At 37.1% G+C, this 72,089-nt stretch overlaps 5 protein-coding genes and 1 pseudogene across 7 annotated transcripts in view; 2 read left to right on the plus strand and 4 right to left on the minus strand.

Annotated features, from left to right (window-relative positions):
• gcc1 (GRIP and coiled-coil domain containing 1) overlaps positions 1-1,612 on the minus strand; it is a 3,354-nt gene extending 1,742 nt beyond the window's left edge. Inside the window, exons 1-2 of the mRNA XM_060887512.1 lie at positions 1,455-1,612; positions 1-1,048 (exon numbers count right to left, since the gene is read on the minus strand). The exon at positions 1-1,048 is cut by the window's left edge and continues 39 nt beyond it. Of these exons, the coding sequence (XP_060743495.1) occupies positions 1-981 (981 nt within the window). The 5' untranslated portion in view covers positions 982-1,048; positions 1,455-1,612. The remainder of the gene's footprint in view (positions 1,049-1,454) is intronic.
• Positions 1,613-2,779: 1,167 nt separating this feature from the next.
• On the minus strand, positions 2,780-28,871 carry plxnc1 (plexin C1). The gene is made up of 31 exons (XM_060886394.1): positions 27,630-28,871; positions 27,351-27,485; positions 26,977-27,111; positions 26,706-26,806; positions 24,887-24,998; positions 24,333-24,486; positions 24,086-24,191; positions 23,006-23,099; positions 21,404-21,442; positions 20,292-20,422; positions 20,032-20,208; positions 17,982-18,084; positions 16,855-17,034; positions 15,968-16,129; positions 15,743-15,842; positions 15,539-15,640; positions 15,147-15,250; positions 15,015-15,056; positions 14,349-14,473; positions 13,956-14,154; positions 13,585-13,737; positions 12,967-13,135; positions 12,662-12,762; positions 12,409-12,484; positions 11,316-11,350; positions 11,003-11,095; positions 8,282-8,445; positions 5,241-5,391; positions 4,354-4,494; positions 4,101-4,175; positions 2,780-3,382 (listed from the first exon to the last, which is right to left on the minus strand). The coding sequence occupies exons 1-31, from the start codon at positions 28,545-28,547 to the stop codon at positions 3,278-3,280; spliced, it is 4,482 nt and encodes a 1,493-aa protein (XP_060742377.1). The 5' UTR covers positions 28,548-28,871; the 3' UTR covers positions 2,780-3,277.
• Positions 28,872-31,943: 3,072 nt separating this feature from the next.
• Positions 31,944-40,624, minus strand: cradd (CASP2 and RIPK1 domain containing adaptor with death domain). 3 transcript variants are annotated; one of them, XR_009649438.1, is made up of 3 exons: positions 39,670-40,257; positions 37,935-38,280; positions 31,944-33,107 (listed from the first exon to the last, which is right to left on the minus strand). XR_009649438.1 is itself a non-coding variant. In XM_060886190.1 (3 exons), the coding sequence occupies exons 2-3, from the start codon at positions 40,001-40,003 to the stop codon at positions 37,985-37,987; spliced, it is 630 nt and encodes a 209-aa protein (XP_060742173.1). In that variant the 5' UTR covers positions 40,579-40,624; the 3' UTR covers positions 37,617-37,984. The 3 variants fall into 3 exon arrangements, 2 of the variants coding, with proteins under 2 accessions (XP_060742173.1, XP_060742172.1); XM_060886190.1 differs by lacking the exon at positions 31,944-33,107 and adding an exon at positions 40,579-40,624 and having other exon boundaries at positions 37,617-38,280; positions 39,670-40,003; XM_060886189.1 differs by lacking the exon at positions 31,944-33,107 and having other exon boundaries at positions 37,617-38,280; positions 39,670-40,255.
• Positions 40,625-40,636: 12 nt separating this feature from the next.
• On the plus strand, positions 40,637-57,101 carry ncaph2 (non-SMC condensin II complex, subunit H2). Its single transcript, XM_060886187.1, has 20 exons — positions 40,637-40,788; positions 41,762-41,888; positions 42,126-42,227; positions 42,371-42,432; positions 44,826-44,904; positions 45,371-45,433; positions 45,661-45,740; positions 46,124-46,248; positions 46,595-46,743; positions 47,819-47,893; positions 48,439-48,508; positions 48,628-48,729; positions 50,124-50,168; positions 50,249-50,319; positions 50,440-50,536; positions 50,677-50,763; positions 50,854-50,903; positions 51,216-51,317; positions 55,056-55,205; positions 56,602-57,101. Exons 2-20 carry the CDS (start codon positions 41,781-41,783, stop codon positions 56,740-56,742), a joined length of 1,758 nt encoding a protein of 585 aa, XP_060742170.1. The 5' UTR covers positions 40,637-40,788; positions 41,762-41,780; the 3' UTR covers positions 56,743-57,101.
• Position 57,102: 1 nt separating this feature from the next.
• LOC132856580 (protein SCO2 homolog, mitochondrial) lies at positions 57,103-58,970 on the minus strand. Its single transcript, XM_060886188.1, has 2 exons — positions 58,909-58,970; positions 57,103-58,262 (listed from the first exon to the last, which is right to left on the minus strand). Exon 2 carries the CDS (start codon positions 58,252-58,254, stop codon positions 57,331-57,333), a length of 924 nt encoding a protein of 307 aa, XP_060742171.1. The 5' UTR covers positions 58,255-58,262; positions 58,909-58,970; the 3' UTR covers positions 57,103-57,330.
• A 7,304-nt stretch (positions 58,971-66,274) lies between these two features.
• LOC132856643 (uncharacterized) lies at positions 66,275-69,065 on the plus strand (annotated as a pseudogene).
• Positions 69,066-72,089: the final 3,024 nt, after the last annotated feature.

Consider the following 72,089-nt stretch of genomic DNA (forward strand, 5'->3'; position numbering starts at 1 on the left):
TTTTAGATCAGCAATCTCTTGCTGCAGCTCTATCACCTGCTGCTCAGGCTTGCTTCTCTCAGCCTCAAGAACCTGTAGACTTGTTCTCAGCATTTCACATTCCTGAGTAACCTGCTTCAGCTGCTCTTCATAATCTAAACCCCGGTCTTTGCTCTGCATGGTTTCAGCAATGGTTTTCCTGGCATCCTCCAAACTAAGTTCAACATCCTGCCTAAGGCTCCGCTCCTCCTGGAGGAGTTTCTGGATTTCACGAAGCATGTGGCCATGGTCAAGCTGTTCTTGATCATACTGGTGTTGCTGCATAATCATACGTGCTCTGCACTCTGTTAACTGTTCCTGTACAACCTGGAGTTCAATCTGGTGCTGCTTACGCTCCTCCTCTGCTTTTTCCCGTGCCTCCTCCAGCTCCTGCTTCATCTTACGCTTATCGGCTTGGAAAGATGCTTCCATTCGAGACTTCTCCTGTGTAACCGTGGCCAAAGAAGTGGTCAAAGTGGATAGCTGAGACTTTAGTTGGTTTACCCGGCGGTCTGATTCTGCATTTGGTGAGGCTACAGTTTGCTCCACATTCACAGGGCCACTAGAAACGCCACCATTTTCCAGTTCACTCTTATCAGACTGTAGAAACACTGAGTTACCTTCTCCAGGACCGACCTGGTCTTCATCTGTTGCATCACTTTGAGTGCTGCAGCTAGTCACAATGCTTTCAACCCCTGACTCAGCGGCGTCCAGGCTGTCCTCACTGTGAATTGAACCACGGTCCTCAGGATGGTTGGTGGTCACTGGGCATGGTGCAGACACGGTCAGCACTTTGAAACTAGCTTCCAAAGCCTCTTTCTCTTTCAGTAAACTCTTATAGGCCTGAACAAGATCTTTGAAGCGGGTCTGGTACTGGATGAGCTGCTTCTTCTGACTCTCAATACAGTCAAGCAGTTCTTTTTTGCTCAGGCCTCCACCAAAGCTCATACCAAATTTCTCCATGTTTAAAGACACACTCGACTCATAAACTCAGTGAGGTTTCATAATATCGAGGGTTAGATATGTAAACCTGCAGAGGTGTAAGAGAAACATTAAAACAGATTATATATATGTATATATATATGTATATATATATATATATATATATATATATATATATATACACACACACACACATTTTATATATATATATATAATGAATATTTAAAAATATATATACACACAGTCTCTCTCATACACACACAGTCTTCTACTGACTGCAGGCCAAATTAAAAAACACATTAAAACAACACTTATGCTACAACTTTGGTAACTATAACTGCTAGTATAATTAATTATCTTTAAATATAATGTACATTATAAATACACTGTTGTTGAAACCGAACCGTTGCCATCGTAAAAACTATTTAATAAACTGCATAGCATTTTAGCTACTTCAGCTGCTAAAAAACAAATCAACCACAGAGGACAATTACCATTCACATTCTCCTGGTGGTCTTACAGTGATAACATCGTAACAACACCTGTACCTTAAAAGTTAAAGTCTGTTTGCTAAGTATGTAGCTAACTCGCGTCTCTTCCTGCTTCTCTTCCACAGAGCGCACCAGGAAGTGACGTCAGTACGTGACGCTCGTAGGGACGTTCCATATGTTACAAACACGTGGAATCTTTCGTTACATCACCAAGATTTCTCCTAAATTAGACAAAACATGTCTTCTATGCGATTTATTAAATAATATGTTAAATTCTATTTTGATTGATTGTTAAGAGGAGCTCCTAAACAAAATGGAGGGCAGAGTGACCCTGGTGACATGTTTTAATGACTGACTGATGAATGATGGGGTTTTATATATTTGTCACTTTTTATGCTCAACTTGTGATTCGTATTTCGGAGACATGAGGAATAATTACCTATAAAGGTCAGACCAGGCTAGATTATAAAGTAGATTATGCTGTTCTAGTTATTTAAGCAGGTCATTTTGTTTCTAGTTCTTCAAAGGAAAGGTTTACAAGACAGTAGTGACACCAGCTATGGTGTAGGGGTTAGAGACTGTAGCAGTGAGAAAAGACATGAGGCAGAGATGGAGGTAGCAGAGATGAGGATGTTAAAATTCTCTTTAGGAGTGACGAGGACAGGATGGACAGGATTAGGAACGAGCACCTCAGAAGGACAGCTCAGGTTTGCTGTTTTGGGGACAAGGACAGAGAGGATAGATTGAGATGGTTTTGACATGTACAGAGGATGGAGATGGTTGTATTGGTAGAAGGATGTTGGAGATGGAGCTGCCAGGTAAGAGGACAAGAGGAAGGCCAAAGAAAGGATATATGGGTGTGTTAAATGAAGAAGGTTATTGGTGCGAGAGTAGAGGATACCGAGGCTGTTTAGTCAGGCTGGTTGTCACTAGTTGGGCTGCTTCTACTTATTTGGACTGGTTCTCGTTAGTCAGGCTGGTTCTGCGTAGTTGGCTAGTTATAATTAGTCAAGCTGGTTCTTATTAATTAGTATGGTTCTGGATTAGTGGGGCTGGTTGTTGCTGGTTAGGTTGGTTCTAACTAGTCGGGCTGCTTCTATTAAGTCAGACTGGTTCTAATTAGTCAGGCCGCTTCAGTTCAAATACTATTACAAGGCATTTTTCCTTTTAGTTATACAATATGTTGTATTGAGTTACTTGTTGAGCTATTTTTTAACTAATTTTAAGAAATAGTATGGCCATCACTATCACAGGTTTTTTTTTTCCATTTTCTCTAGAAAAGACTAAAATTACACATAAAACCCAAGTAAAACATACACAATCAAAAATGCAGATTTGTACATTTTATTAACACTATTGCACATCTGTAGGATGTGCATAGTTATAATGTTTATTCATCTGCACTCTTAATGCACCCTACAATTAAAAAGAGAAATATAACAGAAATAGCTTGAGATTTTTTTTTTGCCAGCACATTTTAGCTCATGGTTTAGCATTAACATAATTTTAATATAATGCTAACATTTTCTCTGAGACCCTTATTTGTGAGCACATTGGTTTCTTTTACAATACAAAATGCATTCAGTCAACAGTTACATAGTGGAGTAGTGAAGTGTGGTATTTAAGATATGCCCAGCCTCCACATTGGTGTATTTGCTCTTGATGACAGTCAGAGGGAAAAATGCATTGCACAGGTTCAAGTTTAAATTAAACTCCTCATAGATTTTGAGTGCTGCACAGGTTCATACTGCATGTATTGCTTCGGAGAAGATGGGCAATGATTAAGGCAATCGGTAATATAATCTCAGTGTTGAAGGTACGTTGGCTCAGATCCATGCACTCCTTTTCACACTTTGAAAAAGCTCCTTCACACGGTGCATTTCTTCTTTTAGTCCACAGGAGACACCATTTAGCTCTAAATGTTGTTCAATCTGCAAATACAGAAAACCACAGCTCTCATCAGATCGAGAGACCGTAAGGAGATAAGAACTGTACTGCGGTGACAGATTCAGCGTCAAACTTATATTTATCTGTTAAACACTAAAGATACTGATGTATTTTTCTACTATCTTCTTTTCTGTTATGCATATTGTTGTGTATCACACTGTGGTGACGCCAGTGTAAATAGGAAACAACACACACTGTGATATATATGCAACAGATTGCTTTATGTTGCAACAGCATTTGTTGAAATGCCTGAAGCAAACGGAAGTAAAACCACTGAAGTAAAACACTGTTCTATGGAAAGTCAGTGAAGTGAATTACTGATATTGTTACTGTTCATTTTGCACTTTATAATAAATACAAATGTGACCTTATAATAGATACAGACAATAGATAATAGATGTTTTATTAGATATAAATCTTATATTTTCAGTATCCGTTGATTTTTTTCAGTGGTTTTCAATCTCTGGATAGAGCATAGTGGTAGAGATAAAAAGAACAAGAAATAAAAACAGTAAGCCACTTTTTTCATAAAGACCACAGCCACTTTTGAACACAAAGGAGTGTGCCTTCATGTCTATAGTGCTACAGCACAGACCTCTAATGAGACACAGTGACAGCCAACATGAAAATGAAATGAAACTTCTAGGAATTAAATGAAAATACAAATGAAACGGTCTTAAAAGCTAACTGTTTGTTCCATACCTGAGTGAAATAGCGCTCCATGTATTTGTACAGTTCTCGCAATGCTACAGTTTCATTGAATTCGTTCTCATGTTTCTGTAGGACAAGAAACAATAATAGTACATTTGGTATAAAAACAGCATCTTACCCAATGATTATTTAATAAAGGAAACATATATACATTGGTTTACAATTTCTTTTTAGAATAATTTTCAAATTATTTATTTATTTATTTATTTATTTTTACATTTTTTGCATGGGGTGTGTAGCAGACCTTTGACTCTTCATGCAGAAACACTTTAAAGTCCTGACTGCTGACGGACGGCTGATCCTTCACCAGCTTGTAGTACATCTTTACTTCCTTTTTATACTGAGGAATGTCTTTTGCATACAGAAGCTTGTTGGTTGGTGCATGCTGTGTTTATAAAAAGAGGATATAACAGTTTTTTATATGTGGAATTTGTAAGATTCACACTTTTTCTGTCTCTTAAACCCATACACTGCTCATGCGATTTTGTATAATTAGTGTATAAAGTGGAATCATAAGAAATCCTTGCAAGTCCAAGAGGGAGCTATGAGTGACAGGGGGTGGTTGGGGGTTGGTGGTTTCTAGGAGCTAACTAAGAAGCTTTACTTTAGCTAAGCAAAAATGCCTTTGATACAAATTGACTAATGTTGTATCACAAATGGCAGGGAAGAGAAAGAGAAAGAAATTGTTCTAAATATCTTTAAGGCAGCTATATAAAGGCTTTTCACACTTCCATGTTGCAAATGAGGAAGTGTAAGTACTGTAATAACCTTTAGAATGGTGTGGTTAACTCACAGTTTCACAGCAGTCTGTGGCAGGAGCAGGGTGAAAACCTTTCACCAGACAACAGAATAAACAATTTGACCTGTTCATTAAAACCGAGAGATACAACATCCTGGCAAAAATGTATTTTTTTCACAAGCATGCCAGGGGTAAATAAGTAAAAGTTCAAGTTTAGCTGTTTGCTTGAAATATTCAGGAATTTCAGTAAGCTGCTAAGATTGTGAGCTGTATTTGTTGCCATTGTCTAGCTTCTAGCCTGAAGTACTGAAATGCTATGACATATGCTTCCACATTTGTAATCATGAAAGACTGCAAAAATAATATGAATTGTAGGTCATTTATGTAGTTACCTTGTCCAACTGGTGATCTGTGAGGGAGAAGGAGTCCATAAAGGCTTGAGCTATGACAGACAGGCAACCATCCATGTGAGGTGTCTTTTCAAGGTCACTAAACACAAAGTTGGGGTTCTTCAAAATGTTCACCCAGAAGCGCAGTGGCAGGCTAAAAGGAAAAGAACACTTTCATTAAATCAAGACTAACATGTAGACTGAGAATGCATTCTTTTGTTTTGTTCCCACATTTGTTTTCTGATACCTAATAAATATAGCAGATTTCAGGGTCTTTTTTGAGTCAAAAGTCCAGTGTGGTCCAAACTAGTATTTTATACAAATAAAAATACAATCCACATAACATTTTTAAACTTAAGGCACATGGCACAGGTGCCAGTGGATCTTCAATTCAGCAATGTTCCCTGATCTAGAGCTAGAATTTGGATATTCCTCCAGACAGACCAGACCCACAGACACAGGCAACTTAGGTTGGATTGCCAAACATGACCAACCATCAGGGACAGCAGACCTGCTCAGTGAGGAGGTTTCTAAGGTGCTCCCAACATCCACTGAAAGCAGCAATGGGAACCAAGGTCATGTTAGGTTGCAATTAGGACTCTGTAGTCTATTTGCTGAAATTAACCTGGACAAAGTGAATGTATTAAACATGGAGGAGTAAAAGTATTACTGTAAGGGACACCTGTGAGTTAGAACTTCAGGCTTCCCAGCAGGCTGCCCTAGCAGGGAGACATGTCTGTTTATATCTTATATATATTATGTCTGTTTATATCTGGTTTATGGTTTATATTTATTTCACCTTCTTTTACACTAGTTATTTTATTTATTATTTATTGATTTATATATGTATTTACATATATACATATATATATTTTTTAAGAATTCTTATTTTAGTTTCTTGAACTACTTTGTGCATGTGTGTATTCTTAAGTGTATGTGTGTGTATGTCAAACACACTGTGAAGCACTTTGGTCAGCCATGTGGCAGTTTGTAAATGTGCTATACAAATAAAGTTGAACTTGAACTTGAACTTGAACATGGCACTGGCAAGGATGCTTTACCTGATGGTTGATATTGCTATATTGCTAACCATCACAGAGTTGTTGAGTGAACAAGTAAATGTTAATGTCTGAGGATTCAGGGTCACCAAGACACCTTCAGGGCCAAAGTGCTTGGGCTAAAGTGTTCTGAAAAAACAGTGCCACTATAGTACCATACAACAATCCTGGCTGTGAGGGGGACATCTGTGATAATTATGTGCTAACTTTTTCTTTCTTTGGTGGAGAACTGCTCCAACCCAGACTCACTCTCTCACTCTCTCTCTCTCTCTCTCTCTCTCTCTCTCTCTCTCTCTCTCTCTCTCTCTCTCTCTATATATATATATATATATATATATATATATATATATATATATATATATATATATATATATATATATATATATACATATACATATACATATACATATACATATGTATATATATATATATATATATATATATATATATATATATATATATATATATATATATATACACATATACATATACGTATATATATGTATATATATATATATATATATATATATATATATATATATATATATATATATATATATATATGTGGTTGTAACATGTCAAAATGTGGAAAGTGGGTATAAATACTTTTGCAAGGGACTAATATATATATATATATATATATATATATATATATATATATATATATATATATATATTAGTCCCTTGCAAAAGTATTTATACCCACTTTCCACATTTTGACATGTTACAACCACAAAGAAAAATGTATTTTATTGGGATTTTAGACCGAAAGAAAGTGGCACATATAAATGATGTCCAAATGTTTTTACAAATAAATATCTGAAAAGTGTGGTGTGCATTTGCATTTGGCCCCCTTTACTCTGATACCATTAACTAAAATCCAGTGAAACCATTTGCCTTCAGAAGTCACCTACTTAGTAAATAGAGTGAACCTGTGTGTCATTTAATCTCAGTATAAATACAGCTGTTCTGTGAAGCCCTCAGAAGTGTGTTAGAGAACATTAGTGAACAAACAGCATCCTGAAGACCAAAGAACACACCAGACAGGTCAGGGATAAAGTTGTGGAGAAGTTTAAAGCAGGGTTAGGTTATAAATTAATATCCCAAGCCTTGAACATCTCATGGAGCACTGTACAATCCATCAAATGGAAAGAGTATGGCACAACTGCAAGCCTACCAAGACATGGCTGTCTAACTGACAGGGCGTGCAAGGAGAGCATTAATCAGAGAAGCAGTCAAGAGGCTCATGGTAACTCTGGAGGAGCTGCAGAGATCCACAGCTCAGGTGGGAGAATCTATTAGTCGTGCACTCCACAAATCTGTTTTTTATGGAAGAGTGGCAAGAAGAAAACCATTGTTGAAAGAAAGCCATAAGAAATCCCATTTGCAGTTTGTGACAAGCCATGTGGGGGACACAGCAAGCATGTGGAAGAAGGTGCTCTGGTCAGATGAGACTTTTTGGCCAAAATTCAAAACGTTATATGTGGCGGAAACCTAACACTGCACCTCACCCTGAACACACCATCCCCACTGTGAAACATGGTGGTGGCAGCATCATGTTGTGGGGATGCTTTTCTGCAGCAGGGACAGGGAAGCTGGTCAGAGTTAATGGGAAGATGGATGGAGCCAAATACAGGGCAATCTTAGATAAAAACCTGTTAGAGTCTGCAAAAGACTTGAGACTGGGGTGGAGGTTTACCTTACAGCAAGACAATGACCCTAAACAGGTGCTTTAGATCAAAGCATATTCATGGGTTAGAATGATATTTATTTGTAAAAAAAAAAATTGGACATCATTTATCATTTTCCTTCCACTTCACATTTATGTGCCACTTTGTGTTGGTCTATCACATAAAATCCTAATAAAATACATTTTTGTTTGTGGTTGTAACGTGTCAAAATGTGAAAAAGTTCAAAAATATAATTGAGGCAAATATGATTAGATAATGGATGTTATATCCAATTCTATATGTTCAATGTCTGTACCTGTTCGTTTTCCATATGTGAACAACATCTGGATCCATGATCTTTTTCTTCTCAGCTTGTGAATCGAGGAAATCAAAGAAGTATTTCACTGCTAAGGGAGCTTTGTTGTTGGGCATTCCCCAGATATTCCGAAAAAGAGTCTCCACAAAGGTGTGCACAGCCACCTGACAGGAGTAATAGAGGAGTCACATCAGCTAAATGGTTATGTCATGTCCTAGCACAAAGTAAGTATATTTTTTTACATCAAAAGTAATATAAATAAATTTAGATATATTATATATTGTAAAGGATACAGTATTTTCTATAAATTATTCTATGAATATTGTGATATTGTGAATACTATATGTGAAGTCACATATAGTGGTTCATCTTTATCTTTTTCAGCTGTACATCCTTATTTCCTCTGTAGAATAGTTTTAACAAAATAGCTTTTTTCCTCTAGCCCCAACCTATCCTTCAAAATACACATGATTTTATGAAGAACATTAAGAAAAAAAAGTAAATTCTAATATGTAAATGTAATATGTAAATTTGAAATTGTTCAAGAAGAAGAAGCAGCCTTTATTTTTGTCACATACAGTCATATGCAAAAGTTTAGGAACCCCTGACAATTTATAAATATTTGAGTTTTTGGTAATATTTCAGTAGTGAAATGAGGTTTATTGGATTAACAGAAAATGTGCAATATGCATCAAAACGAAATTAGACAGGGGCATAAATTTGAGCACCCTTGCTATTTTGTTGATTTGAATACCTGTAACTACTTAGCACTGATTAATTGGAACACACAATTGGTTTGGTGGCTCATTAAGCTTTGAACTTCATAGACAGGTGCAGCCAATCATGAGAGAAGGTATTTAAGGCGGCCAATTGCAAGTTGTTGTTCTCTTTGACTCTCCTCTGAAGAGTGGCAACATGGAGGCCTCAAAACAACTCTCAAATGACCTGAAAACAAAGATTGTTCAACATTATGGTTTAGGGAAAGGCTACAAAAAGTTATCGCAGAGATATAAGTTGTCAGTGTCCACTGTGAGGAACATAGTGAGGAAATGGAAGACCACAGGCACAGTTCTTGTCAAGGCCAGAAGTGTCAGGCCACGTAAAATATTGGCGAGGCAAAGAATGGTGAGAACAGTCAAAAACAGACCACCTCCAAAGACCTACAACATCAACTTGCTGCAGATGGTGTCACTGTGCATCATTCAACAATTTGGTGCACTTTGCACACGTTGAAGCTGTACAAGAGAGCAGTGTTGTATAAAGTACTAGTATCGTACTAGAAAAAGAATTTGGTAGAAGTGAAAGTTACCTTTTAGAATATTACTCAAGTAAAAGTCTTAAAAGTATCTGATATATACTGTACTTAAGTATCAAAAGTAATTTTCTGATATATAATGTACTTAAGTATTTAAAGTAAAAAGTAAAATTTCAGTGATTTTCGGTAGGCATAAGAGGCACTTCATCCGGTGGGAAGAATCTTTCATTCCAATGTACAGAAACATTTCTTACAAATGGGGTGGCCAGGGGGTGGCCAAGGCAACTTTAGGGGGTCCACAGTTTTGTAAGGAGGAATGGTCTTATTCCTCCTTACAAAATTATTCTTATAAAATACATCTTATTCTTATAAAATACATTCATCCAGAATCCAGACACTCATTACAGGCTATAGGAAGCACCTAGAGGCTGTTATTTCTGCTAAAGGAGGCTCTACTAAATATTGATGTGATTTTTCTGTTGGGGTGCCCAAATTTATGCACCTGTCTAATTTCGTTTTGATGCATATTGCACATTTTCTGTTAATTCAGTAAACCTCATTTCACTACTGAAATATTACTGTGTTCTTCAGTTATTTGATGGATCAAAATGAAATTGCTGATCGAAACACCCAAATATTTATAAATGAAAATCATGGGAATTGTCAGGGGTTCCGTAACTTTTGGATGCGACTGTATACGTTACAACAGTGACTTGAAAAGAAATGTATGATGAGATGTGTGGGGGTGTGGAAAATTTGAGTCAAGATATTTAGTCTTTGTTTGTGTTTGGTTGGCTGCAATTGCAGATAAACTGGCACACACTGACACACAGCTGCTCAAAAATAAAGCATGTCACATTTTTGCAATGAAACAACACTGATTAGTAATTCAGTTGCAGTCCTTCATTGTCAGTTATAACACTCATAAGTGTCTGTGTGCTCTTTCATGATAAGAAATTTGCTTTTAGTCTGATAAAGGTAAATGCTGTTTGACTGAGCAGGCCCACTGTAAATGGCCAAAACATAAAAGCCATAGCTTGTCCACAATCTCTGTCAGAATTCCAGTTTTAAATAAGTTGATCATTTTAGTCCCATTTAAAGTTTCTCACTGCCTTTTTATATATTGTCTTTTTGAGGGCACTTTCAAAATTACTCACGGATTCTATTTAATACACATAAGTATCTGTCTTATGTTTTTTCACCATTTTTTCCCCTCTGGTTAAATTATCAGCTGGTTTGTGTCACTATTTTCTTACATGAAATATAGAGACAGTGGGTAAAGTAATGAATTTATAACAGTCTGGTGATCTGAGATGTATTTTATCACACCAGTATACTGTATACTAGTACACTACACAGGGTGTACAACCCAATTATCCACTGTAATATAATATAACATTTTCTTTCTTCTAAAACCAGTTTTCAACAAATAAAAAGATGTTATAACTCATATTCTGTAATCCCACCTTAGTGGAAAGTAACTTGGTAAGGTAAATCTCTTTGAGCTTCAGTTTCTTCCTCTCTGGGTGTTCTGGGTCTTCGTCAATGTCTTGGTCAATCTGCAGACAACAGAATTGATTAATGTAATATTCATAATTTTTTCAGCCAAAGAAAATAATGAAATTTTCTCTAATTCACACAGGCTCTCTAACAAAAAGAAGAGAATTTGAGTTGTGAGCCATGTGCACATGCATGGGCACACACACACAAGCACACGCACACGCACACGCACATGCACACACACTCACACACACTACACTGTTTTGTGTTATGACTCACCAAGTGAAAGTATTTTGTAGTGAAGTTCTGATCATCTGTCACAATGAAATATGATTAAATACATAAATAAAACTTCAATAAGATTTACATTAAAGTTTTTATAGTGAGTGAATTTTTTTGTTTTTTGTTTATTTAGATAATTTTTTGTGCAGTTCTAAGTATTAGTTGCAGTGGTTCAGATTACTTCTATCCAAGACCACTGATTCACATCACTGCACGGTGTGTTTACTGCACAAGCAAACAAATGATAAGTTCTTTAGAATACAAACAAGCCGAATCTCATGGCGTATATAAAAAAGGTTTAGATTAGGGTAAGTAGAATTAGGGGTAGTTTTAGCCATGGTGTAACTTGATTGACTACAATTTCTGTAAGTAGCATAAAATACATCTAAATAATCAGTTTCATTCAAAGATTCATGATATGAGTTAGCTTTCATCCTGAGCAGACAGGCAAGCCACACCACATCCTGTACAGATCACATTAGCTTGCAAAGGTTCTTAGACTTTTAAAGGCAAAGGCTCTGGAAAATCAGTCATTTCATAATATGATAGCATGTATCACATGTCTAATGAGTCAGCAGAGGAGAAACTTCACAGAGTCAACATGGGAGCAAAAGTAGGAAGAAGCTTGTTCTCTTTAGAAAAAAGGAACAAATGACAAAAAGCATAGTGTTACCCACTAACCAACAAAAATCTGAACAAAAAATACCTCATATAATCTATGATAGAATCTATGATACCCATAATCTAGAACCGAATGAATCTTAATATTATTGTGTTCATATCAGTTTGTTAAAGTATGCAGGACTTTAGAAGTAGAATCAAGAAGAAGTTAGTATAACATACTGTAACTGATCAGTAAACATGATTAGAAGAAAACATGCTATTTAAATACATAAATGGTTAAAGTTAAATTATTATAAATGTGAGTAAAGACATTCTTTCACATAATATGTCAATATAAAAAAAGCCTCTATGCCTCTTTACCCACCCAACTCAACTCCACACAAGAACAGGCATGAGGCAGTAACTAAAAAGGAAGTAATTGTGACATGTTTCTGCTTACAAGGCTTTTGTGAAATCGTATACTCACCTTTTAAGCTCGTCTGTGGACTAAGTGGGGCATGAACCTTTTTGGTGATCACTTTGATGGAAGCTCCATCTGGGATCTGTGGAATGAAACAAGATTATGGACTCACTGATTATTAAATCATTATTGGGGTTTTGTAAATATGTTCCAAAGTATTTAATATTATTCTTTCTCTAGTAATTTAATGCAAGGTCTCTTTCTCCCTCAACTCTGCATATAATAGAGACTTACACTAAGCTGTGTATTTGATACTTACTTGATAATGCTTCAGTGTGTTCAGCATAGTCACCTCCCCCTGCACCTCTGAGCTTCCATCTATTTCCTCCAGAGGCACATAACTTCCTTCCTTCATATATTCTGTCAATGTTTAAGAAAAAACAAAACTATCAGGTACAGTAAGAAATCTCAACTTATCACTAGATTTTCTTAATGTTTTAAATTGTGATTATATTTCATGAATAAACCAATTTGATGTTGAAACACAACAAAATGTCGAAAAGTCCGAATGGATGAATAATTATTAATAGCACTGTATACACAGGTATATATACATATACTGACCAATGCCAATGTCTCTGAGCTGTTGAGTAAATCTGAAGCCAAACTTGCGCAGGAAGGTCTGAAGGATTTTGTCCTTCACCTGTTCTATCGTATCACATGTCAGGACGTTCACTTCCAGTGGTTCACTTACTTCTCCCTCTGTCCCCACAGCAAACAGCACCTTCAACTTCTGTAATACAAGACAAGGCAAGACAAGGTGGAGGAGAATTAATGGCTATAATAACTATGTTTGTGTGTTAGTATAATGGAATCTGTATCTCTTAACATGGTATAGGATTCATACAGACATATAACCTGTGCACATTTTTGGGATACAATTAAGTTTTTTTACCCACAGCTCGAGGTAGATATATGAATTTTTTCTGCCGCTGTCTATTTAAAAGCAGCCCAGTATGTAAAACCACTTACCTCTTAATCATGGATTGAAATTACCTGACTCTCTCTAATTTCACCCCAAAAGAGATCATTTAACATAATTATAAAAGGCAAAAATGTGGTAATCATTTAAGAACATTTAAAAAACTCCAAAAGGGACACAGCAAAGTGATCAAATTTGAAGGATCCATAACAAATGTGAAAAATGCAGCATAAATAACAGGAAATAAGAAAGGAGCAAACCAGAAGGCTGAAGTTAAAGCCCTGAGCCTGCCACAGGAGCCAGTCTTCATTCAGTGTGTACAGAGCTTTCTCTGTCACTGCATCTACTGGTCCTTTAGAAATCTGCTGACTTAGAGCTGATATCATTAGAAAAAGAGGTTGACCAACTGACTCCTGTGAAAATAATCACACAAGCATATAACAATTATATATATATGTGTGTGTGTGTGTGTGTGTATACATACATATAAATATATGTATATGTATATATATATATATATATATATATATATATATATATATATATATATATATATATATATATATATATATACATATGTATGTATGTATATAACAGAAAAAAGACATGTAAAATGAAAGAATGGACTGACCCTGAGAAAGCCATAGAGGCAGATGGACATCCAGTTGGTGAGAAGTTTTTCTACAATAGACTCTGTACGACGCAGCATGAGTTTAGGCTGAGCATTGCTGGGCTGATCCATTAGACTCTGGAGTAACGTCTCCATCAGCTGGGTGAGGTATGGCAGGTCACTATGCAGCGTTACAGTCAACAGGGATGCCACCATACACCTGAGAGCCAACGTGAATATCAAGGCACACAGGAAATCATAACATTTGTGTGTGACATCTCACATTTGAACCAAAACAACTGAACAAGCTCAGATTTAATTGCAAGTAAAGTGGAAATTGTTTGCTTCCAAAAGAAGCCACAACAGTAGTTTCTTCTTTTCTTGAGTGTCTGTTGACTGAGCTTTGAGACTCACTTGTCCTTTATGCTGAAGCTCTTCTGCTCCTCCAGAGCATGAACAAAGCATGTGAGAAATGTCTGGTCTCGAAGAAGTGAGGAGAAAGCTTGACATTTTTCATCCATTTCTGACTTCACTGCATCCTGACCAGAACACATCAGAACCAACACATATACTTTTATACAAATTATAAAAACATAATAAACATGGAAGTAGTCAAAACTGCTATAAAACTCTTCTCCAACTCAAGCTGCCTAAATTCCATAAAAACAGCTCTAATTTATCATAAGCATAAGAGCACAAAATAATAATAAACCTCTTTTCTGGACTGAAGAGTTGCAGAAAGAAATTTTCAGTAAAGGCAAGACATCACAGTCACAAAGTTACACAAATGAAACTTTAGACTGATTAATTAATCATAACAAAAGACATACAGTGAAGTTAGTTTGAGATAGTGGAGTGTTTTTGGTCTAGTAATACAGTTTTTCTTAATTTCTCAGTAATGTGGGGTGACATACTATAACCTGGCAGTGAGTCATGTGCCTTAATTTAAAATTTTTCACATTGCAGTCAACTAGAACTCATAAAATTCATGACTAAATTCTGTTTAAGCTTTAAATAAACAAAATAAGCAAATCTATGTTTTTATGCACTAATCAGAACATACAGTAAAAATGTTCTCACCTGCCCAATTTCTTTAATCATCTGGTTTCCCAAAGGCCCTCCCTAAATATAGGGCAAAATGTACTAATTTAATCGCACACCCACAAAACACATACAGATCACTGATACATCATCCAATTAGAATGCACAAACCTCAGGAAAAAATATTTTCAAAGCAAAATGTTTATAATCTAGGTAGGGAATGGCAGCAACATTTTCAAGCAGATCTGATCTCTCTGTCTGCAAATCCACAAATCCTGTATAAAACAGAAAACAATCACTTTCAAATCAGGAGATCATTTGAATTAATTTTAAGGAACTTGCTTCTTTTAAGTTATTAGACACTCAAGGTCCCTTTGAAGAACCCTTTAATGTCCTTTCTGGTGCCATGCAACAAAATATTTCCTTACCAGAAAGGATCTAGTATGGTTAAAATAAGCTACAAAGCCATAACAATACCAAGAATCTTGGAATCTCGAAGATCCCTTTTTCCTATTATATTTCCTATGTCAACTATATAGCTACAGTAACCAGACTGTACTAACCTTGTCTGATCTCACTTCTGATTTCATTCTCCAGCATTTCCAGATGCTCATTCATTTGTGCATTCATCTGCTGTTGGCTCTTACGGTGGATTAATACACCAGCTAGACAAAATGGCAGATGAGTAAATATAGAGCATCAGGCTGCAACAGTATCCAAGAACAAAGAAAATCAAACATAGAATACACAATATGGTCAATACTCACCAACAGCACCAAGAACAATCAAAATGACTAATGCAACAAGTATATATATATATTCCGAAGTATCCTGCGTCAAAATTATGTCAACATTGCCAAACATAATCTAAAACAAAACAAAACAAAACCTGTACATCACTTTTCAGCAGAGTTTTAGGGTTCAAAATAAAAAGCAAGATTGCATAATAACACTTGATAAAAAAATAAAGATAAATAAATAATAAATCATACCTTAACTGAGTCCACATTGAGTTCACCGTCCTTATCTACTGAAATCTTACAGATCACGGCACTGGACTTCACTTTCTCTATTGTACACTCAAATTTCCTTTTTTCCTCTAAGCCCCACACCTTTAGGTCATCTTCACCTATCCTTAATTGATCTTCCTTTTTCTAAAGAGAGAAAATAGAAATATAAAAAATAAGTATACATAGTGGAAACAAAAGAGCAATAGACTCTTTATTACATTGTACATGACACGGATAAATGAATAATGACCATTTGAAATGTAAACAAAACCAATATTGTGCTATCTAACACACTGGCTCCTTTTCATTTAGTGATGGCTTCATATCTCATACAGGGTCAAGTGCACAGACAGCTGGGAGCACAATACAAACAATGAGGGTAGAGTTTGAAAGACAAGAGTGTTAGTTATTTTGACTCACTTGTATGTCAATTCAAATATTTAAGAGTTTAAAATATCAATATTAAAAAGGGAGCACTAAATCCTCCATTAGCTGAGCACTTCTATAAGTCGCTCTATATGAGGACATCTGCTAAAATCTGTAAACATATTTTAAAAAAAGCAATATGAATTTGACAGAATTCTCCACATATAAAAGTGCAGATTATATTTGTATTATATATGAAGTTGATCATGTTTTACAAAGGTTTACATTTATTAGAGAAGAAATTTATACATACTCAGAAACACGAGTAGGATACAAATATTTTTACAAGTTTATGTGATGCCAAATTTATTGTGTAAATGCTTGTTTAAATGATTTAGGAACAAATCTGTTTGCATCCACCTTGTTAAATGAGGCCCAATGTTTTCATAGCAGTTAAAACAACATGAGTGTGCTAGAAATCACATTCTGAAATGCTCTCCTACCTGTATGGTGACCAGCACGTCATTGACCACCTTAGAGATAGAGAAGCTGGAGAATACCGGGTCTGGATGGTAAGAGAGTTTACCTGCACAGACCACTGTTGAGTTCACCACTTTAAGAGAGACAATGAATGGTCCAGCATCTCTGAATTCTCTCTGATTGTGAGTGTGAAACCAAAAGCTCTAGGAGAATGTAAAAGGTAATGACATTGATATTGGTGTTTCTTTGTGCAGCTGGCTAACAAAATAAAACTTTCCGTGGTTTGAAAATTGGTTTGGTCAAATGAAGAAAAACAGCATGTGTCTGATTGCTGCAAAAGTGTGTTCAACCACATGGTTCCAAATTTAATATTTTTGGCAAGAACCTTTTCTTCACTGCATGATCACCTTCAGTCTTTAATGTCTTCTATTAGATTTGTTAATTCACAGCATATATTATTGTCATATTGCTAAATTCACTGCCATTTAAAAGCAAATTGAATTTAATTTGACATTAAATGATTAAGATTATAGGATTTTATTAAAAAAAGAATAAAAGGAGACACCTCTCAGACCTTTTATAATAATTATAGTACTGTAATTATATTACAATTCCTGTAAATTAGAAACAGACACTAAAGGCACCTGTTTGCAATTTATTATATTTATTAATAATATTATTGTAATTTTATGCATTGTACATGTTTGTGAAAGTCAGGAAGATTCCTAACAGGAATTTTCAGACATCTTTAGATTATAGCAGCTGTATTCATTCCCTCACACTCTGACCTTCTGTAAAAACAAATATAGCTTCAAAAGCAAATATCATTCATTTATAAATACAAAATTTTTATTTGTTGCCAAATCTCTATAGTATAATACGCAAAGAGATAATTATAAGATAAATTAGATAAATAAGATATATTATATTGTATTATATTATTTTTGTTTGTTTATCCATATAGATGTATTATTATTATTATTTTAACAGGTAGCAGAGTTATTATTATTTATTATAAATATTTTTATTATATAACAGATTTAAATCAATCCTGAACATCAGGGCATGCCTACTTTCTGCCTCTTTATGTGTGTTTCTTTCATAGAGTTTGACATTTGTTCTTTCTAGTTACTCGCTGTGTATTTCATACCTTGTTGTCGGTTTTGAGGGTGATCTCTTTGGAAGATGTATGAATATTGACTGCATCCACAAACTCTAAATTACTCCCCAGCACATTAATCTTCCTTTCACCACTGAATGACATATAAACAATAATTTATTACAGAAAAGCTGCAGAGTATCAGATTCAGCTACAGTAAAACAGAATACAATTAAGTTAAAAATGGCTAAACTGCAAGTGAGGATCCATTTGAAAAGCAGATATGTTTATTTTTAGAATAATCTGTTAAAGTGAAATGGAAGTGAAACCAGGAAGTGACTAAATCTTTCTTCATCTCTAAACGGGCCACACAATCAGAGCACCAGGATATCCTTTCCACCCATGTCGCATGTTTTTTTGCCTCTGTTGTTCAAATGCATAGATACTCCTCACGATCAGTTTCATTGCGTAAAGCTAGCTGACAGGAAGTCCATTTCTCTTTAACTTTCTGCTCTACTGGTTTTCATTTTGTACACAAGACTGAAGAATAATATACTTATATGTGTTATAAGAATCTAGCCAAAAATACAAATATTCAATCTGGATTTGAATTCAATTATAGGTATAAAAATTCAGAGGAAATTAATATTTTTAAATATTAAATGTTGTTTTGAGTTATTTTTTTAAAAGTGTTAATTACTGTCTTCATACATCGACAGGGTTCCCACTGTTTTTCAGAGATCATTTTCCAGGACTTTTCCAGGACATTTCAAATTTAGGAAAAAAAGACAAGGATCACCGATTCACAGCCTAAAGTAGTATGTACTTCTCTCCAGAAGTCTTAAAAACAATGTACACTTTATGGTTATTACTTAACTATAAAATTAGAAAAACAGCAGATACACACACAGAGCTCTTTCAAACGAGTCATTCAAAATATTCATTTAGGAATAAAGAAAATGACGGTATTTATGACAGTATTCACTTTCACAAACAATTCGTTAATAAATGCATATTCAAAGAAACGCCATTGTATGTTGCTAAAAACGTTCTGCGCCAGCTTTGTTTGGAACTACTATGATTAGTGAAGGATAGAAAGGAAGTCACTTAACTTCTTGTTTAGTGAACTGTTGCAAAAATCAATATCACACTTGCAAACGTGTTTTTAAGTTTATATAAGTAAACCTGTTATATATTACCGGCCTTCGCCTTATGTTTACAACACTAGTCTGTGCTGCACTTTGAGCATGCAAATAATTGTTCAATGTATGATTTGCTGTGCATCGCATCATTAGAATATCTAATTTTGACTTCTTATATCGCCCATAAAACAGGTTTGGGGACTGTGTGGATGGATTACTTTTAAAGACAATTTGTCATGTGAATGAAATTTCAACATTTAGAAAATAAAAAGACCAATGCCATCATGCATGCTTTAGTTTGCTGTGCATTCCCCTTGCACATGATATTCAGATTAACAAGGTTAATATAACCTGCTTACCCGTCACCATTTGCTGAAAACATTCAAGCACTTAAACCATTCCTAGCACCTGAAACCGCCAACACAAGACAGCGTCATCTGTCACAGCGAGATTAAACAGCATAACAAAAAAAACGTCAAAACTCAGCGTCCCTGAACAGAGTGTTTTCTGTTACTAACGTTAATTGTTTCGACCATTTGTAAACTGTTCTTTAAATGATCAAGAACATTTAAAAATAATAATTTTCCAGGACAACAAGATTTTTTCCAGGACAATTTATGTTTTCTCTCATTTTCCATGTGTTTTCCAGGACTGGAACATTGGACATTAATTTTCCAGGATTTCCATGTTTTCCAGGACGCGTGGGAACCCTGATCGAGACTCCTCTGTTCTGTCACCTCGGTCCGAGTCATTGAACTACTGTATAAATGAAGACCTAACTCTTCCTGAAATACTCAAACTAGCACTTATTTTGAATTCTGTGTTTCAGATTCAGGGTATACTTATTCTATGACCTAGTGAACCAGTATTGATTTATGTAGACTTCATTTTTGTACATCACACTGGATAAGAAATTCTGCCAAATGCCATAAATGTAAATTTATTTATCTCCAATCTACCTGGACCAGGTGCTTCCAGGCTGAAATTCCGTACAGGTGGGCTGGGAATTATATCTTATGGTGGCATTACTATGACATTGTCCATCTGCCGTCACCACACACACCCTCATAGTTTCTTTGTTTCCACCAGGAATATGAAACTTCAGTGTGTCATTAGAGCGCACCAACACTGGTGACCTGGAAACAGTTGATACACAGAACAAATCAAATCTGTCTGCAAAAACATGTGTACAAGCACACAGACATTCAGTAACACTTACTCCTTTAAACTGCAGTCCATAAAACCTTGGAAGCGAATTTTCACAACCAGTTCCAGATTTTTTCCTTTTATCTCTGCATTATTTTTGCCATGAAAAGAAACTTCATTAGGCCACACAGACAGGATCTCTGGCTAATGGGGATAAAGACAAAAGCAATTTGATACTGTGATAATAACACTTAATTAAACATTTTATGATTAATTTTGTAATTAATTAATTTTATCAATATTTTCATAAGAGGTTGTTTAAATAACAGACCAAATATAGGTGTGTTTGAGCTTTTAATTACTATGTCAGATTTTCAGTAGATTAAATCACTTGAGCTTGACTTCAATCACAATAACTGACTGTTTGGCCTGTTTAGAGCTATTGTTTATTTTATTTAACTCAGATAATATTTTTTCTGAGCTCTTGGCTGAGCTTCTTTGATTGTCCCATAGTATCAAGAGCAAAAAGTCACTGACTTTAAAGGTAGGCCAATTTATAGCCACAGCTACTCTACCCATGAACTCCTTTAATGATCAGAAGTTTCAAAAAGTGTTTATTCTGGGTTCAAATTTCTGACAGAATCTGACAATCTGATATAATGAAATTAATTGGTCTCTGATCAATTAATCAAATGTTTAAAAATCCCTTTGATATGAATAAAGTAGACACCCAAGAGACTTTCTAAAAGAAACACAATGAAACGTGTGGTGTTTTAGCGTTGTGGAAATGAGAATATTTTTAGCCAAGGTTTTCGTAAACTTGGCCTCAACTAGATATAGAATACGTAATTATTATTTACTACTACTAATAATAATCATAATCATTATAATCACCAGCAGAAGCAGAAACAGAAGCATGGGGAATATACAAATGGAAATGATTTCCATATGAGGTTGCAAAAAGCCATGCTGGTTAATATGAAATTAGAATTAAAATATTCAATACTTATTAAATACTAAAAGTATAAATCAAAATAAATCTAAAATCAAGGTATAAATAAAAAAATCTTTAAAAGACCTGATGAATGCAAACAAACCCAATTTCTCTTTCTCAAAAATTAACTTCCTCCTCACCATCAGAAACTATATTTTCACTAATGTTGTGCGAACATTTGTGTCACTCACCCTGTAATTTCTATCGGATGAAGTCCCATTGCATATGTCCTATATAAGGAATAAAAATGCATTTTAATGTTTTTCAATATTATAATAATCAAATTCAAAGTGTAACTACGTAAAATTTCTACCTAAAAACCAAATACTGTACTGAAATATAAGTCATTATTAGATAAGAAACAAAGAAGAAGAAGAAGAAGAAGAAGAAGAAGGGCTAAAACTCAAAATCAGCTAAAATTCTAAGATAAAATCAAGTATAGATGTATAATTCTGAAATTAATTACTCAGCCATATTTGGATTTGGCACCTTAAACCAAATACAGTATGTGCAAAATTTCTCACTTTTAAATAATGATTTTAATTGTAGAATTAATAGAATATTGGTGTATTTTTTTATTTACTCTCCTGATAAACAAAACATGTTGATCGATTGAAACTTTAAAAGATAACCACTTTCAGCTCGCTTTATACTGAATGAGTTTTCAATTCTCTCAATAATTAATACCTCCGATTAACATCTTCCAATGTCCTAAAGTGTAAAACAAACTAGTTTTATAGAATTTAAAGGGACAATGCAATTAATTATTAGAGTCATATTTACACATTTGTTGAGGATATTTACAACCAAGTGACAATGAACGTAATACTGCTCATCATTTGATCCAATATCATACAGGAAAAATCAACTGAAGCCTGAGATCTGTGTAAAATTCTTACGAAACTGTCCAGGTAGTGATTGAGTCTGAAGTCTGCTTAATATTGATGTATGCAATTCTGACTGTATAATGAGTCATAAAAATGACTCATAAACAGAAAGTAAATACAAAATAACTATATAAGATGGTAGTATATACGTGTGGATTTGTTTCAGGTATTAGGACATTACTCTGTGTTTAAGCTGATCCAAATATTTTTAGATCATACAAATGTTCAAACCTCAAAAAGATTTCACAGGGACACAGACGGGAATTATAACTTTAAAGTACTAAATTAAGTAAGTACAATTAAGGAAACATGACAAACAGGAACCGAGAAAAGGCAGCGGAATTTGTCTGTACACTTACAGAAAAATAAAAGAGGTAGAAATAACATTGCAGAACACAGGAATATTTAATGATCAGGGAAAAATAGGATAAAGCTTAATAAAATAGCACAAAAATGTTAAACAGTGTAAAGAATCTGTTAATCTTGTTAGTTAGTTATTACAGTAATAATAATTACAGTGTTTTGATCACAAACGATTGCAGATATCATTGGGATACAGAGGCACATACACAAGTAACTAAAATGTAAAAACGTATAAGTAATTAATCCTTGGTACTTCTGAAACAAGGTAGGTTGGTTATGTAGGCTATATCAGATTCCAGAAGCAGGCAAAACAAGAAAAACACTTGTATATTAAATTAAGACAACACTAAAAAAAGCAGGAAGCATGTAACAAACACGACTAAAGCCAAAGGCTGCAGAAGGGCGGTGTAGGAACTTTATAGATTGGACCAAAAATTTGGGTTAGCTAATTAGGTTATTAGGTTAGCTAAAGGTAACCAAAATATAGAATTTAGTGAGACATGTGTCATGCTGTTTGTAGCTGAGTACATTCTGTAGGCTCACCGGTATGTGTAAATATGGTGTAGATACAGGAGTCCAGGTACAAGTCTTGTTACTGCTTTGCCAATAACATCCAGCTGAGACACAGGCTGCACATCTAAATAAATATTACATTAAATCAGACACCTGATTCTTGGTTTGATCTAGAATGTCATGTAGTGTGAACTAATTGCCTAAATTTAATTTTACATTTTAACCTCACAGACCAGTCAATTCACAACAAAACAACAGATAATGAGGGCCAATCATCACAAAATGGCATGATAATCAGCTTCCTTGTCAGGGGCACTGATTGATGTAAGGTTTATACTGTCTGCAATTCTATCAAGTGACTAATCAGACAGAGCCAGAATAACAGCTTTAATATCAATGAGTTAATAAACTGCAAGCATGAGCTCACAGAGAGATGTGACTGAGTAGTCTCTCTGATTGACAGGGGACAGAGAGTAGCAGACACCCAGCCATGGACTGCAGTGGAACCGTCAGAACTTGCTTTAAAAACTTCAAAAACTCTCCTTCATAAACTGGATGTTATTTATCACGCTGCAATCCGCTTTGTGACTGGAGCTTCATTTAACACTCACTATTGAATTGGTCTTCTCTTCATTCCCGTAGACAAACTCATTGGTTTCTGTTCATTTATAAAACTCTTATTGGTAAAACTCCCTCGTATTTACAGTCCCTTCTTAATGTTTATAATACAAGTCGTAATCTGCGCTCTAGCTGATTCTTTCATTTCTGCATCCCTAAAGTCCATACTTCCTTTGGTCATTGCTCTTTTCAGTTCTCTACTGCATATGATTGGAATCACCTGCAGCTGACTCTTAAGCTTAGTTCATTTATATCGCTCTCTTTCTTTAAAAATTAAATTCAGTCACTAACTCAAGATCACTGTACTTGTTTTTAGTTATTTGTTTGTTTTTACATGTCATTGTTTATAGCTGTGTTTATGTGTATTGTATTAGTTTTTATGCTGCCTCTTGGTCAGGTCGTCATTGTAAATGAGAACTGGTTCTCGACTTACCTGGTTAAATAAAGAAAGTATTGCTTTAGTGACAGATTTTTAATAAGAGATTTACTTACTGCTCTTCTGACTCTATATTCTTTGTAATGTTTGGGCAGCTCCTCAGTGTCAGGCTCTCTGTCAAAGTCTGATTACTGATAGTGACCGTCACTGTAACTTCGAGTCCTGAAGAAGTGGAGCAGAGTTATATATTGTTAGATAAAATCAACTCATTCAATCACCTTGATCTTAAAAAATGTTTCCTTTACTAAGTCTTTATAATGTAATATGAAACACAATTCTGAAGAATACTGCAAAAATACTGACCATCAGAAGACAGGTGCTGTTCAGGGAAACTGCAGGAGCAATTGGGAAAATGTGTAACAATGCTATTACACAGATCACCCCTTCTTGCCTTGAATGTACATGTTAATGGAGGACTTTCTGTGGCATTCAGGTGCAGGTGTAGAGTCAGATTGATCTGAGTGTGAACAACAATCAAAAAAATTAAGAATTACAATTAAAATCTGTAGCACCTTTACCTGCACTTACAAAATTGTATACTGTATTGATCAGCATTGCTCTGTGTACAAAACTGTATTATGCTGTATTATGCACACACACTTTATGTAGAGCTATGTTAATATACTTATTTCTTTTTTCTGTCTTATTTTATGTAGATCTGTGTTTATGTATATCTGTGTTTAATAGTAGCACCAGAGTCCTAGAGAAATAGGAAAAGCTGCAAAAGCTATATATGGTTATAATGACGATAAAAGCTTCCTCACTTGACTTGTCAGAAGAAAAAGTAAAAGAAGAAGAGGAACTGTATATTTACAAAAAAAAACTGGTTTCAATATTCAACATTCAATAACATTTACCTCTTTAGAGATCATGGAGACCTTAAAAGAAATCCACTCTTTCCGAAAGGATTCTTTAGAAATGGAGATCCAAGATGACTTCTCCTGCATACACTCCTCCTGCATACAGCATCTAAAGTGAACAATAAAGATGGGGAGAGATTTACAACCATATGTCACGGGGCTGCTTTTTTGATCATTTAAACACAGACAAACTGTGGGATATCATGAATAGGCAAGAAAGTAAGTACTTTGAGAGGTCTGGTAATGATTTGAAGAAATATAAACATCATTCTATTCACACTATACCAAAAGCAAAAATGACTACTATTAATACATAAGTAAATGTGTCATCCTGCCCAAGCATCAAAGTTCACATATCTTAATTAGCCTCATTCATATGTAAGGTAGATTTCTAGTTGTACATCTCACTCCACTGATCATTAATGACAGAAATAAACTCTCAAACAGGAAGAGAAACAGCTTCATTTCCACATTATGGGAGCATGGTTACCATAAAATAAATAAATAAATAAAAACTGCTTTTTTAATTGCTGATGAAGTGTTTGGAATCTTGTATCGCACACTATATATATATATATATATAAAATTTCCATCAATATTCTACACAAATCCTGTGATATCTGCCAGGTTACTATATGCATAACTTTTCCTGACCAATTTCAGCATCAGGCTGTTTAATAACATTACATATGACATCATCATTCACTAAATTCAGACATAAAAGTAGTCAGGATACACTTTCAATTAGTACTGTATAAGGATAATAGATTCAGGACTGATGTATCTAGGTATTCTTGGTATAAAAATATTATTCAAATGTTGTTGAACTTGTTTTTAAAAAAAAAAACACACTGGTTAAAAACCCCACCCATTTTAGTAATCATTACTGATATCTAACATGCAGTTACTGACTGTAAGTATTGTAAATATCTAAATAAAAATGTAAAGAGTAAAATATGTATTTTTTTATAGAAATGTAATTAGAGTACATATTTCAGTAATCTCAGGTGGACCAACCCTTTTCCCTTCATCCATACTGGATATTTTATCCAGCAGGTTAATACCAGGAGACTACCTACACCATCCACTTATTAAGTAGCACCTGTACAATAATTTGCTTATCCAGTCAGCCAATCATGTGAACACTGTTGGCTGGGCAATGCTGTGCCCATGATATCCTCAGATTCCTGTTCTTGACAGAAGTGGAACCTGATATCTCAAGGTTGGTGTGTTGTGCATGCTGATTGATTGGCTGTAAAAATAATGGTTGTAAAAGGGTGACTATATCCTTTTTGGTAGCTCCATCCAATCTGGTCATTTTCCTGAGAGCTCACTTATTAACAAGATGTTTCCATCTAGCATTCTGTGTAAACTCTAGAAACTTTCATGGGTGAAAATATAAAACTCAGCAGTTTCTGAATTACTCAATCCACCCCTTCTGGCACCAGCATTAATGAAATGAACAAAGTCACATAGATCACACCTTTTCTTTATTCTGATGTTTGATGTGATGTGCTTGCATCTGCATGATTTTTGCATTGTAATGAAGGTTGCACTACACTGCTGTAACATGATTGACTGAATAAGTAACTGCATGAATGGGCATGCATTCTTACAAAAGTGGATGGTGATTGTATTTCATTATATTGGATATGTGCAGCTACTAGAAAATGATTACCGTTTTAAAGTGGCAGGATGGTATAAGCACATGAGACAGTCACATTAAGAGCTAACTGCTGAATGAAAGCTTAAACAAGCATAGGTTGTTAGAGGAGTTACTAAACTAAAGATGTACAAAGGTAGGTGAGAAAGTTACCTATTTGTGACCCCACACCAGCCACAGAAATCACCCATGCTGCCAATGCAGGCTCTCAAAGTGTCAAACATACCACACTGAGTCACAGCAACACGGTTAATCTACAGACAACACACACACACACACAAACATTATTGGTCTGAATAGATCTGTCATTTAAATTTGCAGCAATGTGTTTAAAATAATTAATATAAATGACCACATATTTCAATTTCATTCTAGAAATCCATGTGTGCGGGCACAGCTTTAACTTTAAGCCGCTAAAACTCACCTGATTTCTCAACCCTATGTAGATATAATTAGGATCCACTGGGTCAAAATACATTTTGGGAAACACCATCCTGTCATCATCAGATCTGTACAGCACTTTTGCACAGAAAGATGTATAATCTGGGTACAGCACAAGCTGTTATATCACAAAAAAACAAGGCTTGGAATCATTATGTGGCATTTTAGCAGCATTTGACAGCCAGTGTAAATATATCATTCCAATATATAGAGAACTACATAGATATAAACATTGGAAAATATATAAAATGTGTTCTGTTTTTACTGTGTTTACACTGAGTATTGTACTGCTACTGCACACAACATAAAAACTCCAGAGAGAGAGAGAGAGAGAGAGAATGTTAATGAGAATCAGACCTCTAGCAGTTGCCCATTTGCAGTTCCAATGTATAGCACAATCCAAGATCCTTTCATTTTTGCTGCCACAGATGTCATTGAATTGTGCTTGAATACAACAGCAAGGGGCTCTTCAACAGGTGTTATTGAGGAGCTCTACAACAGGCAACAAACAGTAGTAATCAGTAGTAATATACATAACCTTACTGTTGCTTGCATGGAGATCACTTAATTACAAATAGTTCTACATCAACATGTTTTAAACAGTACGTCTATGAATTTTCTAGGACTGTTTCAAACCTGTGGACCACATGATGGATGACATGTGAATTCTGTAGTAGGATTGCCTGGTATGATCGCAGTGATGTTGTAAATAGCCAATGCAGTGTTCTCTGGGTTTTGGGGAAGTTCTGCAGAGAATATTCCAATCCATAAAAGAGAGGACAAGATAGTGGTGGAGGCCAAAAGTTTACGGCGATGAAGGTCCTTGCAGCAGCGTAAATGGGCAACTTTCAGAGATTTGGTTATTTGTGGTTTTTCCCCTTTGTTTTCTATCTTTAAGAAAACCACTTTTTTGTCTGAAGAGGTAAAGAGGTTGGCGAAGAGGTAGGACTGAAAATTTGAAGATACCTGGAAACCGTCTACCCACTCAACATGCTGAACTTTAATGCTGGCTTCAGCTGCAGATGCACCTGCTTTAGAAAAAATGTCACCTTTCTGAGTTCCGAGAGTGTTGCGTAATGTCACACCGGGATCGACTATACAGTCCTTCTCTTTTTCATCCTTATACTCTCTCCCCACCAACATGTATTTATCAGTTGTTGTGCTTGAAGTACGGGCATCGAAAAGGAACGCAACAGACGATTCATTCACACGCGCCGTAAACGGCATGTTTGTCTCCCTGTGGACAGTTTGGGTTATATCCTTTATGTCCAGCACCTCGCAGTAACTGCAGCCCAAAGTGCCGCAGGTGATCAGAGTTCCGTTCGCCTCGAAAGGCAACAAGATGCTCACGTCGTTCTGGTGCGTGGTGTTTGATATGTCTTTAATCTTTTCCTCTACGAGATCGTGCCGCATTTGGTAAAGCTGAGAATCTGTAGCAACAAACACTTTACTTTTTCCCACAGCAAAGTGTCTGATCACTCCATTAAAGTTGTAGACAGACGTGCAAATTGCTCCCTTTAAGAAAATAAATACTACGAGTAGCACAGTCCTCATGGCGTATGTATGCGTGGGGACTGAATCCTGGAGCCTTCAGCCTTTGTTGCTCAGTTGATGCTGTTAATGAAGTTTGAAGCCTGTGAGCTCACTAATAGTGATGGCCAGTTCGTGAACGAATCGTTCTTTTGAACCAGTTCTTTTTAGTGAACTAGATGAACCGGTTCACCAAATCGGACTGATTCGTTCTAAACAGATCGCGTCTTGAGTCAGCGCTGATCCACAAGTTACTAAAGTTACTTACTTTCGGTCATGCCTGACAGTCGGTACGACTCTAAATAAACTAATATCCGGGAGTATATGTAACTCCTGTACACTGAACTGAGACATGTTGTGCTGAGAGAACTGTGAGCTCGAACTGTTGATACCGCGCATGCGTGAATTACTGAACCGATACAGCGAATCATCAGTACAAAACTGAGAACTGCTTGTATCGGACGTGTCTGAGAACCGATGAACTGATACAGCGAATCATCAGTACACTGAACTGAGAACTGTTTCTTTCGGAGGCGTCCGAGAACCGATGAGCTGTTGATACTTCGCATGCTTGAATCACTGAACTGATACAGCGAATCATCAGTACACTGAACTGAGAACTGTTTCTTTCGGACGCGTCCGACATACTGAGAACCGATTAGCTGTTGATACTGGCATGCGTGAACCTTCAGAGCAAAATTATACATATTGGGATATGCATAGTAACTAGTCATAGGCTATTAATAATTTTTATAAAAAAAAAATCATACAATTGTTCACTCAATATATGTCAGTTAATTTTACTATTGACTGTTGTGCAGGTTAGTCTGTATTTTTATATGCCGCTTTTTGTAAGTTGATGAAGATTAGTTTATCAACTTTATATCTTTAAGACACGAAAACATCCACGCTTGCACATCAATGCCTGTACTGGGTTGTTTTAGTTGCAAAAATTAAATGTAAGAAACGTATTCAACTAAAGTTATGATTACAAAGAACTTTTCAAATGTGTCAAATTGATTGTATTAATATCTGCCGGCAGCGGGATGATGGAATTTGCGTCATTACGTCATTGTGAATGACGTCATTACGTCAGGACGTAAAAGAACTGGTGAACTGGATTTTTGAACTGGTTCGTTAAATCGAACTGTCCGAAAGAACCGGTTCGCGGAAAAGAACCGAACTTCCCATCACTACTCACTAAATGAAGTGGTGACTTCCGTGTCGTGAATGCGCTCAACACACCATGTCACCTGATGGAGGCAGCACAGCTGTCAAAAACGCACAGCTACAACTTATTAATACTTGTTTTTATATTTTTAAAGATGGTTAAAACTTTTAATTCATTATAAGGAATTGGTCTTCAGTCATTGGCCTTGGAGTTCAGCACCATCAGCACCATCAGCGAGTAATGAAGCTTAACCACTGTTAAGAGTCGTGAAGATTAAAACAAGATTGTTCACGACTTCCAGTGGGGTTCTTTAAACGCAAACATTATACACAAAGCTTTTCTCACTGATTGATGAATGATTATGATATGAGCCAGTGAGAACTAACCACATAAATAAATTAAACAAATGTACACACTTCATGTCTTTATTATAAGATCATATCTGCTATGCTTTTATAACTCAGATAAAAACTTTATAATATCAAGGTCATGTCTCGTGTTCTCATATTTGCTCAATTAAAACTGTTTGATAATGTTTAAGAAAATCCAACAACATAGTTTTACACCCTCTATATACATTTTCTCATTTTTAAATGCTATCCCAAGATAATCACTAATCATAAATCAAAAACACATTAAATCAAAACGGACATTACTGTCTAATAGTTTAATGTCTACAGAACTAGCGACGTTATCACATAATGAGAATACGTTTATATTATATATATTTTAGAATAAACATTTTATATCCTTATAACTTATGCATTTTTTACATAAAAAATCCCCTCTGGGATGAATAAAGTACAATCAAATATTCAGTATCAATTCAGTTTGGTTTTATTTGCATAGTGCTTTTAACAATTGACATTGTCTCAAAGCAGTTTTGCAGAACATAACATTTTTATGTAGATTTATTTACATTTCACATTCATCACTATTTATCACTAATGAGCAAGCCTGATGTGACTGTGGCAAGGAAAATCTCCCTTAGAAGGTATGAGGAACCAAAGGGTATCTCATCTTCAGAGAATGTAAATATTAGAGATGAGCGGATAAAGCACTTCTGCCGAGTACGAGTATTATACGAGTAATACGAGTCAATATCTGTGCTCGGATTGAATGAAAATCATAATTGGGTAGCTGATTGTGTCAGCGTTCTGTGATAGGCTAGTCACAGCGCCCCTCCCCTACAGTGATAGGCTAGTCACAGCGCCCCTCCCCTACAGTGATAGGCTAGTCACAGCGCCCCTCCCCTACACATATACAGATGTATTGTGTTGCTGTGTCTCGCTCTGCTCACTCACAGTCACACACAGAACAGCTCTGTCTCTCCCTCACTCACTCGGGTTCGCGGGTCTTTTCCGTTAGCGTTTAGGGTTTCTTCAGCTTTTTACTTCGGGTTGTAACGTTAATAATACGTACTTACTAACCAGTAGAGTTCTGGTAAACGTGGGTTCGTTCAGACGTGGTGCTGTCTGGTGCGCCTGTCGGAGATTTTTTTTCTTTTTTAAACCTTCAGCTGTCTCTAACCAGTAACCAGACACTGAGTGTGACACGTTTTTGCTGTATTTCATAAAAACATAAAGGTAGTAAGCTAGTGTTAAAAAATATTACAAATTAATTATTACCGGTTAAAGCCCCGCCCGTTTCAAGGCAAGCCCCGCCTACTTCCTGGTTAGGCCCCACCCACTCCGAGTACGGATACAGATAATTCATATGGTTAACAGACACAGATACAAATAATGCTGTACTCGCTCATCCCTAGTAAATATAAATTATTATAAACACTGGAGAGTGTAATTATAAATTATTTCCTTTCTACAGTCATATACAGTCAGTTGGAGTACCAGGAACTCATCATCTGAGTTCATTAAATCAGAACCAAATAAATCAGAAAATGAAAAAGTTGGAAATCTTACCGCCATGTATCAAGACATCTATCCTCGAGATATTTAGGAAATAGGAAATTGTATATTATCATTTATTTCTTGTACATGTGTGGAGTTCTTCAGTTTTTCCAATAGTGCTTTAAATCTTTAGAAAACTTTAAATCTAAGATACATTTTAAAAATAAATCTTAAAAATATACATTTCTTAAATCTAATTAATAAAAAAATTTAAAATAGCAAGCAAGGAGAAATTGGAATTTATTCAAAGCTACTTTGACGAAGGACATTCATATACCGTGATTTCAGATATTCTGATAGCATTTCATGAAATAATTTTTTTTTTTTGCAATCTCTAAAAACACACCTGAAGAACGCATGTATGTTTTGAAGACAAAAAATACTCCAGACTAAATAATGTAAGTAATGTTACAAGAGGAGAGCTGACTGCTGTACATCCTGTATTATCTTGCAAATTATATTTCCCACTTTGGATTTGTCTAAATTGTCGTTGTGTTTTCTGATTTATTGTTTTGTTTTCGAATTTATTCATTTGTTTTTTGATTTGTTATTTTGTTTTGAACTTCTCAATAAGAATAATTACCACATACACACATATCAGGTTTATTTATTAATTGACAACTAAGAAACTTGTTCAAAACTCTTTGTTTGTCAGTTAAAAAAGAAAAGCATACAATACAGTAAAACATTCTATCTATGATTTAGGTTAGAAGAACACAGCTAGAAAAAAGTTGTACTTCTTGAATTCTATTGGGCAAGAAGTGTATATAGTAAATATAGAGGAGATTACTGGAAATGGTTACACTCACACATCAAAACCACAACATGAGCGTTAACCAATTCAAAAGATAGAGCATTGCAAGTAATCTGTTTCAAGTACTTTTAATGCCTTATTTGTTCTCCATTACTGCAGTAAATGCACATATTGTAAACTGTGGTTATCAGGATCTATGATTCTAACACAGTACATTAAGATTATATTAGATTAATTGCCAACAACATGAGGACTTTAAGGAGAACAGCCTGTTAATCAATACACAAAATAACATTCTATATACAGTATATATATATATATATATATATATATACGTATATATATAACTGTCTAAAAATGTATGTGATTTCTTGCCCTGTGTTCCAGTGATTGCTTTGAATATTCATCAGTGGCTCAAAAGGAAAAAAGGTAGCATTGATCAAAATTATTAACAGAGTCATCCTTTCTAATCTTATCTACTTCCTGTTCCACAGAGTTCACCCCTTCTACTCTTTTTCCCCTCTGATTTATAAAACTGTCTAAAAATGTATGTGATTTCTTGCCCTGTGTTCCAGTGATTGCTTTGAATATTCATCAGTGGGAAGTTGTGGGAAAGAGTAGTGGAAGCTAGGTTAAGGAAGGTGGTGGAAATTTGTGAGCAGCAGTATGGCTTCATGCCGAGAAAGAGCACAACAGATGCAATTTTTGCTCTGAGAATGTTGATGGAGAGAGATGATTCGCTGTGGCGACCCCTGAAGGGAAAAGCCGAAAGAAAAAGAAGAAGAAGATTAACAGAGTATATCTGAGTCCTGTGTAAACAAAACAATGCATTTGAAGGTACTGTGAATGTTACAAGGTACATATCATTCCCTTCTTAGGAAATTTATTTTGGTCAAATCATGTTTTGTTTGTATATTTTAATTGTATATGCACTCTAATTTGAGCTGGCTTACTGATATTGTTTATTGGTTCTTTCTTGGATATAGCACGTGTCAAGTCTAGTCTGCATCCCACTACCACACCTCACACATTAATTCTCTAAACTCCTATTCAACCTATTTTATTTTTATTAATATCAGATACTTTTGGATTCAGGTGATTATTCTTCAAGTGTTTCTAGCTGTATTCCAGTTCAGAGCAGCTTCTACAGGTGTGCAATATTACCTGTAGTGACAAAGAAAAGGATATACATTGAGAGACCAACTTACTTTCTCCACCTTCTATGGATTTTTTTTCTAAATAGACCAAAACCTATTAAATAAATGCACTTTGTAGTTTATGAACTAGACTATGGCCCACATACAGCTGCACAGTTTCAGCCTCCCATCTACCCCATTTGTCATTTATCAGTTTCTGACAATGGACCACCACTGTTACTACCCTGTTAGTCTCACTGCTATGCTGAAATTAGCCCACCACCAAAATAACATTGAGTCAGCAGCAGTTCTGTGGTGGTTTCTCTTCATAAATGTGGTAGAGGGCAGATGATTTACTGCACAGCACAAGGCTGCAGTGTGAAAATACAAACCTGTCCACACCAACTACTCCGAATATTATACCTTGTAATTTGAACTGAACCTGAGTTTGGCCATTCATATACACTTTTAATGTGTTTCACATGAATTCACAATTAGAGTCTTCTTACCTTTCTTTTCTGAAAAAGGACTGCCAGGAGTTTTCTTGAAAATGTAAGAAATTTTTAGCAATGACATTGCGGTCTGTGTCTGTGTCACCTTCTGGCTCTAGCCTTTAAGTTAAGCTGTCATAGCTAGTCTTGCTGGAGTCCCTGTCTGCACTTTGCACATAATTTACATTGTCTATCACCTGGATTGTAATCGAACCTAACAATTTTTAACATCTTAATGTCAGACTATTTAAGATGAATTTTTTGTCTACTACTTTAATTTTTCTTTTTCATGAAAATGATGCACATTGTTACTACATACCTTTTGGCATTCTTAACTAGGTGGTTCTAGGTTCTTATTAAAGTCACTGTTTCGTATTTTCTATTATGATATAGAGAAAAGCCATTCTGTAGTTAAAATCTCCATTAGTTCAAAATTGAGGTTTTGTGACTTTTATAAATATGTTAGTCAATACGTTACATATGCAAGGCTATGTATATAAGCAACTGTGATTCAAAACATTAGCAAAATTCACGGTCACAAACATGGTCATTGCTTTAAGTTCCATCCAACGTATAAACTCTCAAGTATGCCCTGGTCAAAATGAGTGCCCCTGGTACTGGGGGCAGGCCAGGCAGAAATCATTAAGCATACATAGCCTAAGACTATCTACACAAGCAGTATACCACAAGAACGGGAAGAAACTCAGCTCAACGACTACATAGATCATTTCCACCAAATGAAACAATTCCAACATCATGCGGCTAAATGAACACAGAAAATATATGCAAATATTGCGTATGGTACAAAACTGAAACAAGCGTTACAAAAACAAACTTGGTGTTCCCTGGAAGCTGAGACTCTGTAGTACTCTCTCTCTCTCTCTCTCTTTCTCTCATTGCCCGGTGGTCACCCTCCCAAAGATTGATCTGCATGGTCAGCCAGTGATTCATGTTATTGTTGTGATTGGAGCTGCCCAGAGACTGTCATGCCTTCTTTGAAACAATGTTGTGTCAGTCAGCTGGTGGTCTGGTCTTTATCAACAATCACTTGAAGATTTTGAAAGGAAGAAATTAGTGTTGGGTATGTGGTGAACTCAGAGTTTGCGATAACCCATTAGTTCCTCAGGAGCTCTCGGTTGCACTATTATAAACTGTTATAGAAATGACATCATTTACATTTACATTATTTACTGTCCAGTGTCACCAAAATGAGGATGAGGTTCCCTTCTGAGCCTGGTTTCTCTCAAGGTTTCTTCCTCATATCATCTCAGGGAGTTTTTCCTTGCAGCCATTGCCTCCGGCTTTCTCATTAGGGACAGGGCTAGATATATAGTATTTTAAATTTTAAAATAATATTACATTTTTATACAATAATTACATTTTTATGACTTAATTGTATTTTATTAGCTAATGTTTTACCAGATAAATGATCTATTTGTCTTGTTATAATTAACAAATGATTTAATTGCCATTGTAGGCTTAATTTAATTAACAATTTTCTAGCTCAAAAAAAAAAAAATCAGTAACCATGTTGCAGTACCTGAGCGCTATTGAGTTGTGGATTAGACTGATAACGAGATCCCATTCCAATATAGCTGTATCCAATCCCTATATATTAATCCATATCCCAAAATTTGGACCTGAATTATAAATTATTACTATACCAAAACACTGATCCAAATCCAAATTTGTGATCATTAAAATTTTTTAATCTTAGCTTCCATAAAAGTAATAAAAAACAATGACAATGAAAACATTGCTCTGGAAGCTTCTTGGGTCTAGTGCTGCTTTCCATATACCTGGGAAGTGGCAAGTTAGAGCTCGGAATTATCATTATTATGATAATTAGGATATTCTTCTTACTCCCTGCAATCATGCTACAAAATAAGGGAAGATTGCATAATTTCTTATTTTATTAATTTATTCATTTTTTACTTTGCCATGATTGATCATGCATTGGCCAAGTTTTACTCTGTGATTTTAGAGGGTTGCTATGCTCCATTCTCTTTCTCCATTCACACTTCAGCCTACTGAAAAATAAAAAAAGGAAAAACATAAAAAAATCCATGCTTTTGTACATTGCTGGGGCTGGAGGTGGACTGGCCAAATTTTAAGTGTCTCTGGGTTATGGTTAACGTGTTCTTGTGGTTATTATAAAATAACGAAAGCAACCATCTAATACTATCGTTGATGCCTGTAATATGTATACCTTAATTTTTTTTTTTTCAAACACAAATCCCATAAAACAGTTTTCTGAAACTGTTGGTCTAAACCTACAGTGATGAAGGACACTGTGCCCACTTCTGACATGAAACTGTCAGACTAAAACTGTGTTGATATAGGAAGCTGCTGCACTGCAGACTGATACATGTCTCTGTCTTTTACATTCTTGAATACACACAGGAAAATGGCCACACCCCCAGTATTAAAGAACAATTGTGAAGTTGTGAACACACACACAGCTCTGATACTCAGAAAGAAAACCACAGCAGGAAACAGGAAATAAACCATAGTACAACATAATCTGTTATTATAAGTGTGATTGAATCTCTCAGCTTTTCAAATATTTTAATTTTGATACATGAAATAAATAGCATAATTATTTATTTTATCCAGTGTGATCTTAAAGTAAAGCAAAATGCAATCTAAGCATGGAGCTGTTAAAAGTGATACTCAAAGTTCCACAAGACTTATTCCTATAAAAATATGGGAACCACATCTAAACATGTGGGTTACAGTAAATGTTCATTTCCATTTCCGGCATTTGGCAGACACCCTTATTCAGAGCGACTTACATTATCTTATTTTTATACAACTGAGCAATTGAGGGTTAAGGGTCTTGCTCAGGGGCCCAACAGTGGCAGCTTGGTTGACCTTCGATCAAACTCACAACCTTCCACTTGGTAGCCCAACACCTTAATCACTACTCTATCACATGTAGATATAACACTTTTGCCCACTGTATCAGGTAAATCAACCATATAGGTACACTTTTTACTTAAGCAAAGCCTGCCTCAACCCGCGGAATGAGACCATGGCAGGAATACCTCTGAGTTATCTAAATGATTTTAGATACCACAGTAAAATTCAGTTCTGTTCCATTTTATTTCGATAGCGCTTATTACAATACAAGTGCTATCGAAATAAAATGGAACAGAACTGGATTTTACTGTGGTGCATAGAAGTAACTCAATAAAATTAGTTAAGTTTAAGACAAGGACATTGTGGCAAAGCAGCTTTACAGAAATATATAAAATACAAATGGGAACCCATTCTCATATGGATGACACTGGCTTTAAATGGAATCCAGTTACAACAACAACAAAAATATTAATCAAAATAACAAAAGAAAAATAGAGCATTTTTTGGCTATTTAACTGGTTTATATATATATATATACACGGGGAACCGTTTTCTATAAATATATATATATATATATATATATATATTATATATGACCCCCATCAGAATCTACCTACAGTGTCAGATGCTATGCTTCTTTATGAAATTCATTGTATCTCCAAAGCCTCTGGAATTTTATGAAACATGGACAGCATGATTTAATTCATGATTATGTTAGATCATCACTTTGTTCTGCTTCCTTAAAATGGAAACCACTGTAATTCCAACACTGTTCACCAGACTTGGATTTAATTTTATCTGCTGGTTTGAATATTTCTAAAACTGCTGATGTCCAAGGAATTTCACCTACACAAGAGTCTTTAGAGTTTTCTGTGCTCATAGTCCTGTGGTCCTCTGTGCTGCTTTACTACTCACCATACAGTGAACTATTGAGATATGAGATATATACTGATTTCCTTCTTGGTAGGTATAACTAATCTTGCCATTTTCATTTGCCATATATCAGCAAGCTGTCATGACAAATTAGTAAGAAAAAATCTCTGTACAGAATTATTGTGTGTGTTTTTGCCTTTCTTTCCTGTTTGCTCACAGATGTTTAATCTTAGTGGCACAACTAGTTTTCACATTCTCCTAGTAGCCTCAGGCAAATACTTGGTTGAGGGAAGAAGGATGGATTTCTGAATTCTGTAGGCTCTGGAGTAGACGTTGCACCGTGGCTCTCCGTCCGTGAGTCTGCTTCCACATTACCAGAGCTGCCAACACCTGACTGTGACGGTTGTGTGGATGATCGGCACGACAGCGGGAGATCTCTACTGAGGTCAAGCCCAAGTCTAACAGCACCATCTCTGACTCGGAGCCGAGCTGAACTGCCAGCCGATTTAGCTGCTGATCAGATGGAACCATTTGGAGGATATGTTTATTAATGGCCCATTGAGCTGAACACAGAGAGAGAGAGAGAGAGAGAGAGAGAGAGAGAGAGAGAGAGAGAGAATTATTTTATTGATATCACCAAGCTGTATCTCCTACTTTTAACATTTAAATCTAATGTAAACTGCATTTCAACTTTAAAATTTAGCTAAGCTCATACCACTACAAACCAAACCAAATAAAATACAAAAACGGAGCAACAAAAATAGCAGACATACAAATTTACACCTCTGCAAACTACCACTGAATTCTAAAGTTCACAGTGAATGCCATTTCTGAGAACTACTGCATAATCATGTCTTTTTTTGTTCAGTGTGTCTCAGAGTTTTGTTTGAATAGCACAATTTGAAAAAAGAAAGATCACATCCCTAGTTTGTTAAGATAAAATTTTCAAACACAGCACAAAATCACGGACAGCTTGAACCACTATCAGGGCCCATATACCATACCCCATGATATGTATAAATTAATAACAAGTTTATAACTTCTACCAAGAACAACAAAAGCAGAGACACAGAAATACAAAGTAAATCCACAACAAAAGAAACTAAACCGCAATACCTGATTCACACACACACAGATTAGAAACAGAGATTTGTGCCAAGGCAGAGTCACAAATTATAATAGCAGGTCCTCAAAAGATAAGATTACAAAGGGGATATGTGTATATTATAGAGATTACCATATATAAATAAAAAAAGAAAAGAAAGAAAACCAGGCCTATGAATGCAGCAATTTGTCACACAAAAGAATATTGTACAATCATGCATTGATTATAAATAAAATATATAATAAATATAAAATAAAACATTAAACACACAATAATTCAGAAAGATTCAAAAGTATCAAAACTATGAGGTGTAGTATAATCTATAGAAAGTGTATAATGTTTAACGTGTTTATTGACAGCCTTGACAAAATCTGATGATTCCGTGGGATTAGCAGATCATTTGTGATATTATAGCATATATATACTTGGATGCTTTCTAACTGTATCTTACTGTCATTTCTAATGACTATTATAATGATTTAATTTTGTATTTTGTTTTAAAACTAGTTTACCAACTTTAATCCTTTCTGTATGTGCAGTTAACATTTCAGACAAAGAGTGAGAAAACACTACAGCAATTTCCTTCTGCTTAGTAAAGTCCACCATCTATCCTTCTAGGTTCTTTTCCTTAACACCAACCCTGACCATCACCTCTGTTTAGATCCAGATCCAGCTTTACATAACTGTCATTATAGTATAAGGTTTAACTATTTAACCGTTCATTGCTAGTAGTGGCCATTTAAAATCCACCTGACCGTCATAAAGACAGCTGAACGGTGTGATTTATTAAGTCTTTCCTTTAGGATGTCAGTAATAAACTTCCTGCTGGTTGAACACTGAAACTCACCGGTGATTTCGGCTTCCTCTGTCCCTCTTCCTCCATCATCATCATCATCATTATTGTCCTCAGCTAGACGAAGCAGTTCCTCTTTAATCCAGGGAAAACCTTCTTCTAGGGACTGAACAAACTCATTAAAAGCATTTGGGCCGCGGTTTGGAAGAATACTGAGCAGCTTTAACGTCTTGTTTTTGTTCGACTTCTGTGAAAGAATGTCTTCCAATTGACTGTCGGTTAAAATGTCCTTTTGGTATAAGAAATGGACTATCGTATCATCCACAACGAGTTGATGACAGAGATGCAGCCTCTGCGCTCGGAGAAGTTTTCGGTGCTTTGGCTCCATCTTTTAAATGAGCACAGAAACAGTTAACAGCTGATAATGAAAGTAAATAAGTTATTAGCTTCCAGGCTAATCGTAGTGTCGTTACAGCCGCCTGGTTATGTGTGAGTAAGGAGTAAGTACGAACACAGCATGTGTGTGGCTATGATTAACACAAGACATCAAAATATAATCGAGCTTAATTTAGGCTGTGATTATTTATCGTTCATATATTTAAGCAGGTAGTCTGGTGAATTCAGTTTGTCTGCCACTGCGCATGTGCGAAATCATGACGTTTACACAAGAGTCGTTTAATCGACCTCACAAGATGGAAACTTATTTTTACTTCTAACTTATCAATCGTTTTAAAATCACGTGTGTTGTTAAACTCGGTGTATCATACTGAGACAAACGATGCAGTTTTACTATGTTAGATATTGTTGAGATAATGTATATGGTGTAATCATCATGTTCCTTATAGAATCCACGTGCTTTCACACGTGCCAAATAATCCATATTTATTACGGATGTAATTAAAATGCTGAAACCCAAATAAATGTTGTTCAGAGCTTCATGTTCATGAGGTGACGAACTAATACCTCACATCCGAGCTATCTGTCCCGCTTCCGGTCCGTGTGGCGTCACTTCCTCTTGTGAGCGTCACTGAGGCGGTAAAAAATTGAATATGGTGTTTACGCGGGCTGTGTTTTAGATCATCGCTTTAGCTCAGTTCAAGAGTTTCGGATTTCTACTTTCTGTAAAGAGCAAGTTTCATCTATAACTTGCCGAGGAGTTCACTTCTTTATAAAGTAAGTTGACTGTGACTGTGTGCTGTGGTGGATGATTAGATGGTGGTTTACAGTTCAGTGTTACACTGATATAGATCCTCCTGTAATGTGTTATACAGACAATAAACAACGAGCTGGAATATTGTTTACAGTTCAGTGGTCTGTGTTACACTGATATAGATCCTCCTGTAATGTGTTATACAGACAATAAACAACGAGCTGGAATATTGTTTACAGTTCAGTGGTCTGTGTTACACTGATATAGATCCTCCTGTAATGTGTTATACAGACAATAAACAATGAGCTGGAATATTGTTTACAGTTCAGTGGTCTGTGTTACACTGTATAACACATTACAAAGGGATCTATATCAGACAATAAACAACGAGTTGGAATATGGCCAGTTTGTTATTGTCACCTGTCATCACTTCTGTTTCTGTCATCTGACTGTATAAAGTTTAAAGACTGTGCAGACTGAACACATAAATGTAAGTCTTCTTTTCTTAGAAGTCAAATCTCTTACTCTCTCAGTTCAGTTCAGAAGTTCTTTATTGGCAACAATGTTATAAATCACATTTTTCTAAAGCAAATAGTGGATGTAGATTAAACTAAAAGTTATACAAATAATACACATGTCTGCATTATATGCATAAGCATTACAAACATAATAAACACAAAACATAAGCAAGCAAACAATAAAACCCTGATGGGTAAATATCTGAACATACTGTGAATTGTGTTTATTCATTACAGTAAATACAACAACTTATTAAGATGTCATAAATATTATTTCTAAAACTGGTTGTCTATATAGAATCATAAGGATGAGAGAATAGAAATTATTCTTTAATAAACCTCTTCCTTAAAATACTTGTACTAGCACTTTTCCCTGACTGTTTGTTGTATTAAAATAACCCCTTGCAGAGCTTGCAAAATACTTCTGTATAGTTAATGTAATGAATATCAAAAAGAAAATGAAATGTGTCTTTTGAAGGACTTGCAGATTTATAGCTATGAATTCTGTGGAGACAAGGTTTGCTCACCTATTACAACCCATCCGGGACCTTTTAAAAAACTGGGATGTTGATCTGGCCACCCAGCTTGGGGAGTACCTAGAAGAGGTAAGATTGTAAAAATCATTTTGTATTACACTCTTAATGCCGGGTCTTAAAGCTTGTATACTTATTGCTAAATGTTTTAATAAATAAGTATACTGTCTACAAGCAAATAGCTGATTAGGTGGTGGTGTTGGGTCTTGCATAAGGGTATGAGATGGGAACTCTTGCATTTCAGTGCAAGAATCATAAAGGGCTTAGGCTCTGTGACTGTTCTTCTGCTGATATCTGCATCTTTTGCAGCTGGACCAAATGACCATCTCATTTGATGGAGGCAAGACCATGATGAACTTTGCTGAAGCAGCCCTTTTAATTCAAGGCTCTACATGCATCTATGGCAGAAAGGTGAGTTTCAGCCTGGCTATAGGAATGAATTTGGCTGATCATAATGCCCAGTTATCTTAACTGGTTCCTTTAAGAGAAGATATTATGTCTCAAACAGTATGTGGTTGTTAATTAAAAAAACTATTTCAACATTTTCCTTTCAGGTTGAACTGCTTCACAGTTTGGTATTTCAGACATTGGACTACATTTCAAACAAAAACCGCAGGTAATATTGTATGTTTCAGCCAACTTTCAGCCATCCCATTAAAACCATTGACAGCTGAAGTGACTAACATCTCCTACAATGGAACCTGTTATTGGGTGGGATATATTGGGCAGCATGTGAACAGTTAGTTCTCAAGTTTGATGTGTTGGAAAACACATGGCCAAGTGTAAGGATCTGAGTAACTTTGTCAAAGAGACAAATTGTGAAGTCTGCCTGGACAAATCCCACAGAAGATGTACTGTAGCACAAACTGAGCTATTCATATAGCTATTCGTGATTCCCCCCAACTTGATGGAAGCTTCATTTTTGAAGAAAACCACCCGAAACATGATGCTGCTACCGCCCTTCTGCAATGTGGGTGTGCTGTTCTCTTGATATCTTGATGGTCTGATGAGACCAATTCCAAAAGGTATGTTTGGTGCAAAAAAAGGACATTTTTTCCCTCACAGTTTGGGGTGATTTTGTTGAGCTTAGATGTTTTCTGTGTGGTCATCGAACATCATAGCTCAGACATGAAGAATATGAGAGATTGTTGTCACATGCAGACAGTAATCAGTACCTGTCAGATATTCCTGCAGCTCCTTTAATGTTGCCGTAGACCTCAAGCATCCTCCCTCTAAATTTTAAGTATCTTGTCCTGTTATAAAATTTAGAGGTACATCCAGTGCTTAATTTTACAGTGCTTAATGGTTTATAAATTCCTTACTTCTTAGGATACTTCTGGTCGATACAGTACAGGAATTGAGATAGCATACATGCTTACTGACTTCTTTGTGATTGTTTATTACTTCATTTTCACATGTAATTTCATATCTAGTTGTAAGAACCTCTGACATTTTTTAACTTGTACAAAAATAATGAAATATTGTTTATAATACACAATGATAAAAATGAAGGGAAACACTTAATCATCACAGTAACTGACCAAGTCAGTTTAACTTAAGGGATATGAATCTGTCCAGCTAGCATAAGTGGTTTGATGTGCAAGTCAAAGTGACAAAACTAGAGAAGCAACAGCAAGACAACCCCAAAAAAGGGAATTGTTTTACTTGTGGTAGTCTGAGGCAATTCCTCTCTTCTTATCCCTTCTGAATGGTCTCTATTTTATTTGTTTTTAAAAGCTGTTGCCACATATATGTTGCAGCACAGTGGAATTCTTTTCTTCATATATACCAGCTTTGGAGGATTGGGTTAAAGCTTAAGGGCAGCTATGATGAAGCACCCCTGTTTTGTTAGGGTCCTTGTCACTTTTTGCAGCATGGGGCAGCACCTGCAACCCAGTCAGTTTGCACAGGTAGTCCAGCTCCTCCAGGATGGCGCATCCATATGTTTTGGCACATGGAGCTTGGTGTGTCTTCCAGCACAGTTTCAGTTTCACAGTTACATCCTGGTGTATGATAATTCCCTCATCTGACCAGAGTTTGTAGGCAGTTTCAGATTGTCTAAAGAATTGATGACATTGCCTGGCCCTCAGATTCTCCAGACCTGAATCCAATCAAAAACCTCTGACATTAGGTATCAGAGCATCTGAAGCCGCTAAGTAGCACCACCTGCTGTTTAGTAGGTCACTGATACAATGATCTAGATCTGGGAGGAGATTCTCTAGGACAGGGGTTCCCAAACTTTTCAGACCGCGACCCCGAATATTAGACTGCTGACGACCTCCCCCATTCTCCTCTCTGTGTTTTCCTCCAACAGCTTGTGAGGATTTGCGATTTGGTTACAGACTGACATAGCTAAAACAAAAAGGAACACAATCTAGGCTATTTTATTAACAAATTATGGACAAAAACAAATACATCCCATAACTGTGAAATGCTTACAGACAGAATACGAACAAGCTGCCTGTAACACGCGTACAGCGTTGGCCGGCGCTTTGGAACAATTATAACTTCATAACCACCGTTTCATTTTTGATCAAGTTCAGATCTCAAAATAGATCGATCGCTGTTTAGCAAAACACCAAATGTGCATCTAGCTAGCGCATGTTGTTGTGCTGTAAATTGTGACTGACGCTGTCACTTTACTGTCGTAATTAATCAGAGCAAACAATGTTTTATTTCCAGTTTATTTTAATTATCCTAAATTTATACTCGCATCATTACAACCTTTTTTAACATATAAAAAATAAATAAATAAAGGTTCTGGAAATCATCTCGCGACCCCCCGCCCCCCACTCCGCGACCCCCACTTTGGGAACTGCTGCTGTAGGACATATTGTAGGACATATTAGGTAGGACATATTTTTTTGCATATGAAATGGAAGTAAAAATTAAATAATTTACATTAGCGCTTGATGAACTAAATTATGATTTAAGGGCAATAAAGTTAAAACTGTTTGTTGACATAGTCTGAGATACAGGTGTAAAATTGTTGCATTATTTTTCCCATAGACGTGACAAGCAAGGCTCTGCATCAGCAGATGGTGCAACTGATGGAGCCACCACAAACAACGAGGCAGATGACTGTGAGGTATTTAACTAATTACTGTTTTTAAATGAGTTAAAGTCTTAGGCAAATTTTAAAATACAAATTTCTACCTTAGATGTTTATTTTGTAAATTCTACATTACTAAATGAAATTTTATATTTCCAGAAATTATTTTCAAACAAAAAATATTTACAGAAAAAAACTGTATATCAGTTAAGAAAGCAATATATTATGCAACAGACCTCATTTTCAAGCCTATCAGGGATTATGTACAAAAACAGAATCAATTGAGAGTCCAGAAACAGAAATCCAAAAATCTCAGTAAAACTTATCAACTAATTTCATTTAAAACACACAGTCTACTTGAGACTAATGATATTTTATAAAATACTCACACCACATATTACCTTTGGATCCTTTATTACTGTTTTGTTTTATTTAAAAAATGTAAAAAGGTAGTTAGTACTCATACATGCCATATGAGTAAGAACATTCTGCTCTTGCACAGTTTGATGTACTGGGAGAGGAGCCTAGTACTCACAGTGTGGAGATGAAAAGTGATCCATCTGAAGTAAGTATTTTTTTTGCTGGACTGTTGTTCCTAGAAAGTGTGTGCATCAATGCTGCTTGAGTTTGGCTGATTCTTACAAGTAAATGTAATGAATGTGATTTCATTGTTCACTTATATTGCCTTTATAAGGCATTTGTAAGTAATATATTATGCATGTGATGAAAAATAATTAATCTCGGGTATAATGTTGGGTGTGTTTGCATCATAACTGTTCTGTGTTCCTTCAGCCAGTGAAGATTGTTCGGCTCCCTCCCGAGTCTCTGATTCCTGCTGAAGCACAAGAAAAACAGAAGTATCCGCTTCTCAGGTAAAGACCAGCTACAAGGCATCCATTCTTTGACATTAGGTAAGGTAAGAATTCTGCTGGCCTTTTCACAGGAGCAAAATGGGTCAGGCTAAGCAACATTTTTCCAAAACTTTCATTGCCTAGAATGAGGGAATAAACTGTACTATATGAATAGAGAATACTTTTTGATTTTATATATTTTGTGGCTGCTGAACAAAATGCATTAAAAAGAAGCCCAATCTTCTAAAAATGTAGTTTGTTGCCCTTAATTGGTTCAGAATATATTTATGAATAATGAGCAAAGCACTTAATAATAATAATAATAATAATAATAATAATAATAATAATGATGATTATTTGAAATAATTTTACAAATACAATAAAAATATTTGTATTTGTTCCAGTCTTAAGGGTGAGGTTCTTGGCAGTTGTAAAGATTTTCGGATCAATAACTTCACCCAAGACATGATGGGAATCCTGCGCCTGGGTCTGGGTTCCTCTTGTGTTCAATTCAACAGAGAGGCTTCAGGTAATGGACTTTTGCACCAGTCTCTATTCTTTAAATCATGTCAAAAAACTTTTATTGTCATTTCAACCATATATAGCTGATGCAGTACATAGTGAAATGAAACAACGTTCCTCTTGCTACATAAAACTACACAGAGCTAAGGATTAAAAACTATGTTGTCCTAGCCACTTAAAATGTATTGTGTGCAACCTAATCCAAACAGAAACTACAATAAGCTACAGGACAGATACACTACACAAGCAATAAGAAAGAATGATCTGTAGTGTTAGATTAGTTTAGCTCAGGAGACCATCTATCATTACTCTATTTTGAAACATGCCTCTCTGGATTTTGCATTGGTGTGTAGGGTTGGGCAAGGCAGCGGCAGTTGGTGCTATTGATCATTATGAGAATGATGATGATGATGATGGCCATGGTGGTGAGGAGCTTGCTCATCTGGTGGACAATAGTATGGACATGGAACCAAAGTCTGACAAGCATATCGATAGACATCAGGTATCAATAAATTATTTATTATATTAATATTTTATAAAATATTTAGCAAAGCTAACTTGTTTTTTCCATTAACTATAGTTAATTTCTATAGTTTATATTTCAGATTACAACTCTTTCATATTTTGTGATTTTATAGATAAGTGAACAGTGAATTTTCATGCTGAAAACTGAAATTTACCAAATGGAAATTCTTTTGTTGCTTTTATCAGTTAATCAAATTTTATTTTTTGGGGATTCAGCCAGATCATAAAAATCACAGGTAAAGTAGAATTGAGCACAATAAATATAAATAATTATATACCCCACAAGGGCTTCATAAAGTGGGACCAATATGGATATACAGTAAGGTATGTTGCCCATTTGGGCCCCATATTAGCCCACATATGATGTGAGATTCATATGGGCTAATGCAGGTGCAGCCCACATAGTGCTCACATTGGCCCCATCATGGAATGTTGGCTGTGTACTAGCTCATTCCTGGACAAACCTGTACTATTCTAAAGGCAATATATATATATTACTCTTCCTTATTTATTTATTTTTTACTTGACATTTTTTCTCATTTATGCCAGTTGTCTTTGCTTACTTTTGATGACTTGTTGCATAGCTATTATACAGAAACACAAAACCCTGACTACACACTCCACATCTTTGGACAAGTACATCACTTGGAGGTTAAATTTTAATGGCCTGCCTTTTAGTATGGTCATGGTTTAAAGCAGTGAAATCAATCAACTTTTTTTATTATTATTATTATTATTATTATTATTCTTATTATTATTATTATGTTGCTTATTATTTATTACCTTAATAGGCATTATTTTACATTATAATTGTTAATTTAAGAATTTTTTGTGGAGGTTGAGAATTTAGACCACTGTTATAAATAGAAAGGAGGTAGACTGCACCTGCTTATAATTCTGAGTGCATTTAAACCATTCAAACATTGATAATTAATGTTAATAGATAGACGACAAGCTGAAGGAGATAATATCAACGACTCTAGGAGACATCAATTTGAGTATGATGTAGAGAATTGCCCTCTAATTCAGGGGTGTCTTTGAATTTCCTTTAGGCCCCCAGTGTGAAGAGAATGCTGCGTGAGAGGCCTACAGTGCAACCAGTTGCTGAGGAGCCCAAGCAGCTGCAGGTCAGAAGTCAGCAAATTGCAGACAGATTCTGCAGAGGCCAAATCGATAGTGTTTATATTCCTTTTATTAATATTAATATTGACATGACACTAACTGCAAAGCATATATTTTATTGTTTATTATATATACTCTATATTTTATATCAAGGGTCCAGTTTGTCCACATGGAAAACAAATAATATAAATAAATAAGCTTTATTGTGTTTATAAGCACAATCTATTATTTATTTATAGTCTTATTAAGTCTTATTGATTTATTATTTTTAGTTAATTTTTTTAGATATCATGATATCTAAGATATCATGATAGCAAGATATCATGTTCCCTCATGGAACATTTCTGTGCTAACCTTATTTTATGGCTTTTATGGCACAGATAACTGGGTTCCCTAAAAGGAGACTCTGCATTTTATAATGGTTATTGGGCAGGCAAGTCAGCAATATGTGATGGACTCCCAACATATAGGATGAGCAATTGCCAAATCTCGTTTAGATGCTGGTTTACTAACACATAAATGCCATGATGTATGCATGTAATTTTTACAGGAAACTGTGGATCCTTGGAAATGGCATGACCCCTATGTACATATAGGAGAGGATAAACCCCTAAAAACTGGTAAAAACAACTTTGTAGAAATGTCTTCATTATAAATTCTATAAAATAGAAAAAATAGGCAGTGGTCCATCTCACATTTCTGACTCTGAATTGCAGTATATAAACATTTCTTTTCTTAGGGAAGTGTTTCAATGTGCCCGCTGGACTGGATGAATCGGGCAAAAGGAAACGGAAAGGCAACTCAAAAATTCAGGATTTCTGGGGCTGGTGCACAAGTGCTTGTAAGTCTGTATTTTAAAGGCATTGCTGACTGACTCCTATGATATGGAAAAAAATGTTGCGCATTAAACTTGTAGGGTGCTGCAATAAATAATTTTTAAAAACATATTAACATGTACAGTATCAGGTATTATTATTCAGAGACTAACATGTACAATATCAAGGATTTTCACAGAGAAAAGCTTGTGCAGTGTGTTACGTCGTTATCGTTATAACATTTGAGGGTTTGGGTCTCACAGGCCCAGTGGTGGTAGCTTGATGGCCATTTGAACTTGCAAGACATTGCCACTGGTCTTTCACTGTACTTTGCAATGTATTGAAAAGGAAATAAACCACTTGTGTACAAATTTAATACATCTAGATGTAAATATCAGGAAATTAAAGCTGATATTTCACTTTTTATCTCAAAAGCAAAGATAAAGGAATCAGCCTTACCATTTAAATACAGACATTTATAATGGTTAAGCAATTTGATTTTTGTCATATAAAATTAAGCTACTCTTTTTTTTCTTTAATATGGCATTTTGTTTAGCATGCCTTGAAATAATACACCAGCAAATTGTTGCCAAAACTCAAAAATTTGAATCTTCATCCTCGGTTGTCCAGCCCTTCTTCTTAATGTAAGACTTCCTGTTTGTTAATGACTTTTAAGGAAGATAGGAAAATAGAACATATTCATTTGTATTTGTTATGTATATACACAAAGGAGTTTAAAATTAAAAAAGGCTGGAATTTACCTCAGTCATCTGCCTCGTTGTTTGCTTCCTGCTTAAGCTAATATGTATGTACACTGTATAGCCAATAGTATGTGGACACCTGACAACTAAACCTATATGTGGCTCTGCTTCAAACTGTTGCCACAATGTTTGAAGCACACAATTGTATAGAATTTGTACACCGTAGCTTTATTGACAATTTCCCTTCACTGCCAATCACTGCTGCAGTAGATTCTTTGTAATAAAAGGCTCAAACACTTCCACTATGACAATGCCCACGGTGCACAGTGTGTGTTAAGGCTGAAGTAAGAAAACTCAAGTGTCCTGCACTCTAACTTTACACAGACTGAACCAAAGACCTCCTCACTCTTACAACATCGTTGTGATCGCAATAATGCTCTTTTAGCTGGCTGATCACTAATCCCCACAGCCATGCTCCATCTACTGGAAATCCTTTCCAGAAGAGTGGAGATTATTATAACATCAAGCACAAATTAAAATTTGAGGGAATAAAATTAAAATGAGATGTTCAACAAACACATATTGGTGTGATGGTCAGGTGTACACATCCATTTAGCCATAGCAGTATATACTATGTTTTGGGTGGCTGTAATTTTTTGGAGAGATGGGTGATTGAACCATCTAATACTTCTCATGCTTCTGCTTCTCTTTTCCTATAGATGAGAGTATGGACCGCAAGCTTAGAAATGGACCTTTTTATCCTGGTAAATTTTCATGACATGTACAACTGCAATCTACAACCTATTTAGCTTGAAATAATGCATTATGCATTTTTACTTTATAGAATTCAACTACATGTATGTGAGCAAGATGGGTCAGCGGCTTAAATCAAGGAAGAAGTTTCTAAGAAAAGCGGTATATTGTACTTATAGAATGTATTGTGGCTAATGTGTTTATTTACATTGCTTATCTGTCTTAATGGAAAATTGCAAATTGGAGTGTGTACCAGTGTTAGTGTGACCATGGCTGTTTCAGGGTGTGCACATCTCTGATGAGGAGCTCAGAAGAACTTACTTGGAGCCAGAGAATCAAGAGGAAAAAGATGAGGTGGTCCGTCATCCAGACATGGATGGTGAGAGAAACAACCTTGCTACTTATAAATAGCGTGTACAGTTTTGTTAAGCAGATAAGTTACATTTTTACTTGAAGGAATAGTATATAACATACGACACATTCTTTTTTCATTTCATAAATGAGATTTGTTTTATGCAGGTGATGACTTCTCAGATCATGAAAATGAGAATTTGGTTGAAGATCATGGACCTAGAGACATTAGTGAACATGGCCCAGTTTTCACTGGTAATAAATACAGATTTAGTCTAGTTCTCGTAAAACATGAATGCATTCTTTTTAGGATTGCAGCTATTTGTCTTGACTCTTTGTTTTTAGACTCGCAGATGGGCCGCATCAGTTATGAGGACTTGGTCAAAAAGAGTGTGGTATGTATGCATGGCCTTGTAATTCTTAAGAGATCTAGATCTATGTTCATATACATAACTAATAACTGGTGTAATTAATTTTGCATAACTGTTAATCTCTTAGAGGGTCAAGCATTGATGAAGGTTGCGGTTCAATCACCATTTATTTAGAGAGTTTAAATTATTTACAGAATTATTTACAGATCCAGATTAAATTATTTACAGATCCAGGGACACAGCTCAAATTATATTCACTGGACAGTTGTGTAATAATGCAGCAATGCAGACTATGTAATACAAGCATGTGTAATTCTGTGTCCTCTCTGGCTGTAGGAGATGTTCTTAGCCAATTCCCAGAAGTACGCTCAGGAGACAGAGCTGTCTCGCAGAGTAAAGGAGTGGGAGGATGAGATCAACCCTCGGCTCTTGGTTCAGGTAAAGAACAATCTGTGTGAGGGAGAACTTGTACTTTCAAAGCTACAGGTGTTGTGGAGAGGTTTATCAAATCCTAGAACTGCATGTAAGCTTCATTCCTGTATCTGCTGAATACTACATGTTTCTCTTGCCATTTTAACCCTTGTGCGAGGCCGGCTCTACGCAGGGGCAAGAGGGGGCAGCGCCCCCTCAAATAAATGTCTTGCCCCCTCAAATCAAAATTTTGAAATGTTGAGAAAGCACATGTTAATATACTCAAAATTAATATATTACAAGTTGATAAAATGATCTGCGGTAGCGGAAAAATCCACCGAAAAAGGGACACTACACACAATACGGTATTAGATTTCCCTCGTGTCTCTGTCCCTCCGCTGTGTGTTCACAGGCTGCAGCGCACACACACGCACACACACTCCTCCCCTGAGCCCTCGGTAAACATCCAATCACCGTCCGTATGCAAATGAGTCAAGACGTAGCCTAACGTAGTGTCGTGTTGGATTTCAGCATGGTCACGGAGTGGAAAGACTTTGAAGAAGCTGCAGCGTTTTTTCAGTTACAACAAGCACAGCGATGAGTCCACATCCGCTGAATTTGACAGACTGAAGACAAATTACCGTTGTCTGACAGACATAAAGACGTAATGTTGACGTAAAGCCCCGCCCCTCACTGTAGTTCTATACTGCTTTGTTTCAAATCACAGCAGTTTTTACAAAGCCAGCTTACTTACTTTCCACTCCAGCTTTCATCAGCTCACAAAGAGAAAGTTACTTCTGCAATGCATCCATTTTTCAGAGCTTTTAAAAAGTGTAGTGCTGCTCCTACCTGTACTAACAGTAGTAGCAATGATACTGCTGCTAGTACATCAGAGACAGCTACTACTACTACTTCAGCATCAGCAAGCACTGCTTCTCCTGTTCCTCCCCCAACATGTGCTGTCCCAAAGCAGCCTGCTCAGCTACCCAGTGACTTAAATAGCAATGCACCATCTCAGCCAGTACTGGGTAGCTATCCAAAGGGTGCATTTGCTACAACATTAAGATCATTCAATCCTGTCTGGTACCGCACACGACCATGGCTAGAATACTCTTTTGAGCGAGATGCCTGCTTCTGTTTCCCCTGTCGGAAATATGGCAGCATTGTTAATGAGAGGGATGTTGTTTTTACTTTAACTGGTTTTAACAACTGGAAAGCAGCCCTTGATCGAGACAAGGGGCTACAGAGGCATGTGTCCAGCCACAACCATGTGCATGCTTCAACTGTATGGACTCAGCACAAAAGCAGAGAGGTGACAGGCTGAACTGTTGACTCCCTGTTGGTTGGTAAAACACAACTTGAAAAAACCATTACTATGTCAAGAGTGTGGGCAGTGCTGTTATGTTTCTCTGTGTGAATGAGTTGGGGCTCCGTGGGACTGCAGAAACCTTGAGGCCGAATGAAGCAGGTAATCATGACATCACTTCAGGTCTCTTTCAGAAACTAATGGAGTATACCTTAGAGAAGGATGAGAAGCTAGCAAGCATTGCTAAGGGTATCCCAAAGAATGCAAAATACACATCTAAGGATATCCAAAATGAAATTATTCAAACAGTGGCAGACATGGTGCTTAGAGAGGTCAGGAAAAAATATGAAAATGCTGATTCTTCAGGGTTCTGCCTCAAAAGTGATGGGACCAGGGACAGGTGTAATGTGGAAAATTTGTCTGTGGTGATTCGCTTTGTGAGCAATTCCATGCCAGAGGAGCATCTTATTGGGTTGCTTGACTTGCATCAACTTGATGCAGAGTACATTACCTCTGAGATATTGACACACCTTTCTGATGCTGGCTACAGTGCTGACAACATACTTAGCCAGTGTTATGATGGGGCTTCTGTGATGAGTGGGGTAAGAGGTGGTCTCATCTTAAAAGGCTGCTTGAAATCCAATGGACAAGCCACTATGAGGTGACACAGTGCATTGTTGAAAATCAAAACCATATTCTCAGTATCCTATCTGAGATGACAGAGGATGAAGATGCTGCAGTTGACCTGTGCACTGAGGCATCTTTGAGACTGGAGAGTTTCTAGTGCAGGTGCTTGGTGTCTTAAAACCAGCAAATGCAATTCTAGTCTCAGTCTGTGGATATTGTGGAGTCCCTAAAAAACATTCGTAAAGATGAGTATAGGGCAGAGTTGTCTGAGGCAGCTGCTGGAGATGATTCACATCTTCCAAAGAGAAGAAGAACAATGAGCAAACACCTCGGTCAAAGTGTTGTGCTCTCAACTGTGGGCAATACAGACTTTGATAATCCTTCCCTTAATCCCTATCAGTCTCTGAAAAGATCTCTGCTCAACATCCTTGACAGGGCCATTTTAGAAATAGAGACAAGATTTTCACAGAGGAATGTTGACTTGATGAAAGCCATATCTAGTCTTGCACCCAAATCTAGTGCATTTCTAGATTCAACTCAGTTGCAGCCTCTGACTGTGCTGGTTAGCACAGTGGCAGACAATGCAAGTCTGAAAAATTAAATCCTTGTGGCAAAACAGATGTTCCTCAAAAAATGTCCAAATGAAGCAGACCTGTCCTCTGTGTGTAAACACCTGCAAGAGTACAAGGAAGCCTTTCCTGAATTACATAAATTGTATGTAACAGCTCTGGTAATTGGTGTGTCTTCAGCAGCCTGTGAGAGTTCCTTCTCCACATTTTCATGGGTTCTAACCCCCTATCATCGCACCATGTCACACAAAAGAAAGCAGAATTTGGTGATCTTGGCCCATGAGAAGTCCATAACAAATAACTTGGACATGGATGAATTTGTGAAAGTTTTTGCAAAGGGAAATAGGAGACTGTTGTTGTAGAGTGGATTGGAGAGAAGAGAGTTGTTCATTTACTATTAAAAAAAATAAATAAATAAAAAATATAAAAAAAAACATATGATCTGTTCTATAGCCCATCTGCTTTAACTTATTTTTTTTTATTATTCATAAGACAACCTTTCAGTTTTATAAATATTAGTTATAGTGTGTTAAGTGTTACTTTAGGTTAAATGTTTTTGAAAATTAGACCATCCAGCTAAGATAAATGTTATGTTGTTGATTGATAAAATCTGGATTAAGGATATTTTATTTTGTTTTATTTATTAAATTTTTATTTTTCAGTTTCCCCCCTGAGGGATTGCCACCTTATTGTGGTCAGGGGGTTTGCGTGCCTCAGTGACCTTAAGAGCTATACCAGCAGGAGCTTAGTCTTCAAGTGGGACACCCAAGTTGGACAGGTCTGAAGAGGCCTGACAAAGTGCAATCCACTTCTCCAGGCTTTGGACGCAGCTAACAACACAATTCAGCAAGGACAATACTGTTACTATAAGCACAGGGGAAAAACAGTGCTCGAACATGATGTGTACACATGATGCCCACTTCACATTTCTGACTGCCCCCCCATATGTACCTGTCTAGAACCGGCCCTGCCCTTGTGTTCTCTTTATTTGGCAATAAGGTCTGCATGCTTGCATGTTTGTTAGAGCAGGACCTCAGGACCAATGCTCTATACCATTAGATATACAGTTTGTACATTTGTACAAATGTAGCTTATTTTTAGAATTTCTGTTACATTTTTATATTAAAAAAAATTAAATTATTTAAAAATAAAAAGGTTTCTCATTATAATGTGAGTAGGCTTTCCTGTAAAATCAACCTTAATGTTCAATTATTATTAAAAAAAAAGTATTCAGCTGATTTAATGTGGTGCTCTGTTGTCTAGGAGGACCGTGGGGTTTTTGACATTCATGACTATGGCGACCAGATTGTCCATGCGCTTGGTGCTGTTGGGACAAGGCGATCATTTGCATCGGTTGTCAAAGGCATGGAAAACACAGAGGCCTGTAGATACATGCTGGCTTCTCTTCAGCTGGTTAGTAAATGTCCACACACACAGGAAGACACACACACAATTGTGATTAGATAAGGTTGATTTCTGTTTAGAACATGAAAATATTATTGTAGTGAGACCCGCACACTCCTTGGCCTATATTCATAAAGATTCTCAGTTAAAGAGTTGCTCCTAGTGATGTAATTCTAAGAAAATTCTTAGAAATATGGATGTTTCCTTTTAACATTAAAGAGAGGATCCTAGTAAAGATCTTCATATTTAATCATAAAGCTCTTTAACCCTTAAAAGAGCTCTTAAGGTCAAAACATGTTAGTAGTAGTGAGGAGGATTTTTAAGAGCCTTAAGATTTTTTTTAGGAGAGGAGAAAATGGCTGAAAGCTGAAGAGGAAGAAGAAATGTGTTGTATACTTATTTAATAATGATAGTGAGTTAAAAAGATGATACAGATTAGATCGTGTAGGTATTTCTTTTGTGATCAATCATATAAGAGATAACATCTCCGACACAGCACAAAAATGTATATCCTGACAGAAATGTCATAGTCAATGTCATATGGTGTTTCAGAGATGTTGATGTATACTGTATGTCTCAGTGTTTGTAACATACAGATGATAGCACATATTATTAGTCATGAATGTAATCCCTACACGATAGAGCGTCAAATATCTTAACATAGAGACAAATTGAAGGCTACTAATTGCTCCTTTATTTTATTGGACAACCAATCACAGTCTTTAGAAGACAAGAATGTGTCCTACCTAGCAACAGGGCCCCACCTCCTCTCTAAAATAAAGAGTTGCTGGGATTGCTCCTGAATCACTCTTAAGATAAGATTCCTAGTTAGGCTTTTTTAAGCTAAGATAGGAGCACTCACAGATCAATATTAGAATTGCTATGATCTTAAAGCTTCAAAATCAAATGAGAGGTTTGTTTGTTTTGGGGTCTCATTTGTCTGATGACAAAGAAAGACAAGTAACAACAAATCCTGTTCTGAATGTTTAACCGTTATTAAACAGTCACTGAGACATCCTGCTAAATATTTCTGAACTAAAACAAAAATCTCATTTAAAAAAAAGTTTCTCATACTATAAAATTTGTTTCTGAGAGATATAAGCTGCATAAATAATGCAGCTTATATCTCTCAGAAACAAATTTTCTGAGAAACAAAAAAAAGATCAATGGAAATTTCCAATATATATATTTTTACGATTTTTTACTAAAAAGCAAGCAAGAACTGGAAAAAATTAAGGCCTAGTGTTTGGGAGAACTTTGGCTTCTCTGTAAGTTACAATGCTGGGGCCATTCCATTTTCTGGAACAAAAATGCAGCTCATATTCAGTTTCTTGTACAATTATGAACTGATTTTGAGTTTGGGATACAATGGCTGTTTGTTTGTGTGTACGTCTGTCTTCTTCAGGCCAATGACTACACCATAGAGATTGATAAGAGACCTGGACTTGAGAGCATAGATACCATTCACCTGACGTTACTGACCAAACAGCGGGCACATGAACGCCTCAAGACCTACAGTGCCCATCTGGAGCATGACCTTCCTTGAAATTTCAGAGTATTTATCCTGGCTCACTGCCTGTGTATGATTAAAATAACACTGCAAAAGGACATTTCATTATTTGGAACAGACAAACCATTCCATTTGGTTCCTTTGTCATTTGTTTTTAAAGTGGGGCTTAAGTACAGTTTTTGGGAAATCTAGCTCTGTGTGTACATGTTCTTCATTATGCACATTTGTACAATGTAATGTCATTTGTGTCACTGTCTGATGGCTTTTGAATATTATATATTTTATTACATATATTGTTTGCACCTGGCATTTAAACCATCGACTGCCATATTACATTTATACTGATTATGAATCTTAAATGTTTGTCTTTTATCAACAACGTAATAAAGAACATGCTTAATTTTTCAAAATATAGTTTTTTATTTTATTTATTTTTTTAAATGAATTTTGTTTGGCTCTTATGTGGATAAATAAGCCTTTGGATAGATCTTATCAATTTAAAAAATATAAGACCAGTTTAAACATTTTATAGTAAACCTCTGTTTGGTCTGTTTTTATGTACTGGTTATTTAATCAATGCCTAGTCCATCTCTCATATCCAAGTACACTTTATTTTGCAACATGTTATGAATGTTGGCTAGGGAATAACTTCTTATAATTCTTCATGTGTTGTTGAATACTTTCAGCAATCTGCTTGGCATTTTTCATTCGGTTGTAATAGTCCAGGAAAAGGCCATCTGGACTGAGGAGGTATATAAGGATGGTGTGGTCCACGATATAGTCTCCATCTTCATCTTTGGGTCCAGCACTCATGTAAACCCGGTAAGACTGTCCAACTTCCTTTACCTTTTCGGGTGTCCCAGTCAGTCCAATCAGCCGTGGGTGAAAATCTGTGATGTACTTAGCCATAGAAGCCACATCATCTCTTTCAGGATCGACAGTTATAAACAGTGGCTGCACAAAAGGCAGGTTTGACTCATCTAGCAGCTTTACCACACTGCTCATCTTTTCCATTTCCTCAGGGCAGATATCAGGGCAGTGTGTGAAGCCAAAGTATATGAGCACCCATTGCCCCAGGAAGTCCTTTTTGGTCCGTTGCTGACCAGTGTGGTCCAGCAAGCAGAAGTCTCCCTGACCTATGGCCACTTTCTTCAACTGCTCTATCCGCTTCATCTGCAACTTCTGCTGTTTTTCCTCATGCACATACCACCAGGTGCCAATTATAACACCTCCAACAAGCATCGTCATGGCCAGTCGTGTTTGAAGCTTTATCTTGGCTGAGAAACTGGACTTTGGAGGTTGGTTGTCCTTAGAAAACATGGCTCGATGGTGCCCAAATGACTGCAACAGAAAGGCTCTCTTGCAAGGACTATGGAAATGTGCTTGTTTACTGATTTGACACTTATTTGTGTGTATTGTGTAGCAGCTATACAACCTTGGTATATAATATAATGAGTCATAATTGTATTTATTGTGGCTGGCTTGTAGAGTGATTCTCAGCATGCTCCATGATGATGTAAAACTGGCAAGAGATCGGACACCAAGCATCTTCAGATCTGGAGAAGAAGAAAAAAATGCATACAAATGATTTAGGTAAACACTGAATACTTAAGGATTTTGGTTCCTATTGCGGTTCCGCAATAGGACAATTTAACCTGCACAATTAACCTTATCCAGAAAAGGCCAGGATGTCTGCAGGGTTTCATTCCCTAAAAGCAGAGGTCGCACCTGCTATTAATAAAAGTCTGCAGCCAAACTGAAAGGCAATTTAACTTATGAAGTTTTATCTGCCCCAAGTCTTGCATTCTAGTTATTTTTTGTCCAAACACTCTAGATTTAAGTAAACAGCTAATTAACAGTCCTTCTGCAGGACCAGGGATGGGAGAAGACCTTGTGTTTGTCCTGCACTAACACACATACTTCAGATGAGAGGTTTGGAGTCTTTTCAGGACCAGTACCGGAAAAATACCACCAAGATAATAAACCACATTTGTTTAAGATAATGATTGTGATCCTGCTCTTTAAACACGGCACTAGAACACACAGTATCTGAACCTCATGCAGTGTGTTACATCCAATAAGAGTCCGTTTAGATACACTGACATACGCGTATGACATAATTCATCTGTCGAGGACTCATCACATGAAAACATCTCTAAAAAGATTAAAATAAATTAAAATCTTATTTCCAATCCTTCTCACCTCAGGATTAGCTTCATAACCAGCCGAACCAAGACTATATGAAACGAGTAAATACTCCTTTACTTTCGAAACAACAGATTCACCATGTCAGAGATATTTATTTTATGAAGTCGAGATATTGTTTTAATATTGACTACTTTGGTATATGGTATATACCGTGGTAAATGGTATATTTAATAAAACAGTACTGTTTGTATTTTAATACGTTTCAAAATTGTGTGAGTTACATTTGCAACGACCCTTATGTTAAGTCGCTGATTTTCGTTAGCTGATTCGTTATAAAGAGATGTTTTTTTTTTTGTTGTTTTTTTTTTTTTGCAAAACGACAAACACAGAATACTCATTTTGTTCAAAGCCACACGAACAAGAGGTATTAGTCACATCGGTTACCAGCAAGTAAAAGAAGGAAAAAAAATGACAAAAATTGAACTTTTAAAATATCACGTTTTCTGAGCTTTTTTGTTTTTTACTTTTTCCAAAAGAGTACTGTATAACTTGAAATCATTTATAAAATGGGACAGATTTGGTTTCCAAGGGCCCACTTTGTTTTGTGTATATGGTACTTTCCTAATACAATAAATAGCTGTACAATATATTGTTCATTATTTTCCAAATTATCTCCCTCAAAATAAAAAAACACATCACATACACCAATTTCTACCACACAACCCAATTTTCTACTAATATACTTTCCAAAAAAGTCTTGAGTAGATACAATGATAAAACAGATGCAAAATTGTTTCTTTTTCCTGACCTCAAAATTCACAAGCATAAGTATTAAGCTTAAATCTTTCCAAAACATGTTTAACAGGATAAATATTATGTAGAATTTTGTAAGACACCTCCTTAATTTTATTGTTGACACAAAACTTTTATTTTCCATGTTTTATCCCAGTATATATTGCCAAATAAGGAAGACCAAAAAAAACCTTGCTGCAGGAAAAGAAACAAAACAAAGGGTATTTCTTATAATATTATTGTTATGTTGAAGGAGAATTAGAGAAATAAGCAGGCAGGACACGCGATGTAGCTTAACATAACCATGCTTCTTTTTTACTTCTCTTCGCATTAGCACTAGCGCATCTTTACATCTCGTAACGTACATATACCATCTAGTGGACATACAGGTAATAGCAATTATATTGTAAGAGAACACAACAATTATTGCTACACTTTTGTTTCAAGATATTAACATTGCCGATGTATAAACTACCACAAAAACCATCTATATTAATTTGCAATGAACTTGAATTCTTTAAGAGAAATACTCTTTGGAATTGCAACAAAAACAATAGCAAAATCTCTTGGTTTAACTGGTAATTGGAACTCCGTGTAAGACAACAAATACCCATCAGAATTTAACAGCTGTTTTACTAAAATAATCCCTTCATTAAGCCAGTTTTGATAGAAAAGTGATTTGTTTTTAAATAATATGTCTTTGTTATTCCAAATGCAATAACTGTGTGGTGAAAAATTGTGTTTAAGTCAAGTCAAGTCACTTTTATTGTCACATCACCACAACACATGTGCCATGGTGAGTGAAATTCTTGGGAGCGTGCTCCAGAAATTGCAGGACAATTTACATACATTAATTAGGAAACAGAAATTAAGAACAGTGTACATACGGGTGAAAATGTGCTAAATGCTCATTACCAGGTGAAATGTGCAAATGTGAAAAGATGCAATGTGCTCATACAGTGATGCCTCGAGATACGAGTGACATACGAATTTTTTGAGATACGAGCTGTGATTCGACCAAATTTTTGTCTTGAGATACGAGCAAATTTTTGAGATACGAGCATCCGCCGCCGCCAAAACAAAGATCCCCAACAACCACTTGTGCTCTCTTTCCCCCGCCTCAGCTCCCGCGTCACACTCGGTTAAAACAGCCTTTCCACTGCACACGACAAACGACGGCCGATAAACAGGAAGTCATTCATTTCCTATGGAGAGTCGCAAAGGCGCTGCGTGAGGTGCCGACCATCTGCGGATCCGTAATTTTCGGATCCGTTAAAAAATTTAACTTGTGCGACTACACCGCATCCGATATACCGACTGGGCAGGTTTTTATTAAAACGACCGGCAGATGTTAGTGAGGAAAGAGTGACAAAAAAGGCACAAACAAGTGAAGAGAAAAGCGATGAAGAAATTTAAGCAAAATTAATGTAAAGAAAACAGAAATTGTTCAGTTAAGAGAATTTCAGTTCTGTCAGGACCACTTTGTCAAATGAGGATTTATTAGATAATATGCATACAGTTAGTGTTGGCGGTATGGTTCTGTTCTGGGCAAAAATCCACGCGCCCGTCCGTGCGCATGCGTGGTCAGAGCGCGGAGAGCAGCGACTAGAAAATAGAATAAACCCCCTGTATAACAGAACCACTAATAATGCTCAATTCGGATATTTTGCTCAGATCTGATTTTTTCATTTGGCTGTTCACATTACCTTTTAAAATGTGGCCTATATCAGATACCAGTGTGAACTGTTTGTTGTTTCGAACTGACTCGCATGCGCAAACGAACAACAATGACGTCACACGCAGCACGCCGTTGCGCTAAAATGTTGGCGAGGTTAGCAAACATATCATGTAATGCTATAATGTGATGTATTCAATGCAAACATTATGAGCTGGTTCACGTAACCACTTTATATAACACTCTTAACACACACGTTACCAGTCACGTTTGTGTCACGTTTTCGCCGGCGCAGAAAAAAAAAAAAAAAAGGTTTTGCCGGCGCAAAAAAAAACAAAAAAACTTTTCGCCGGCGCATAATTGTGACGAATGTCGATGTAGATTGACGTAAAAGTCGCATCAAATCCGCCTTGGCTGTTCACACTGCGGCCACATTGGAAAAGATCAGATTTGGGTCTTATTCAGGACCACATATGGAAGTGGCCCAGATCTGATTTGAAAAAATCAGATCTGGGCCAGATTTGAGTGTTCACACTACTCCTGAAGAAGTCTGACCTGCTCACTTGACCCCAAAAAAATCGGATTTGGGCCACTTTTACCTGCAGTGTGAACGTGGCCATAGTATTAGATATGCTCGCTTACGCGTTTTTGGAAAGTAATAAATGAATGAATGGATAAATAAAAAATTAAATAATTAGAGAAAGAGGGAGAGAGAGAAAAATATGTGGAGATTTATGACGTAAACTGGTACAACGAACACAGGTTGCGGCATGGTGGAGTCGGGGTTGGAGGAGGGAGTTTAGATCGCGGCAGCAGCGAAGCGCTAGAAAGCAGCTCTATGAATGGGAATTTAAATAATAATTAAAATTATATGGTAATATGGATGTCGTAACCGGATTGGTGCGCGTCGTGGACAGCTGATTAACAGCTGATGCACGCTTGACGACGTGGTCTGCCAGAACTAACGCGATGCTTGATTTAAGTTCGTTAATTTTAGTGAAGTTTAGTTAAGTTCCATTTAAGTGTAAAGTAGCATTAAGAGTGTACAGTAGCGAGTAAGTGAACAGCGAAAGTGTACGTACGAGACAAAATTCCTCCTGTTTACTCCTCCCTCAACCTCCGTGCACATCTTCCGTGAAGTAAAACCAGATTATTTTTTTTTTTTAACATTCTCTTTTATTACTGTATGTTTTTATACAATATTTGTCCTTTATATATACAGGTACTGTGCATTGTTCATATTCAAAACACATAAACAAAACAACTGGAGTGGAATTTTGCGAGCTGGAACGGATTAATGGGATTTCAATTCATTTAAACGGGGAAAATTGTTTTGAGATACAAGCAATTTGAGATACGAGCAAGGTCACGGAACGAATTAAACTCGTATCTCGAGGCATCACTGTACATAGTCAGTACACACAGTGTACTATTAAACATATTTACAATGCACTACACATTATATACAATATGTACTTATATATGTACATGTACATATATATGTATATATGTATGTATAAGTATAAATATAAATATTATATATATGTAATATGTTAAGGTGCAGATTGTACAGATATAGAAATGTCCAGTGGTACAGATAGATTATTGTCAGACAGATTATTATATTGAATTAAATGCAGTGTGTATGTAGAGTCCAGTGTTGAACTGTTGAAGTTAAAGTGCAGTGTGTGGCATACCATATTGTGGAAGTATGCTGTAGGGTGTATTAGTTATTACTGTTAATTAGTCTGGTTGCCAGCGGTGCTGGTTCCAAACCAGGCAGTGATGCAGCCCGTCAGGATGCTTGCTATAGTGCAGGTGTAGAATGTTCTGAGGATCATATGTTATGGGACTGTCCAGGTGTACAAAAATTCTGGGACATCACGCTTGATGGTATATATAAGATTATCGGCATTCGTTTTCCTAAGGATCCTGTTGTTTTGTTGTTGAATGATAATTCCAGGTTTCCTGTAAATGGGAAACAACTGAAATTTTGGCTGGCAGCTTTGACTGCGGCAAAGAAACTTTTAGTTCAACGCTGGAAACCCCCGCATGACCTTTCTGCTAAGCACTGGATTCACTCCTTATTGGAAATACTTTATCTGGAACTGTCTTCTGCAAGGACTAATCACGCAAAGCCTGCTACTCTTTCTATGTGGCAGAACTGGATTTCCATAGCTTCAAAGATTTTGGTTATTTAGTCTAAGGTTGTTATTCGGTTGTGAATATTACAACTGATTCAATTTGTATATTTTTGTGTATATTTCTTTGAGCTTATTCTGTTGTACTTTTGATTTACATGAGTCCTGGGGTGCAGTGGGATAGGGGTGGGATGGGGGTGGTTGTGGGTGGGTATTAGTTTAAATCAGGATCTTTCTTTTTCTGTTGTGTTGTATTTTTGCATATTCTATCAAAATAAAAACAGTGAATTACAAAAAAAAGAATGTTCTGAGGATGCTGGGGCTCATTAGTCTCAGGAAGAAGAGGCGTTGATGTGCCTTCTTCAGCACTGCGTCGGTGTGTATGGACCAGTTAAGATCCTCACTGAAGTTAACACGCAGAAACTTGAAGCTGCTCACCCGCTCCACAGGTGTCTTGTCGATGGTGATGGGTTTGTGTTCTCTGCTCTGTCTCCTGAAATCCACCACCAGCTCCTTGGTCTTGTCAATGTTGAGTGAGAGGTGGTTCTCCTGGCACCATTTAGTCAGGGTGCTCACCTCTTCTCTGTAGGCCGTCTCATCGTTGTCGGTGATCAGGCCTATCACTGTTGTATCGTCAGCGAATTTGACGATGACGTTGGAGCTGTGTGTGGCTGCACAGTCATGTGTGTACAGGGAGTACAGGAGTGGGCTGAGGACACAGCCCTGAGGAGCACCAGTGTTGAGGATCAGCGGGGATGAAGTATTGCTGCCCATTCTTACCACCTGACTTCTGCCTGTCAGGAAGTCCAGAATCCAGTTGCACAGAGAACTGTTTAGTCCCAGAGTCTGGTGCTTCGCAACAAGTGTGGCAGGCACTATGGTGTTAAAAGCAGCCTTGCGGATGTTTACCCGTTGGAAGGATAAGGTTACATCCGTGACAGAGACAGAGAGTGGACTCACATCTTCTGCAGCAGCCGCGGGAGGGTTCTCTGTGAGGGCATGGTTGAGAGCCTCGAAACGAGCATAAAAGTTATTTAGCTCATCCGGTAGGGAGGAGGCAATGTTCACAGTCGCTGATTTATTCAGTTTAAAATCCGTGATGTTATTGATGCCCTTCCACATGCTTCTCGCATCGTTGGTGTTGAAATGTTCTTCAACTTTGTTTTCAAATTGTCTGTTTATAGATCAAATTCCATGCTAACAGGGCCTGTCTATGGAAACCAGCCAGTTTAACCGGAATTTTATCAACAGAAAAATTGCATTTCAACAAAAATATATTGCATGCCCCCTAAATTATTATTGAGTGTACTATAATCCAGAACCTCTAGCCCCCCTTGTTCTTTAGTATTGCATATGACCTCTTTCTTTAAATAATGGGCCTTTTTTCTCCAGATACAGTCATACAATATCTTATCCAAATCTTTCATCACAATAGAGGGCATATCTAATGATAAAGAAGTGTATACAGATCTGGAAATACCTTCTGCCTTAGACAATAACACCCTCCCAAAATAAATGATAAAGCTCTCATTAACCACAAATTAAATTTCTTTTTTTTTTTTTTTTTTTTCAATAATTGGTTCAAAATCTGACTGGCTTCTTTGTTTATCATTTTTGCAAATGACTTTACCCAGATAAGTTAAATGGTGTTTAACTGTTGGACCTTCTATATGCGTAAGGGAGCAAGCTTTTACGGGAAACAAATTTATCTAGATTCATTTTAAGAACCCACCCGACGCATCAGAGAATGCCTCAATAACTCTAATTATAACTGGAACCTCAATTTTGTTTTTAAAAAAATAGCCGTGTCATCAGCAAACTGACTAAGTTTAAATTCTGCACCTAAAGCATTGATACCATTAAATTGACTTTTCTTAATATGTACTGCCAAAACTTGAGTGACTAACAAAAATAAAAAAGGAGAAAGAGGGGGATTGCCTAATTCTACAATTGATATCAAACCTTTGTGAAGTTCCACCAGCACGAACCTTTTGGTGTAGTAAAATATATTAGATTAACCCTAATAATTTCTACATAGTAATATTAACATTTATTGAATACTAGATTTTCCTAAGTAGAATTGTAAATAAATACACAATTAATTCATGTAAAAAATGAACTGTGTGGGACTAGTAAGTTTTATTAGATATTTTATCGTATTATTTAACTGTTTTATAGTCACTGCACATAGACCTAAAAATACCAAGTAAATTTTAATGCGCTCACTGTGCGTCATTGCCGGTGAAAATCTTGGAAAGGAGGCTGAAAGTGTTGGTAGCTAACCAGCAGGACCCTTGCCTGTCTGAAGCTGCCTCGACAGCTACGGCCCATCTGCCGCGAGCTAGTAAGAGCTGGGCGGACATGATGGAAGCCGGATCCCCGGACATGCCTCCGCAGTTCGATGGCCTTCTCATGCAGGTGGATGACGAACTCCAGTTCAGAGTCGAGAGGGAGGTCAGAGCCATGTGCAGTGTCACCAAGCACTCACACACACAGGGGAATTGTTGATAAAACATGCATTGTCGCAGCCAAGCCACGGGCTGAGGGCGATATGCTCCCCAGGTTCGGGAAACATATCAATAAATGTTGCACTATCGCAGCCAGGCAAACAGCCAAGGGCGATATGTTTAAAAAACCCCAAAAAATACAAAGTCACAAAAAGCGCTCCCCCAGTCCCACCGCTGGGGGCAGTGCTCGCTTCCCCGTCAGCGGGAGCCCGCACGGCGCGTGTGATGACGTCATCACTGCGCAACGATGGCGGGGCGGAAGTATACGGGGGCCTTCTCTCTGCCCGCATAGCCAGCTGGCGCACATGCGTGGTTCATCCATGGGTTTTAGCAACAGTTTCACGGTGATACAGACTCCAGTTTGCCATGAAACCGCCTCGTTTCAACGGGCTGATCATGTCAGTGGCCGAGGGAGAATCGGCTCGTGTTTCGAAATCGAAACCCTCCTGCACAAGCAGGCAATCAGAGTGGTACACGGGGAGGAAAGCCGTCAGGGATCCTATTCCCGTTATTTTGTAGTTCCGAAGAAAGGCGGCACAGCCCTCCGTCCTATTTTGGATCTACGTATATTAAACAAGCACCTCAGAAAGTATTCATTCAGAATGCTGACACACAAGGTGCTGTGTCGATCGATTCGCCCAAACGATTGGTTTGTGACGATAGATCTGGCGGACGCATACTTCCACATAGACATTTATCCCTCTCACAGGAAATTCCTCAGGTTTGCATACGCACAGCATACGAATTTCAAACTATACCATTCGGGCTGTCGTTAGCTCCGAGGGTTTTTACCAAATGTGTGGAGGCAGCTCTGTTCCCGTTGCGGGACAGGGGCATAAGGATATTGTCTTACATAGACGATTATCTGATATGCTCGTCGTCAAGAGAGCAAGCCATAAAAGACACAGAGATTGTCCTGAATCACCTCAGAGACCTGGGTTTCAGGATAAACATGATAAAGAGCCGGTTGGCCGGTTGACAACATACGGAGTATTTAGGGCTCAACTTGGACTCCCTTTCGTATCAAGTCACGTTGACGGAAGAGAGAATAGGGTCTTTCACTCAATGTCTTGCTCGTTTTCAGAGGGGACGAGTGGCCCCGTACAGACTGTGCTTACGAATGCTGGGGCATATGGCTTCGGTGATCGCGGTAGTGCATTTGGGGCTACTCAAAATGAGGGATTTTCAGCGCTGGATCGTGCATTTGCGTCTGTGCTCTTGCCGGCATCTCAGCCGACCGGTGAGAGTCAATCATGCATGCGTCGAAGCGCTCAGACACTGGAAAAGCCCTGTGACGCTTGGGTCGGGGATTCCCTTAGGGGCGGTGTCATCGAGAGTAACTATGACAATGGACGTGTCCTTGAAGGGTTGGGGAGCAACCCTAATGGGCAGAACTGTGAACGGCACGTGGCCGCCACAGCTGATGCACAGACATATAAACTATTTGGAGCTATTAGTGGTGTGGCTAGCACTGAAACATTTTCTGAGTTTTCTCAGAGGTCAGCATGTTTTAGTGAAAACGGACAACACTGTAGTGGTTGCTCACGTTGCTCACGACTCACGTTCCAGGGATCTTGAACAGAGGAGCAGATTTATTGTCCAGGGGAAATCCCCTTTACGGGGAGTGGAAACTCCATCCTCAGGTGGTGAGCCAGGTATGGCAGAGGTATGGTCAGGCTGCCGTAGATCTCTTCGCCTCGCAAGAAAACACTCAATGCCCTCTGTATTTCTCTCTGGTGGACGCAAATGCACCGTTGGGTGTGCATGCTTTAGCCCATCAGTGGCCGGACATGCTTCTGTATGCATTTCCCCCTCTGAGCTTAATCTCCCCCACTTTAGCCAGAGTGAGGGAGCAGTGTCTGTCATTAATTCTGATAGCCCCGCGCTGGCCATCCCGACATTGGGTGGCAGAGAGAGTTCAACTATTGTCGGGGCAGCCGTGGCTGCCTCCCCCCCATGGAGGGACCTTCTGTCTCAGGCGGGGGGGGGGAATTTACCATCCTCATCCAGACATGTTAGCCCTCTGGGCCTGGCCCATGAGAGGTGGAATCTGAATGCGGCTGGCTTGCCCTCGTCAGTTATACATACTATACAGAGTGCGAGAGCCTCCTCTACCCGCGCTCTTTATAGCAATAAATGGCGTGTTTTTGAAGAATGGTGTGGGCGGAGAGTGATTATCCCTTTTCAGTGCTCTGTTAGGGATATATTGTGCTTCCTCCAAGATCTGCTTGATAAAAGGAAGGCTTTCTCCACCATTAAGGTGTACCTGGCAGCTATTTCAGCCTGCCATGTAGGTTTTGGGGAAAAGTTGGCAGGCCAGCACCCTTTAATAAGTCGTTTTATGAAGGGGGCGCGCCGCATACGGCCGGTGTCTAGGCAGATGGTTCCTTCATGGGATCTGCCCATCGTCTTAGATGCCTTGTCTCAACATCCATTTGAGCCAATAGAGGCGGTGAGTCTTAAGTATCTCTCTTTTAAGACGACACTGCTCCTGGCTTTGATGACAGCCAAGCGTGTGAGTGATTTACATGCTTTGTCGGTTAGCCCGTCTTGCTTACAATTCGCTCCGGGGCTCACTAAAGTTTCTTTTCGTCCTAATCCTGCTTTCGTGCCTAAGGTTTTGGATTTGGCATATAGGTGCCCGTCTACTGTACTGCCTGCTTTTCATCCTCCTCCGTTTTCTTCTCCGGAGTAGCAGAAACTTAATACATTATGCCCGGTGCGGGCTCTTCAGGCATATGTGGACAGAACAGCTGGTTTCAGAACTTGTGACCAGCTGTTTGTGTCTTGGGCTACTCCTCACACAGGGAAGCCGTTATCTCGCCAGCGGCTATCCCACTGGATTGTGGAGGCGATATCTGTGGCTTATGGTTGCAGGGGTCTTCAGCCCCCTAAGGGTTTGAGAGCCCACTCCACTAGGGGTATGGACACATCGTGGGCTTTACTCAAGGAGTTTCTGTTCTGGACATTTGCTTGGCGGCGAGTTGGGCAACGCCGCATACGTCTGTGCGATTCTATAGGCTAGACGTTTCGGAGCCGTCCTTAGCGCACGCAGTGCTGGGAGCCGGTTCTTCTGTACCCATTTGGAAACAGTGATATGGGTGCATTCAGGGAGCTGTCTATATCTCCCATAGTGAAACACCGAGTGAAGTTAGAAAAAGAACTTTGGGTTACTTAACGTAATCCCTGGTTCTTTGATAACAGAGTGAGGTGTTTCACCAGCACTTCCCTCCTTGCACTTGGACGGGAAGAAATCTTGTTAATGACGTATACAGGGGTCGACCTGTCTGATATAGGCAGGGCAGAGCCTGGTCGCAGGTCGACCTGTCTGTCAATGACTGCACGGGTCATAAAGTTAGCGCGGATATCATGCTGCACGGGTCATGAAGTTAAAATAGCCTTGCACAAAAAAGACTGCACGTCATCTGGTAAGCAATCCATAACAGTATAGTGTATTACAGTAAAGTTATTGAGGTTTTTTTATTATGAAAATTCATAAAAATTAAACAAAAAGACATTTCCCCAAATAAGTGTTGTAGTATAACTATCAGGATATCAGTCATGTGTGAGCTGGTGACAGTACAGTGTATTACAGTGACGTTATTGATTTTTTTGTATTTGCTTTTCGGGTTTTGCACTTTGCAGACGGTCCCTTGGAATCTGTCTCTCAGGTGTTCGCACATAGAGATTTATGTATTTTGTCCAACGCGTAAGAAAGCTGATATTGAGGAAAATTGTCACTATTGTCTGTCTTCAAAACTTGAGAGCCCTGATAATTTAAAAAGAGAAAAAGTTGTTACATACAGTTGTGCACAGTACAATATGGTGATGTAATTGATGTATGATTTAGCGGTGTCAGAATACAGCTTGTATTTCAGCAGAATATTTCTATCTGTAGTTTAATGTATTATCATTAATTCTGTTGTTTTAATATAACACATTTTGTCTGTTTATTTACAGGGTTACTAGATCTGAGACACGAGACCTTCAGCACTGGTGTCTGGTGTGTCATTAAGGAGAAACAGTAGGCTTCTAATGTCATGTCTTGGCCATGCAAATATTGCAAATTTGAGACATCAAAACGTGTAAGAGCTTTTAAAGCATTATAGATTAAAACATCCACACACTGGTCTAGGCTGGTCTGTGCCCTGCTTGTACTCGGATTGTCCTTGCTCATTTAGAGGTTGGGGGCCACTTCGTGCACATTTGTCTAGGCACCACACACAAACAGAACAGCTAAGGCAAACTGCTTCATTTTCATGTCTTGTGTGTAATTTGTTTAGTTGTCACACAGAGAGGCAGTATTTTGAACACCTTGGTGTTCATCTGAAAAAGCATGAAACTGTTCATTGTGTTTTTAGAGATTGTGACTACAGTACCTATATATATTCAACTTTTGCTTCACATAGAAGTAGGAAGCACAATCCTCACTGCCTTGAAGATATTAAAAATACAGTATTTCAGACATACTCAAATCAGACATTAGAATATAGTAGTTTGTTAGATGAAAGTGATGTTAGTTTTGATGATGCACTTCTAGAAGAGAGTGAAGATTTGGGTGAAGTCATTGTTGATCAGCTTGGTTCCTTAATGCTTAAATTAGGTTGCATCTTTAATGTGCCTAGTAGATGAAATTGTAGGGGAACTTCAGTTTATTACTTGTACAACATCTGCACCTGTAATCAAAGACATTGTCAACAACACATTAAAAAAGCATAACTGCAGTGTAGAAGAGCTGGTCATCACAGATCTAGTAAATAACATTTGCAAGTTAAATCCTCTTAGTGCTGCATTCAGTGAGAAAGATCCTCTCGGCACAGCACATAATCGAAATCGGTATCTAAAGGAACATTTCTCTATCATTGAGCCACTGGAGTATATACTTGATGCGAAAGAGGGAAGGACAATCCAGTATGTACCAATTTTGCAGTCTTTGTCAGAAATTCTAAAAAATTGTGGCATTCAGGATAAGTTGTTCAAAAGTGCAAGACACTGTGGGTCAGTATGCCAGTTTTCATGATGGTTCCAATTTCAAGGAAAATGAATTTCTATCTGGTGAGGAGTTAAGACTTTCACTTTTACTTTACTGTGATGATTTTGAAATTTGTAACCCTTTAGGATAGGGTTGCCACCCGTCCCGTGAAATACGGAATCGTCCCATATTTACAGGCAAAATGACGCGTCCCGTATTGATTTGTCCCGTATTTTACATAGGTCCACATTAAACAGCATCCCATGCAAATCACCCCACCCGCAATGTGTGGAGACGCGTCCTATTCTGCCCCTGATTGGGTAATACACGTTGCCATCGTTGGTTTGATTGGGTTACGGCCCGTGAATCGCGGCCAATCAGAGTCAGAGGAGGGCGGGACGCCGCCTCGCCGGTTCTTTTGACAGAGTCAGAGTGACAGAAAATCCATATGAATCCATATGAAAATCCATATGTTCATCTCCGATGGCTGCCAGGTGGGTGGCTCTCTTTCAAGTAGCTAACCTGCCTAACATGCTGTCCATCATCATCCACATCTTAAGCATCCCAGCATCCACTGGTTATGTGGAAAGGATCTTTTCTAGAATGGCCAACAAATGGAGTGACAGGTGCTCTGTGGAGCTCATTAGGAGTGAACTCTTGATCACTTTTAACTTTGAGCAGTCCTGTTCAGAGTTTTACTGTAGCTGTTTGAAAGACAAACAGCTTCTCAGTGCTGCACGGAGTGACAAGAAGTACACTTATAAAAGAAAGTAGGCCTGACATGCTCCAATACTGCACACTACTACTTCTGGTCCGCTGATATTCACTGACATCCACTGATGTTATTATGTTCATGATGTTCATGGAAGATCTTTTGCAAGTTTGCAAGTTATAATTACTATGTTATGGATCTGTTAATTTAATAATAAGTTAATAAAATATGGTTCACATCTCACAAGTTCCTCCAAAAGCTTATTTTTTGTGTTCTCAGTCACAATTGTTGGCACGCCATCGGGACTGTGGTCATCATGGCCCCGAGGGGTGTGGCCCCCGCTGCGGCAGGCGTCCCTTATTTTTCTGTATTGAAGGTGGCAACCCTACTTCAGGAACTTCTCGCAAGAAGCACAAGGTAACAGGAGTCTACTGGG

This window comes from Tachysurus vachellii, chromosome 14, assembly GCF_030014155.1.
Source record: "Tachysurus vachellii isolate PV-2020 chromosome 14, HZAU_Pvac_v1, whole genome shotgun sequence".
Lineage (NCBI taxonomy): Eukaryota > Metazoa > Chordata > Actinopteri > Siluriformes > Bagridae > Tachysurus > Tachysurus vachellii.

Bases quoted from the DNA above. Each gene is read 5' to 3' on its own strand.
- plxnc1 (XM_060886394.1), bottom strand. From the start codon at position 28,547: ATGAGGACTGTGCTACTCGTAGTATTTATTTTCTTAAAGGGAGCAATT. The intron at 27,486-27,629 runs GTTTGAAACAGT...TGCCTGTTGTAG, and splicing joins ATCCATCATGTGGTCCACAG to AGCTCCTCAATAACACCTGT. The intron at 26,807-26,976 runs GTGAGTTTTAGC...TGTTGTCTGTAG, and splicing joins ACATAGGGTTGAGAAATCAG to ATTAACCGTGTTGCTGTGAC.
- cradd (XM_060886190.1), bottom strand. From the start codon at position 40,003: ATGGAGCCAAAGCACCGAAAACTTCTCCGAGCGCAGAGGCTGCATCTC. The intron at 38,281-39,669 runs GTGAGTTTCAGT...CTCTGTGTTCAG, and splicing joins AGAGGAAGCCGAAATCACCG to CTCAATGGGCCATTAATAAA.
- ncaph2 (XM_060886187.1), top strand. From the start codon at position 41,781: ATGAATTCTGTGGAGACAAGGTTTGCTCACCTATTACAACCCATCCGG. The intron at 46,249-46,594 runs GTAATGGACTTT...ATTGGTGTGTAG, and splicing joins ATTCAACAGAGAGGCTTCAG to GGTTGGGCAAGGCAGCGGCA. The intron at 50,537-50,676 runs GTGAGAGAAACA...TGTTTTATGCAG, and splicing joins CCGTCATCCAGACATGGATG to GTGATGACTTCTCAGATCAT.
- LOC132856580 (XM_060886188.1), bottom strand. From the start codon at position 58,254: ATGCTTGGTGTCCGATCTCTTGCCAGTTTTACATCATCATGGAGCATG.